The sequence below is a fragment of the Tinamus guttatus genome, unplaced genomic scaffold, assembly GCF_059628265.1.
Source record: "Tinamus guttatus ecotype Peru unplaced genomic scaffold, ASM5962826v1 Tinamus_guttatus_pri_ptg000052l, whole genome shotgun sequence".
NCBI lineage: Eukaryota > Metazoa > Chordata > Aves > Tinamiformes > Tinamidae > Tinamus > Tinamus guttatus.
In genome coordinates this window covers 5,108,691-5,180,779 of record NW_028288586.1, presented here as the reverse complement: position 1 = coordinate 5,180,779, position 72,089 = coordinate 5,108,691, and the positions used below count along the sequence as shown (strand labels likewise).

The following is a 72,089-nucleotide window of genomic DNA, read 5'->3' as shown; positions in this document are numbered from 1 at the left end:
ATACAAGCTGATATTAGATAATGGCATGTGCCTCTGACATTAACAATAAGCATTAGAATAGCCATGTCAGCATATCAGTGAGCATTAAATGCCCATACCAGACATTCTCACTTAAATAAAAAGAATGTGTGACAATGAAGGAAAAGAGGGAAGTAGCAGAAGACGAGTTAATCGTAACTATCTATTTTACAGATATTCTCTAAAAGACTGAAACCAAGTCAGGGCATAGCAGTTAGCAAACCACAGTAAAGAAAAGGCTGTACCAGCTAGAGAGCCAGAAATATTACATTGATCTCCTAGAAATGCTAAAATGCTCAGGGCATTTGTACTTCATGAAAATTCAAGTTTCTTCGAATGGACCCCTGTGGTAGAAGCGCATTTTTCACAGCCCAGTGCCAGTGGAAGAGTTTAATTTATATATTACATTACTCCCAGCTGAAGTTTCAAAGATAAGCAAAGGTCGGATGTCATTACTTACCTTCACAGTTTCATGCGGAGTTGGGCTATTTTTCAAAAAACAAACAAACAAACAGATTAAGCCTAAAGCCTAGAAAAGTATTTATTACTGTTGTCTATAGACAAAGATAACCGAACTTTAAAAGAATGTACAAGCAGCATGGAGCACATGCTGTGTATAAGCGGATGGACAAAGGTGCCAAGTTTTGGGCCTATTCTGTGGTCTGTCACTATCTTGCTCTTTCGACCTGGGCAAGTCCTCTCTGTTCCAGCTGGCCTGCCAGAAAACAAGTACAGTGCACCTCACACCACAGGAGAGGTGAAAGAAAAGGTTTGCAAACTTTTCTGAGATCATTTGATGAGGTTGCTAAGCCAAAGCTTTGCAAAATTATGACAATCTGAAAATCCTTTTTCTTATTCTATTAATTAATGATAATATATTTCTAAATTAATGAAAACATATTTGCCTACTTAATGTTATTTATTCTGACTGAGAAAGCTGAATTCTGCAAAGCTACAGTAATATTATTAAAACTGTTCTATAAGCAACACTGTGCCTGGATCTTGTGCATAACTTACATTTGATAAAGGCCTAGCACTTACAGAGGAAGCTTGTTTAAAAACAGCAAAAGAGAGAGAGTATTTTGAATATATTTTAAAGTTTATTTTTCTTAGTGGATTTTTGGTCAAAATATTGTACACAACCAAGAAGTGCATGGCACTGAATACATCACTTTGGCTAACACAGCTCAAAGAGGGACAAGGGAAAAACTTATTTACTGCTATGTCAAGTACATAACATCTATTGGCAACACCTGCATAGCATATATGCAGATAAATCTATAACATCTTCAACTATGACAAATGTAGTCTGTTCTGTAAGTACAAAATCAGAAAAGATACATAAATATATAACTGTGTGCCCTTTTTTCCTTATATACACTATGTAACATGAGAATAAAAAAAATCTAAAAACTTAGATGAGACCAAATTTCCATCCTTCAGAGTTTTACAAACATCCCTCAGCATTTTTTGTCCTGTATCATTGTGATAAAAAAGTTGCAGAAAGAGAGCAAGCTTTCTGGACAGTATTCCTCAGCCACCTTTTTCTGATCAATATAATCTATATCTTCAACGCAGTCTTTGGAATTTTGTTCCGGTTGCTTTTTAGTCTCAGAAGCAGAGGTCAAAGTCTCTTTGTCACCTTCCTTTGCATGATGAGTTGCAATCCCTTTCACAGGAGCTATTGACATTAGCAGGCTTGAGCTTGTCAGTCTGAGATGAGCACTTTGTGGGCCTTTCCTACAAACTTTAGATTTTAGGACACTTTTAGGGTCTTGACAGATCTGCTTCTGCTTCTTTAGGGAGCGGGAAACCTGTTTCCAGTAGGATTTCTGGTTTGCTGCATACTGTGGACAGGTGGAAGGGTCTCCTGAAAATTCACACCAGAACTTGCTTTCACCACTCTTGCAATCTACACGCAGAGCAGCAGCACTGATGTCAGCCACTGCCCAGGTGCACTCAGCATTTTCTTTGGTTTTAAATTTGCCCTTAGGAGATGCCTTTCCTCCTTTTGACTTCTTCCCTTTTTCATTCTGTTGGTTAGATTCAGCTTGGCTTCTTCCATGCTTTTCTACACCTTGTCTTTCTCTTTTCCTTTCCTTCTGTCTTTCGCAGTTACCCAGTAGCATCTGAGAGACCAGAATCAACACACAAAGAAGTCCAAAGCTTTTGATCTTCATGGCCTTTGTTTTGCTTGTTACCTGCTTTCCAACTGAAAATAAATAAATATTATATAAATACCTTCATTTAATTCTGGACTGAGTACTTGAACTACTCTTTGACAGCATATTACAATGATGTTACTGACAAAACCCTCCAGCCTCTGAGTGAGTAATGTCTGGGTTCTCCAGCCATTTCATACTGTTCTTGAGAAATGTCTTTCTGATCCAAGTTACTAATTATTTGTGCAGTATGGAATAGCTCCAACAGAAGACATGCTTTCTCAGGACATACTACTGCCCACTAACTGAGACACCATAACAAAAAAATCTCTGTTGCAGTCAGAGCAGGAATTTGAACCTGGGACTTACCTATCTTAGGTGAACATTTGAAGTTATAAAAGATAAGGAAACCGTTGTTCCCATGACCTCTCATTTCCTGAAGGTTTTGTGAATGGCATACAAGCCATTTTGACTACAATCTTTGGCTTTTCTTTATAAATGTACCAAGCAGAAAGGAAGCCATTTGTTTCAAGTCAAGCAAAACTACCTCTTAAGCCTCTTGTAATTTTTCTTAATTCATTGGTAATGTCAACATTTCAGATTTCTATCGACAAAATTATTTTTATTCTTTTGGACATCAAAAAGAGTAACTATTCATACATTCTTCAATGCCTTGACTGTTAAACAAATATGAATATCTTGTTTTTGAACACACCTCCAGTATACTTGGTTATGTTTAAAGCAACAAATATATAATTTCTCAGTTTTGAAATGTAACTAGTTAGCAAATAAATATCAAGATGACTCTTGAATCTGCACATTTCTTTGGAAATTGCTCTGTCTGAAGCAGCTTTCAGGACCAAAGGTCTGGCAGATTACACCATAATGGCAAAGGGTTCAAATTTGGCATTTAGCTGATCAGATCCCTAAATGTACTGTTCAAATGTTTCCACCCTGCCCATTTCTTTAGCCAAGTTTCCATATAGGAAACTCATGTCATGCTTGTATGGTATCTATTCAGCACTCACGTATCTGCAAATATCTTTAGTTTCATACATTTACTAATATTGAAAATATAGGTATTCAGTTGATATGAGCAAGTTCCAGTTTTGCATAGCTCTTATCTTACTTGTTTTGTGCCTTCCATACACAGAGATTTTCACTGCATAAAAAAACACTACAAGTCGTCTGAAATTCTCTTGAGAAGACACCATGTTTTACTGCAAACATGGCAATTTATAGGATTAAAATAATGATGTTACAATAATGTTGTGTTTCCAGTGGAACAGCACAGAAGTAAAATAAGTAAAGGACATACCTTGCACGGTACTTGTAGTTATTCAAATGCAACCCACGATGAAGCTCGGCTCTTTCAAAAGAATCAGAGCTAGTTGTAAAAGCCCTGTGGTATTTATAAAGGCAGAGACACACCTTCAGGTCTCCAGCAAGACTATTACAACACAATAGGATCCTTCAGTGCCATGTTCATTTACCTCTGCCACACCTCCTGGGAAAAACGCCAGTCCTCATTCATAGTATTAAAAAGAAAAAAAAAAAAAAAAAAACCCAGCTACGATGGGGTGACAAGGTGTGTTCACATAAACGAGATGTGACTTTAGCATTTTCAATATCAAGAACATTTTAAACACAAACTAGATGATTGTCCTTTGATAAGGACAGCATTCATGACAGTGAGATGGTCATAACCACAATGTATAGAAATAAATTCAAGCTCCCTCAGAATTAGTGACCAAGAGTGACAATCTAAGAGTTAGCTCTGATTGCACAAACCTCATTATGTTCCCCACTGTAGACCACCTTCCATCTATGTAAAGAAGTGGGTTACATTATAGGACTACATTATGTGATCATGTCTAATACATGGAAACCTGAAAAATGTAATAGTGAAAGTACAAGCTTCAGACCAATATACAAATGCAGTACATTCAGAGCTGAGATTTGGCTTCCCTGAAAGAATGGACTGAGTAGTTAGTGCCTTTCTAGCTAAGTTGTTTCAGGTGGTTTTACTGTAGAGAGGTAAGGGTGACATTTGTTTTATGTTCCTGGGAAATATTTCCAAGAATAGAAGATGCCTTGTAAAAAGAAATGAAAGTAAGCACTGGCACAAGCACTGGCAGGTCTTCCTCTTTGACTCTTTCCCAATAAATATAAGTGGAATGAGAGAAAAAGACACAAAGCTCTAGGCAAGGCATTGGTTTGCACTAATTTGAAGATAAGGAGACTGAATTTCCTGTATTTAAAAAAAAAAAACACAGAAAAAAAAAAAGGGGGGACTGTTCTGCAATGTATATAAAGCAGAGAAATGTGGGAAAGGATATTCATGCACCTGAAATACTAAGGGTCTGATCTGTGTGCTACAACAATCTGCTACCTGTATGTTCAGCAGCCTCTGAGGCTTTCTGGGCAAGCTCAGCCACGGAGTCTGCGTTGCGCACTTCTGACTGGCAGGAAGTAGCATTTGCAACACAAATATGAAAGATTTGTGGTTAGCATTAGCAAAGGCTAATGAAGCAAAAGATAATTTAGGGACCAGAAATGTTTAGCGGGGCCTTAGGTAGGATAGGAATCAGAGAATGGGGATAGTGTAAGAGATAATCCCTCGATTATCCAGCGCTGGAAAGCCAGACCAACTCCCCCAGAACGCACAGCGCTGACTGGAGACTTCAGCTCGGATGCTTGGCACGGTGCTCGCGCGGCTCCGCGCCCAAGGAACGAGCCTCTCCACAGGGCTGCTTGCCTTGGGGTCAGCATCCAGGGCCTGCAGGGCCTCAGCATCCTGTGTAAGCACACTATAAATTGGTCTGTGGGTGGCTGATTAGGCTGTATCACCAAAACACCCCACCCTTAAAATATACTCTTTAAGTAGATCTAGGAGGTCTAGGCTCATTAGGCCTGGAATTTATATATCATTTGCTATAATCTGAAAATAAATATTAACCTCTGCAGTCTGCAATCTCCATGCCATCAGCAGTGAATTCACTTCCTCCAGCGACCCAACATGACGGATCTGACCTCAGGTTTTAACAACTTTCTAACTTTATTGTTTCTGGTCACTCCCTTGCCTCAACTTCTCCCATTTTCTCCGCCCTTTCAAAAGGACCTGGAAAATTCTCCAATGCAGATGAAATGCAGACTATTTTCTTTCCATTACTTCTTGGGATATTTTCTACTTTTGTTCATAAGATCAATAGCGTAATTGGGGTCTCTTCAAAGAAGCTCTAGTGTGGTTGAGTAACTTCCACAAATAGAAGAAAGGTTACGAAGAAGCAGGCAAGAACTCATGGGCTGAGCACAAGCTTTACAGTAAGGAACGATGCTTCTCTACCCTAGGACTGTCACAGTCTTTCTCCGAGATGTTCACAAGCAGAGGTCAATCTGACAGATATTCTTTATCTGGAAAGCAAATGTAGAAATTATTTTTTGTAGAAGGTGTTTACAAAATACAGTTTACTCATCAAAATCATCACACTGTATTGAAAATATTTAATCTCTTAACCACTCACCACTTTCAAACTTGCCTATTCTGACAGTTTTTCCCTACCAAAAGTTTAGTGCACAATTCTGCCATGAAACAGCGCAGACTAATAGACTAAAGGCAGCTCAATCCCTGTGGAACATACAGCAAATCTGGACAGCTAATTTGGCTAGATCAAATTTATGTTGAAATAGAAAGGCATGGAAAACGTTTGGCAATGTTAGCAAATAGAAGCAGTAATTAAAAATTACACACAAGCATATTTGAATTACAGAGAGAATTTTCTATCAAAAATTGTATCCATGATATCTTCTTTCCCAGATGCCTTTTTGATTGAGGCATAGGGTAGTTAACGAGCATTTTTAATTTTCATTAGAACTGATGCAATTAAACTGAGCTTATTTCTTTGTGCTGTTCAAGCAAAAAGGAGTTTTTCCTTATTCCTAATTGTGAATATATGATTCATAGACTTGGAATAACAACACCCTTTTCTACAGTTATTCTTTACTGCTGCATTTCTATTACCCAGTAATATAGATGTTAATATAGACAATTATTATTAAGCTATTTGTATTGGTGCATTATTTGAAAATTGCAATTTATTTGTTGTCATCTCTGTGACACTGTGATGCCCTTGCTCATAATTAGTGTTTTCACTCCATTAAATATAAACTTACATAAAATAGTAAATGATCAGTGACCTCCCTTGATCACTTGCAAATACAGCTACATCTAGGAATACAAGCTATTTGTCAGTCTTAAATACAGATACCAGGATGTTTTTCTCCATGCAAAGGCTGGGCCAAGTGAATTAAAACATATTCAGCTTGAGGAAGTGAAGAACTGCTTGTATTTCAAATTCATGTCTATTGAAATGCAGTTCTATTCTGCAGCACTTGAGCAATTCTGATGGAGAGTGACTCTCTGCACCAGGTAGTGTCCTCAGGGTAGGAGAGGAAGGCTTTATTAATAGGACTCAAGGGATCCTTGTAGGATTTGCCCCACCAGAGCTTTCCTTTTAGCTCAAATTGATTTTGCACACAGACTTCCTTGAAAACTGTCACTCAGCACAATGAACTCTACAGAACTGCTGTGAAATAAGTTTGCAAATGTGGTCAAAAAAGAAAAAAACACAATCAGGCATGTGTATTCTAAACCTCACTTTATAATCTATACACATTTATACCGTATATTCACAATTTCCTGCACGATCTGAAGAATAACATTAAACGCTTTATATCTGAGGATCCCTCAGATAAAAAGTTCCTAAAAAATTAGCAGCCTGCCAAAACTGATGATGTGGAGAAGCTGCAGTTATTTCCATTTTTTTTCCTATGTGCCTAGCATCTGAGGCTTCCTCCTCATCAATATGTGAAAATTACATTTTTAGAATATAGGTGGAGGCATTATTAATATACAATCCTTGCTATAATTAAAACAGACCAGTCTGTTCACGCAGTGGTAATTAACGACATGTAATTAAGCAGGCGCTGCAGGGGCATACTGCTCTGCTGGAAATGCCTGCTGACAGACTAACGGATGTTAATGAACGTGACAGTCATGCCCGCTCCTCCAAGTGCCATATTCTGTTCAGCACGGCAGCGGGTTGGGGTTCATCTCTGGCATCTCGCTTGTTTTCCTACGTAAACAAGTTTCAGGCAAAGATCTCAACTTTACTTCTTCTTTAATTCTTGGAATCTAGTAACTGCAAGACCCTAAGCTGACAGTCTCACACTGAATCCCTTTTAAGTAGGTGTTACCTAGATAGTGGCATCAACATAGCCCTTCTTTCACCAAGTATGACCAGCGCCTCCCAAAAATATTCCGTAGCTTGTTGATGTCTCTCCTGAAGAGTCCAGTTAATTTAAAACATGGAGGCAACTTCGGTGCATTCAGGTATGTTTGTTAACTATTTTATATGAACACATAGCTACTTAAAAGAAGGCTGAGCTCATCAGCTAAGCAATACTTTTCTGTCATTTCTAGAATCAAATTCATATTAATACAATAAGGATACCAAAGAAATCTGATTCCCTCTTCACTATGTCTTTTACAGTAACCAACTCTTTCACAAACAGGCCAAAAACTAACAGCTGAATTCAACAGAACATCATCCAGGTGAATTCTGACATCATGACATCCCAATAAGGAAGGAATAAAAATTAATTCAATCAAATGCTAATCATAGAACAACAAAATTATGACAGTTATTTTAACATAACAGAAACTTTCACTTTACTGTGAAAGTATGTTGAAGAAAACTTAGAAATTTATCTTGATTTTGGAAACATTTCAAACATAAAGAAGATATAAAGAAGAACATTTGCCATTGCCAATTATGTGATTGCCCTCAATTATACAGGATGTTAAATAATGACACCATGGTAACTAGCAATGATAGTTGTTACTGCAAGAATTCATGAAAAATATACCCTAAAAGTTTGATCCTTCCATATGTGCAACTGGTAACGCTGCAAGGTCATCAAAGAAGAGGTAGGATTAGACAAATAAATATTCTAGACTACTCTAGAGGCTACCCTAAATATGAGAAAATCAAAAATTTGAAATGTGGCTTCTTAAAGTGTATATATATTTTTTTCTTAGAATTCAGCTTTTATAAAATACAAAATATATATTTCATGAATAATAATGAAAAAAAGTATTGGAAGTCTTGTAAAATAGAGAGATACTACACAGAAATGAGTGCAATATTCCCTTTCCTCATATCAAAAATAGCCTAATGTCAACAGCTGAATGCTACATATTTTCATAACTTCTGGCTTTAATGGAAGAGATCACTTATGGCTAAAGACTCTCCAAGTACAATCTTTTCATTATCCTATGGCTTTGAGCTGACTGCTTGATTTGTTAGCATAGATTTACTATATTCAGGGCATGCTCAGGTTGTTCTGGCAGCCCTGGGAAAGCAGCTATTGATTAATTGCCCTTCTAAACTATTTAGTCTACTAAGACTTTTATAGCTTAGAGCAATGCAAGAGCCTTTCTGTCTGAACAGAACAGCTTGAAAGATACCATCAGACAAAAGATTTCATTCTCTTCCAGAATAATAAAATGAATAAAATAATAAAAAGATGCCATTATAAATTACTGCTGGTTACTTGACTAGAATCTGTCCTCAGAGTAACGGTAAGTCATGCATATTTATGAAAAAGAAGAAGTTGACACATTACATGAAATCATCAAACACCTACCACGAGAATGTAAGGGACTGTCTTATTAGCAGCACTATTTACCATAAGCACATTTATCATTGCTTAACACTCAAACCAAAAAATTATTTCAGTTGTCATAAATATCTGGTTTCTTTATGACACTGCACTAAAAAGTTCTGCAAATGCTCATTCAGATGAATAGCTGAAAAAAAAAGCCTTAGCACTAAAAAGACTGCAACTCTGGTGGAATTACTAAAGCAAGATTAGGGTAAGAAAAGATTCAACCCTTTCCTAGCAACTAATCCACCTGCTCAAGGTAAGAGGTTTTTTCTTGATGAGAATTTGAGACAACTTTGGCTTTTTTTTTTCCCCTGAAGTTTATACATCAAAAATTTTAACTGATCCTATAATAGGAAAGTGAAATGGTATCAACTGATGGTTATAGCGTAATTTGGAATATTTAAAATCATTGGTGCAATTCTTCCACAACTTGATGTGGTTGCAGATTGATACAGAATGAATAGTGTGTCTTTGCTTTGGACTGTGTCTACTCTCAAGAACATTTCCATAAAGCTCAGAGCTGTCCCATGAATAAATCAAATTGTACTAGTAAATATAATAATGTATTCATATGTATTACTACGTAACATGCTATACTATTGAATAGTTTTTCCCCTTCCATTGTATTCACATCAACATTAATGGAGTTTATTTGGGTATCTGCTGAAATAAAGGGTATATCTATGCGTGAGAGAAAATTAGTAGATGGATTTACTATAAGTAAACATACTCCAAAATTCTTATAAGTTTAGCAGGGCCAAGTATAAGGAGAACATCTCTAGAGCTTTCTATGGAACAAGCATTCTTTTAGAGTACACTTTTTATCTATATCAGGATAGGGGAAACCAGTAACCAGCAAATGAGGAACCAAAGGAACCAAAGGAAACGAGGAACCAGAAAGCAAAAACAAGGGGCTTGATAATATGCAAGGCTCAGTCCTGCAAATACTTAAAAAAAAAAAAAAAATGTTGATTTCAGTGTATTTCAAACAGAAGGTAATCAATAGAGCTCAGTCAATGGGTGGGACTTACTTTTCACAAAAAATATTGGTTGCGAAGCTACGCTGATACCAAATTGACTTCATGCCTCTAAGCCAACACAGTTATATCAGTAGGTCAACAATGAGATCCAGTCACAGCTGTGACAGTTTCTTTGTTGATTTCAACTACTGCATTGTCAGAGGCTGTTTCAGCCATATGAGAAAGGTATGGCTGGGCTAGGACAAGCTGTACCTCACACTGGCCACCAGAGACTGCCCAATGCACTGACAGCATCAGGCACAAATCTTAATCTCCATATTTTTTAAAGCATAGTGTTAACATCCCTTACATGCACTAGGTTTGTAAGGCTCAAGGTCACATCTGGAAAGGGCTCTGAAAAGCCCTGCTAAAAGCTCAGCAAGTCAAAACAAGGACTATAAATGTCTGCATTTCACAGCTACTATGTGGGTTGGTAGCTTCTATCATTTTCACTTCTGGCATATGTCTCCCTGAAGGCACAGGGAAAGGATAACAGGAATGGACAAATCTTACTTGCCTGTTTTCATGTGTTTATCTGGATACCAGCATGCCGACACACAGCAAATAGAAGCAGTTAACAAAGGCTTCTTGAACCACATTTTCCAAATTCTAGTGAGACTTGTAACTGTTAGCAAAGTGTAAGGCAGCACATCGCTAAGAACCCAAGACAGACATGAAGGTTGCTCAGGTGATGGACAGCAGTGATGCCTCTGATTCTACTGCTCTTTCAGAAGTTAACGCTGTTTCACCTTGGATCATTTTTAACTCTACAGCTCCTCCACGTGGAGATTATCAACGACCAAGAACTAAACACAATATTAATACTTATTTTACAGGTTTGCAGAGGAACAGCAATATTCCAAATATTTAGGATATTCCTAGAGGAACTCAACCCTGTCCAGATGGACTGAAATAAAACTATTTTCTGAAAATAGATGAAAAGTAGTGCAGTAATTCTTAATTACTTCAGAACACCATTGTCAACACTGTGGCATTACAATTCTAATTCTCATTTAAATTACCATTTTTCTAAGTTATTATCACATAAAATACACACATTTTATTGATGTTTAATTTTATTTCTTACTAAATGGCTGTATATGAATATCAAATCTACATCCTTCTTCAAGCTTTCTACGGATTTGGGGCTTTTCTCCCATAGGATGATGGAAAGGACCCTATATCCTGGTTAGCTCTTGCTCTGGCTGGGAAAGGGCCTGAAAGCTGCATCTTTTAATGCATCTACCCACAATTACTGTAAGTGTACAGCACACACATGGTGAAACTGGCTTTTCTGCTGCTTTGGTAAAGTCTTTCCTTAAGTCAGACCCCAGCTCTAGTTATGTTCTGACCTCAGACTTCAAAATACATGGAGCTAAGCAATTCCTTTGTAAAACAGTACTTTAAAGCTTCTTAAATATAATTGAGCCCAAAGAGATCCTAGTGTGTCCTCCCTTTTAGCATCAGTAAAAATTCCAAAGCTGCTCTAAACTAGTACAAGCTGCCGATTAAAGCAAAGTACATAGAACAAAATAGCTTTCTGGCTGCCCCTATGTAAAGGAGTGAGATGTAGTGCATCAGATGGGTTTCCTTCATTCGAGTACCAGCATAAAATCATTTCAAAAGGGGAATTCATTTCAAAGGTGGCATAAAAACAGAACGACTACCAAGTTAAAAACAAACCTTTTCATTACTGTGTTTTCCTCATGTAGCTACCTGTGAAGTTTAGTTATGAAATAATCAGTGAAGTCTTGGCTTTCCCGAGGTACCTTTTCTGTTAACTCATCAATATGTACTCTGTACACCTACCCACCTCAGACCAATTCCTGATTACTTGTACAGAGCTTTTTTTATACAAAAATACAGACTATGTTTTAAATATTGTTATTTACTTTGCACTCCTTATCAGCTCTGCTTCTCTCCCCCTCACCTCAAATCAACATATTTGAGGTAATGGACAGAAGGGACCGAAGAGTAATGATTTTAATTAAATATAAACACAACTAGACCAGAGAAACAGTGTTGCATTCAGGTGGGAGATTTACATTAAATCTGGCACACATAAGCAAGTCTGTATTCACGGGACACACTGTGTGTATATAATAATCTATAATGCGTAGCATGACAGATTTACAGTTGAAGAATTAATGAGATGCAAACAAATATGCATGCAGATAAAATTATATGCAGCAGTACCTAAGAAAGCGATGGAGTCTGCAGTGCAGATTTTCATCATTGTTTCTAATATGCATAACTACTGGTTTTAACAGCAGCAAAACTACAAGAGTTTATTCCGCCGAGGTGAAATGCACAGCGCTCTAAGCTTTATAGTGTACCTAAGCTGAAGAAACATAGAGTTGCTGATTTCTTTTAGTCATTGCCCAACCCTGTGCCAAAAAGATCTCCAAAGTAAAAGCAGTGTGATCAGTTTGAAGCAAACTTCTTGTATTAATGCCCATTAAAATGATTTCAGGCCCCAGCATGCAGGGGAAAGCAGGTGGCTACAGGCAATGCTCTTGCCAGGATTATTGAGGTGTTCTTCATATGTACACAGTGGACCTTTCTTTTTCTCCCTGGTCATGAGGCTTTTTAGCAAAATGAATGGAGTGATTTGAAAAAATAATTTCTAACCTCCTGAAGCAGCTTACTGTTCTGGCAGATGCTATGGGGATTTCTACAAAGAGATTTCAACAATCCTTGAAACTTCCTTCTGATGAGGAAAGGCAGGAATGGATGAGTCACAGGAGATTAAACTACTTGAAGCAAGTGGCAGGAGAAGACAGATTTGCTGCCCTGACATACACAGCCCACCCCAGGAGGTGCTCTCCTGGGCAAACATGCAGCCCAAGTTCACCAGCACGTCATGAAAGGCCACGCAGTGCGTCTTGACTTGCCTCCCAGTGCCAGCGCAGCCTGCGATGTGACGCCGCCCCCTCCAAAGCTCCTCGGTGGGCACAGAGGCAGACAGTCTCCACAAGATGGAGGCAAGCACAAGATGGTGGCATTTCCTCCCCCCCCCTCCCCCCCCCCCAGTTTTTGGGAGAAGCAGCATTTTATGCTGCCTCATCACAGCCAGACCCTGCGAAACAGCCCAGACATGGGCAGAACCCCCTCCCGAGCACTGCAGTGGGCCATACGGCATCATACACAGCCAAGTGCAGCTCCCATGGCTGGGCTGCATGGTGCCCCACATCCAGGTGGCTAACATGGCAGCTGACCCTCTGGGGGGCCTAATGACATTTCCCCTGAACAAAGAGGCGCCTCACTCAAACATCAGAGCTTCAGCTTCATTCATGCTGCTGGAGACATGCAATAGTCACGACATGGCCTTCTCAGATAACGCTATTTTATTGTGGTAGATGAGGAGGCCCAGTTCTGACATTGATCCTATCTCCTGTGCAATCATGTGGGGATCAGATACCCCTCCCTGTGTTTGCAGATACCCACATTAAATTTCTTAATTCCTCAAGAGAGGGGAGAAGCTCAGTGCCTCTGGAAAACTCACCTGCATTTCCTAAGCATTTCTTCCAGCAGGGAGCCTCCAGTCCTCCTTTCCTATGTGAGCTTTTCATTTTATCACAAGCACGTTTGAGGAGAGGCCTCATCATGCATCGTTTGACTGCTAAGTCAAATAAAGGTGGTAACAAAATCTGTAATTTACACATTAATTTTTTTACAGATGGCAGCCCTAGCACCAGTTTATGTGTGGCACCTTTAGCTTGTCAGCCAGTGGACCTAAAAGGGCGCCTCTGTTTTCTTTCCTGACTAGAGACATTGTAAGGCCCGGGAGCGCAATGTAGCACGAACACACGCGGCCAGCAGTCGGGTACACAAATACTTTTACAACATGTTAAGGAATGAGGTTGGAGGGGAAATCCAAACCTTCCGCTATAACTCAGGCAGCAGCTTCATTTTTTTTTTCCTTGGTCTGCACACACTGTAATACAGCTATTCTGAAAATTCAGTAACTGGCCTCCTGCCTCATATTTATGCAGCAAACTTGTACACAAAACACAATAATGAAATAAATAGTCTTTCAGTATGTCTGACTACTATGCATGAGAACTCCAATGTCCTGTCCTGGCACTGACGGAAGCAGCAAGGAAAAAGCCAAAGACTCAAAACAGTAATTGGAAAAAGTAAACACAGGAGAAACAAAATGTAAAAATGCAGAAACCATTAAGAAGCAAGGATAGCAATAGGAGATCACAAGATATTTTAGTATTCCTCTCTCCTTTTATTTTTCTGAGACATTTTTGCCTTAAATTCATACCATGCTCAATTATGACACGTACTGAAAAATCAAGAACACAAAACGCAGTCTAAATAAAAAGCACCCAAAAAGGAGGCAACTATATCACTTTATTACCATCATCTCTTACTCTCTTTCATGCAAGTCAGTGAAGTGCACAGCTCCACCTTCTCAACAACCTCATAGGTATTGGGAGGCATGTTAAATACCTACCCTGCTACACAGAGGTTCTCTAAAGGCATTTTGCTTTGCTTTTTCTTTAGGGCTTACCTTGTCAAAGTAGCAAGCAGTCATGCTGCCTCTGTAAGAATGTAAATATGAGGATCTTGAGACAAGTGGACTGCCTGAAATCATACTGAATTGGCAAGAGAAGAGACAGGTTTGGGTGTCAAGTGCCTTCCTTATTTCAGAAACCACGACAAACAATTTAGTGCGTGGTTCCTCTGTCAAGAAAATAAAACACAAATTGCATCTCCACTTTAGTGGACTTCTTTAGGCATTACATGGGAACTAACAGGTTAACCTAAAACATGTAACAGGTTTCATTCATTCATTGAGTACTTAAAAACCACACTAAACTCACCACAAACACTTCTCAATCCATCCTTTCATGAATGAATAGCACTTTCATACCAAAATGGTAGCTGAAATATGACTGAACATTGTAAATACTAAGCACAAGTAAGTATTAATGCAGCTGATGCATTCACTATGCTGTTATAGTAAGGTGGGTTATTTCCGTTAACAATTTCTAAATCTTTGAAAGCAAGGCCATTATCAGTTAACTGACTTGACAAAGGTGCACACAGTTGCTTGATCCAACATAACCCAAGATATGTACCAAATTTGGTACCCTGGTACCAAAACACCCTCAGCTTCTTGTAAAACTTAAAGCTTAAATATGTATTTGAGGTCCTGGCGAATTTACACAAAGCAATTCATGAAACTTGGCCTTTGATGCAAGGATATTCGATTTCCAGGTCCTACTTCACCAGTAAAGCCTAAGGTAGTCATTCTGCATGACGTAACTCCCCAGCAGCAGCTCTGCTGTACTGAAATGCACAACCATGTACTAGCAAGTATTCATGACATAGTCATCCAATAAGTAAGATCAATGCTGGCCATATATTTTAAACCACAGCACTGAGTCCTACACAGTGTCCGACAATTTTGCTTTGCTGCCTTCTGCATTCAATTGTATCGAGAGAAGAGGACACAAGGAGAAAAATTTTACTTCAATGCGCTCATGAAGCCTTGCTATTTCCCCTGCTCTTTGTGTAGTGACTTTGACGTGACAGACACACTGCCGCCTCTTTAAAGTCATTATTGCTGTAATGGAAACTAGTGCAAAGTAAGGATTTTACATCATAAAAGGAAGGAGGACCTTAAAAATATTTTAAAAAATCATAAATATCTCATTTTCCTTTTGTATTTCCAAATAGTTCCCAAATATTACTTGCACACATTAAAACCACTTGAAAAATCACAAAAGAGTTATATTCATTTCTATGACAAAAAGCGAATAGATGTACTCTTTTTCCCTTTACAAGAGCTAGGAAGGGTATCTGAAACTACAAATAAGGATTAACCACACTGACAAAAATGGCATTGCCTGACAAGAAGTACACTGTCTCAAGCTTGCATTTTATCAAAATTCAAATTAGACAACTGCCTTGTATATACAAGCTTCTATCCCGTATTATTTTACAGCATCTCACATTATTTGCCATTCCTTTCCACTTAATATTTCAAGAGATTTGGAGACAGAAAATTATTTCAAGGTTTAGTACAGTTTAGTTTGGTACAGGCACAGCTTAGCCACAGGACAGTCAAGATCTGGACTTACTGGTTATGAAATGAGAGATATCAAGCCATTATTATGAACTATTAAGCTATGCATAAAGTTGGATAAATATTTAAGTACAACTACACATTGCAGAAACACATTGCTTAACAGTAAATGCAGAGTATTACTGGGTCATGTGGCAAAAACAACATAAATCAAATTACCATTTACAACACACACAAATGTACTGTAAACTAAAAGTAGGCTGTTAGGATTTTTTTTAATGTTTGATGAGATTTGTGCAAGTGATGTGTAATTTCATAAATACACAGATGTGAGTTACCTTTCAGAATATTTACTGAATCCAAACACAAGGTTTAATATCATTATCATTAATACTATTGAACACTATGAATGCTCACCTGTCATGCATCTGCTATGTTCTGCTTATAAATGTCTTTTTATAAGTAATCTTTTATTTCTCCATTACATTTGCTTTTTGCTGAAACTTACCATTATAGTGTAAGTGTAATGATAATAGTGAAAAATATTCATCATAACATGTTAACATTGAAGTAGTAATGACTCAAATCTGCAACTTCGAACAACCTCTTGAGAAACAAGCATCAAATATTTACACAACTAGTACCTTTTAAATAAAATTTTAGGAAAGCACACTGAGTATTTTTTCAAAGTTCTTATTTTTATTATTTGCAGTAACTGTAGCATTATTTACAGCTTGTATCTCTAATAAATCAAAGCAAACCTGCACAAAGAACAACTTATTCAAGAATAGCACTTGTAAAAGTGGAACCTTGGTTATATAAACCCAGTTGCGTTGCATGTAATATTTAGGAATAATTTGTGTATCATAATACTTTCAGTACAGTCATTCTAGTTTCATGGATCTTTCAGGGCTGTTGAAAAGGTTCATTTTAGGGGTGCAAAGGGAAAACAGCTACAAGGCTTATAGAGACGACTCACTTTGAAACCAAAATTAATTAGACTAAAGTATTAAACTACAGCAGGGAACTCTCTTCAGCTGTAAAAATTTTGTTCTGCAAAACAAAACAAAACACAAAATTAGTCACTTTGCAGTATTAAGCACAATTAGAATCATTGACTGGCTAAATGCTTAAACTAACTTGCTGGCTCATGCTGCACATATCCCCATTTCTGTTGAAAGTTTTTGAGGTTTGACAGCCAGCTCCCGGCTCTGGAACTAAAGGCCAGGAGGTAAAAATCTGATTACTTCTGTGAGGGATTTGCCTTTTTAAAACCTGGCTGAAAAACTGAGACTTCCCCATAAAGGGTCTGCATGGGATCACCTATCACTTCTACAAAATACACATAGAAACTAAGACGTCTGAACAGTTTGCTCTATTCATTCCTAAAAGCATTTTATGAACTCATCTTAGAATTAAACCAGGCAATTATTAGCAGTTTTGATGAATAAGTTTTGTTCCCTCAATTCTGAATGTAGCACTCTCTAAACTGCAGGATCAATCTGATTTTTTTTTTTTTTTTACTTATTCCATTTTATGGAAAAAAAAATGACAGAAATTTGAAAATAAGCCCAAATGAAGCAGTTAGGACTGATACAGCATGGGATTAAGGCATAGGCACTAAACAGGAAATACACAAGTGATCTCCAGAAGGGCACTGTTTACTACTAACAGAAGTGACAAGCCTAGCATCCCAGCACATATTAAAGGCTTCAGAGGAGGCTGCCAGAGACCCTTGAACTATTAGATGTCAATGTTCAGACTTGCAAAGGCTACAGTTCTGGCTTTGCAACTTTGAAACTAGAACCTCTTAAAACCCGTGAGAGATCCCCAAGAACAAAATAACAAAAGAGCATTACTCTTACAAGATTATTCTTAGGTATTTTCTGCTGTACTTCAAAGGGGAGTTTTACCTGAAGCAGATCCTTAACCTCTAAAGATGCCAATAATGTAGGAGCAGAATCCATGCAGTGATTCCCAGCAGTGCTCTCGTGCCAGTTTCATGGCTTCAGTCTCGTTTGCAGGCCCTTGAGCATGTTGGGCTGGTTTTATAAGAGGTAATACTGGCGGTTTCCCCATCTTCTTTACAGAGCTTTTCCCTACTCCCTTCGTAGAAGCTGACGATTTCTCTTGGTTTGCTGTATCTTCCGGCTCCACACCACCAGCTATTTGCTTCATCTCGGCATCTGGGGGAGCCTTTTGGCACATGGTGGCCTTCAGCACTTGAGTAGCTTCACAAGCATGGGGGAGCTTCCTAAGTTCCATGGCGATCTGGTTCCAGTAGATCTTCGGATTCTTTCTGAAAGGACGACAGACTGATGGTTTGCCGGTGAATTCACACCAGTAGGACTTGCCTTGGTTTTTGCATTCAACTCTAAGTTTCATCTCCTCATCACCACTCATGCTCATTGTGCAAGCATCTTTGGCTTTAGTCCGAAAGCTGATTTCTTCCCCGTTGCTTCTTTTCTTTGGTTTCAGCTTCTGTCCAAAACCTCCCATGCCACAGATCACTACTAGGAAAAGAAGAGCAACACTCTTCATCGTGAGAGGGGCTGAGATCCTTGAGCAAAACGATTGGAAAAAAATGAAGGTAGCTTGCTGCTCACAATTTAAAGGCTTGGTGCACAAAGAAGCCTCTTTCCAGCTAAAGGTGGGATGTGTATATATGTATTTTTTTTATAATAAATCACCCTTCAGTACACATGTGCCCATAATTTATAGCCCAAGGGAGTGTCAAATAACCTGTAAACTCCCAAGAAAGTAACAAGACAAATCTTGTAAATCCACTTAAATACAGCATGATAGTTGTGTAACTAAAGCACATTCCTATCTATGATGAACATGTCGTATTTGATTTTTAACAGATATTTTCCAATCTCCAGTTCCTTTATAACTATCTTCATGCCACAACCTGTCATACCATATTGAAGTAAACAAAGTAAGAGTGCCAAAAAAAGCCCATGTAGCTAGATCTGGATCATTATAATTGCATTCTATTAATAAAAACTGATTTATAGACTTGGTCTTCTGTGGATTTGCAAAGTAATGATGTGGCTTCACTACTTCATTTTTCAGCATTTGACATACAGTGTGGACACATGGAAAAGCTTGGAAGAACCAGCTGCACATTCTTTGAGCTGTGTAAGATTTTTAAGACTTGCCGTCTTGAAAGGATAGGAAGGAATAAAGATAAGGAATAAGGATGAAGAGAAGGAACAAGATAAGGAATAAAGGTGGCAACATAATATCTTATGGGCCTAAACAAACTAGACGTTTTGAAATTTGTAATCATTGCCACGCTGTGGGTTATTTTCAGCCAATTATGCAAGACAAAAAAAAATAATAAGCATATCATGGGTCTTGGTAGTGGGGAATAGACCCGAAATGCACCTTCTCTCCCCATTTTTCTTATATTTTCCTATTCGCAAAAAATGAGCTGTAAAACTGCAGTAAAATAATGGCAAGAGCACCAAAATATTTCAGTGCAGAATTCTGTAGTGACAAAAAAAAAAAACCTAAGAAGAATCATAACTCCCTCAGCACTGAGGAGAAACCCCAGCTGTTGTGTTGCACTCCACAAAACTCCTCTGGCTAATGAGACCTCATTAGGAACTTCTTTCACAGAGACATCTACGCCCAGCCTGACTTGAACAGCTTGTGAAGGAGTGTCCCTTTAGTTTGGTCTGCTCGAATAACTATGGAATGAAAGAAAGCCTAAGCTTAAAAACTGTCCTAAGTACAAGAATAAAATAACATATTGTGTATCTAGCTGCTTGACATGTACACTAAACAAAACATAAAGACTTCCCAGAAAAAACAAAAATATTTAACAGATTTATAATGAAGCAAATAAAAAACATAGAAAAAATGCTGAGCTAATAGTTGACAATAGGCATTGCTCTTTGCTGCTCTGGCTCCCCAGCCAGCTTGTGATCCCCCTGGTAAAAGACGAAGCCACCCAGAACCACCATTCCTAGCAGCCTGACCTAGTCTCTTCCCTCTTTGTCCCCCTCTGTTAACAGTTCAAAATGCTTAAAAAATGCTGTACCCCAGTTTCAGATCTCTATGAAATACTCCATTTCTTTTAGCCACTGAAGACCAGGCACTTACAGAAACAAAGCAGACTACAAGGATAAGGACAAAAAGAAAGGCTTGGACTCAAGAGCTCTGGTGCACTTATGTATTTCAGTTAACATGTCACTGACAGCTGTTTGTCCCACATCCATCTGGCGTTTGTGTCCTCACCAACATCTGCCTGTGCTTCAGATGAAACAGGAAAGGAGGGAAAAAAAATCACAGAAACTTTTATGATAAAAGCACTCTCATTCTGATAAGATCTTAACTGAGTGCAATGCAATGCCTCCCTCTGAGACAAACCTTTATACAAACAAAACAATTGTGAATCAATCGTTAGTTAGTTAACCAAGTTCTTTTTTATTTAAATGAACTGGGAACATTTTCTCAAATTAAAAATAGAAACTTTTAAAAATCTACAGTTCTGAACATTATATATACACATATGCTACATATTGTCAGTTAGAAATGTTTCCATTTATGACCTAAAAATGAAAAAATAAGGTTATTCCAGATTAAAAACTGGTATCACTTTTCAGCATTTCTTTAAAATAATTTCAATGATTTTCAGATTATCCCGACTTTAAGCCAATAAACCTTACTGGAAACAAAGTTAAGAATACTGGCACAGGAAGAGAAGCAGTTTTAGCTCAATATACCCAATTACGCTAGTAATAGACCCATTTGTGGCCCTTTCGATAAATTCTACTGTTAACCGAATTCAGCAACACAACTGTATGCCTAAAAGGTACTAATTCAACAGCAGTAATGTTACTAAAAGGTAGTAAGTAACTCAAACAGTAGGAATATAAAGACAGTTTCTAAAAATGTTTTAATTTCGATATGTAAAGTCACATTTTAAAGTTAAAGAATGACTAGCTGCTGAAAGAGCCACAACTTAACAGTGATATCTATGGAAGGACATTATAGGACTGGATGTGAAGAAGGAAAAGAGAAGAAACACAATGTAAAGCATTCTGATAATCACCAACATTATGACATCTTTCATGCTCTTTTTGAGTACTACTGAACTCTAGAAAGCTTAGCTTTTTTTTTTTTTTTGCCGTATTATGCATCATACACACTCCCAACCCTCCCACCCAAACACGGTTTCAAACTTCTCCAAATAGACCCATTTAGGTCTATAGTCTATACTGCAAGTCACTAAATATTAAATAATTCAAAAAGAGGAAAAAAAAACTGCAACTGAACTTTTCAGAGACACAAAGAGACACTGTGGATCCCATTACATTTAAAATTTAGTCAAAAGTGGTCATTCAAGAGCACCAAATAGCAACACTGATCATGCTGGTAAATTCATTTGTGAAGTATACTATACAATATTAAAATCTTAACTAAACACTTAAGTTTTAAGAAAAATGTATATACAAAAGTCTCTGTATATAAAATGTGTTTTTATGTAAACATGTATATACTGTATTTAACACATCCCAACAGTTTAAGAATTTAACCAATTGTCAGAATATAACTAAGCAAAGTCTGTTAACCTAATGAAATTATATACTATGATGTAAGATAGAAAGCCCAGTGTAAAAAAGTAAAAAAACAAACAAAAAAAACCATTTTAATTCAAGCCTTGAACAGTGGTATTCAAGAGGCAGTGCCTTGGTCACAAAATATTCTGTACAGTAGCTTATGGCATAACATTCAATAGTGTATTTCTGATTTACAGTACAGGTCACATAAAACAAGTGGCTCAGTGTTTGGAAGATGAATGCAAATGTCAATATACTTGGAAGAATAATGATATATTCTTGTAGATGAATCTTGAGCCTCATTTCTATAACCTGGAAATAATCACAAAAACAATTCAGGAAAATTTGACGAGCAGTAACGTAACTGTGAATTGCATTACAGTGTAATTTAACCAGAATGCAGGAGTATACACACACAATATGAACATCACTACGGCTCAACATGTTTTAATTTATTTACAACATCCATGCTACTGAAAACACAGCAGCTTTCTCAAAAGTAGTAAAGCAGTAATACATTTGGAATCAGCTTTAGAAGTTCGCTGCTTACCCCTTAATGTTTCCAGTATCTGCTACCACTGTTCCACAGAGCTATAAAAAGAAAAACAAAACCACAGAGTATAATTTTCTTCTGTCCACAGCCAGAATAGAAATACTTTGTATAACCGTAACACAAGAGAGCTCATTAAGCACCAACTGATTTCAAAATTTTACCAATTTAATAAAAAGTTTTTCGAACAAAAGAAAATAGATTCATGGTTTTTGCCAGCAATCTTTCCTGTTTTCTATCGTTTTAGGACAGAAACAGATGCTTGGATTGCCAACATCACTGACTTCCACTGAACCATTTAATTGAGTCTCCAATTTTGCTCACACAAAAAAGAGACTATATTTTATATCATTTAAATGTATCATTTATATTTGTGTAAATATCTCAAACTGTTATTTTATATATATCTCTGATAATTTCATATTTGTGTTTCTCTCATATTTATAAAAAGAGATATTTATTTCTCTTTCCAGCAAAATAATTTGGCAGATTTTAAAGGATAAATAATACAGATACTTCTATACACCTGCAGAAGTACCAGTTTGTAGAGGTCTGTTTAAAGGCTTTCAGTCTCTCAGGATGCATAATGTGAGTTTTTAAACCTATATCACCTAAAGCATCTAAAATAATCTGTAGCATTATTTGCTAAGAAAGCAGAGGTAGCACAGAAGTAAAGAGTTTGCTGAATTGAAAATGAATAATAAGACTCTGTTATTATGGGAATCCTGGAGTAAGAAACTCAACGTGTTTAATATAATCAGCAGATTTTCAAATAGTCTGCATTAACTTATACGGAAACATTTCTTCAACTGAATTCTTCCATTATTCCTACAGTTTTAATAAAATCTAGGAAAAGAAAGTGAGGACTGAACTAGTGGGCCTTTAACTTTTTTTTTTAAATGTTAATTTTTAGCTTATTCAGGAATGCTGTGTTAAACTAGTCATCAATCTCTGAATTGTCAAAAACAAACAAACAAAACCCCACAAACACATACCACAAAGCTCAAAAACATCAACATTGGTATTAAGAGTTAAAGATCAGAAAGGACTGAACAATGACAAGTTTCCTCTTATGCAAAATATCAAAAGTTGTTATAACTGCATTCTTAGATGTGCTAACGGAGATTAGTTTTGAGTCAAACACTGTGTAGGTTAATTTAGGGAAACCCAATATGGACCATGACACAATAACGAACACCTAATATCACTAAAAATAGTTATATGCAAATACTTCTTGTATATGGAGTCAACCTTTGGTCAGCAAGATAATTACTGTAAAAAAAAAAAAAGTTAAAAAAACCCACACCTGTAAAACAATGTACAACTGATACAGCCATAAAAATCTGGCAAAACTTAAGAAACTTTGGGGGGGTTTTATTTCACTTGTTATTGAAAGAATAATGACATCTCACTTGTCTGCTAACATTCAACCTATATTTTCAGTTATATAAATTCCTAGTGAGTTATAGATTATAATCATGACTTAGATCCGTCCCTAGGGAACCTGTATATCTTGCAAACCCAGAAAATGCAAGTTTCAGAACATCCTATATTATTCCTATGGAAACTGAAGATGCAAAAGAAGTCTCACAGCTGGCTAAGGTTTTACAGCAGGAGATGAACAATTCAGATCTCTCTTTCAGGCATAACTTGACATTCTCATTCTGCTTTCATACTTCTTCTTACACTGCTTTTATAGTTGTAGAAAGCTTATTTTCTCAATTAATGTTTTCTTTATACCCTGCACAGTCTGCCTTTTGCACAGCAAAACCTGTTCTCACCATCTAAAATGTTACAATACATAGCACAGATGTTCTGGTGACAGAGTAAATAAGCAATTATAAGTTGTGTTTATTTTGTGGAATGTCTACAGCAACTAACTATAATTTTAAAGATTTTATAAAATTTAGTTTGTGTTCTATGCATTGCATAAAAAGAGTTATCTGAGTAAAACAGACTTTATGAAGTTGTACCTATATCTATTCTAGATAGGAGATAAAAAAGCATATTTATTATATATTATACACCGACCAACATGGTTATGTTTATAAAGAGAAAAACAAAAGGATCTAGGAATAAAAATGTATCCCACCCAATCACTTTCAGCTGCTATCATATTTTAATAAATTTGCCCACTTAAGGCACATTGTGCCAGTTCAAGTTTTGTCAATCCCTTTGTGAAATGCCTGAAAATTACTGCAGTATCTGCCATAATGTAAAGCATATTTTAAAAATATAATTCACACAGCATTTGCTATAGTGAGTAACCATGCAAAAAAAGAGAGAATTATGCAATTCCCTTTGAAACATGCAGAAATCAGGTAAGTGATTAATATAGTATATAAGCAGGGACACATGAAGGCATGCAGTTTCCAACTTGCTTTACCTTGTAATAACAGGATTGTGTATACCATAGAAATGTTCTTTATGATAACCATTATTACCATTTTCCATACTGTAATGAAATGAATGCACCAAGAAAGACTTGCATGTTAAATATTGGATGCACTATGTACAGCATGGCTAAGACATACATATGCATGATGGTACTATGTGCAAAGATAAACTGTCTGTACATGAGATGATAATTTTTCTTTGTAACATTCAGGAGTTTATAATATAATCTTATATTTAATATATATTTGTATCTTACATTTTTATATTTTAATATGCTCCAAAATTTAAGTAATTATTAAGGTATTCTTGTTGAGCTGTATACTGCAATATAAAGTCTGGTGAAATAAAATGTTACCTCTTTTGAGGTAAGAATTACATTGAAAAAATTAAATCCTCCCACTTTAATAATTGTAACATGTACCAGCAAAAACATCTTACTTCTTTATGAGTATAGTTTCAAAACTATAAAAAAAATATACGAAAGGAGAGGAAATTAACTTGACACTAGCACATGAATATTTATTTTAGCTGTGTATGCTTGCTTCTGCTCTAGTGACTTGTGAATGTGCAATGAAAAATGAATAGTGTGAAATTTGAGAAATTCACTGTGCAGGCAAACTGAACAATGAGAAAAATAAAGTGTAGAAAAGAAAGTAGTAAAAACAAAACCAAGGGAAAATACGTAAGAATAGTTATCATAAAGTAAAATGCCAAGTCCCTGAGACAGAGGAACTGCAATTGAAAACGGAAAGACCGGTTAGGAAAAAAACAAGATAATAAGAAAGCAAATAACTAATTCAAGAAGATTACAAAGCATGCACAATTCATTTCAATAGGTAATTTGGCAAAGATAATCACTTCCACATTGGAAGATGTTTAAATAAATGCTGTACATGAAACTCTGAAGACCTTATTCTGAAACAAATTTCTCCAAGGCAGAGCTGGCAAGGGTACAGGACTGTAGAGAGTCATGGCAGGACGTGTTAACCAAAGCCCACCTGCATGAAGCACAGGGCAGGCACCAGCCCAAACCTGCATCATTTCACAAGAACATGCAGTTCTAATCCAAAAGCACAGAAGACTAAAGGATTATATAATCTTCACATACAATACTAGTAAAAATATTCTACTTGCCATTTTGCTTACTTTAGAGTATGTACTTACTCATCATAGACATCCTCTGTATCCATTCTACGATAGTATTTTGAGAGCTTTACAGCAAAAATTATGGCAGGAATTAGAAATATTGAAGAGCCCCCCAAACCAAACCAGAAGGTATTCTGAAACAAAATAAAATATAGGAAAAAAAAAATTACTGAAAGCCCTAATTCCCTTTTTGACATTCTAAGCACTGTTGCCGGAGGAACTTGGAGGCAATGGTGTGTGGACTATTTGAGTCTTCTCATACTGGGGGAGCAAGGCATTCTCCAACACCAAGCATTCTCCACATAGATTAGAGCAAGAACGCTACAATCCTTCAAATGTAACCAAAGAAAAATTTGTCCAGAGACACTCAAATCCACAGAAAGTGACCTGTGAAATTATTTCAACCCAATCAGCCTTGAGCTAGAACATAGTTTTATCTCTTAGGAGTTTTACTGGCCAGATATTTTCCCTTAATATTTTGAAGTAGTTGTCTTATTTGTGGCTCTTAAAGTTTGAGTTTCCACTTTAAGAAGGTAGTTTTAACTTGCTACTTGCAGCCCAAACTTGTGTGACTAATTTCATTAGTCAACAGATGAACTGAGTTATCACCAGATGTTAAAACGATGATTTTTCAGATTTGATTTGTACTGGCTGGAGGCAGTTTTGACTTGCATGTGGCTCAGCTAGATTTTAACATCACGAAAGCTGTGGTCCATCTGTTAGCATATCTAATCTTCGTTGGTGGCTGCTCAGAGTGTAAGAACAGAAGCTCTGTAACTTAAAAGACAGTCAATAGGTACAAAATGGTTCTGGCACTCTGAGCATTAGCAAGATCAACATGCTTTGGCTTTGATTGAGTACACACGGTTCCTGTTTGTGAGTGGTGGTTTTTGCCTGGTTAAAATTGGCACAAAGCTAAACAATAGCTGTAAGATGCTTTAGAAGGGTTTCCAGCATATGGTTTCATTTTCAATGCATGCTGCCCACTTCCCAAGGTCTTCTGGGAGCTGAAAAAGCCAATATTTGAGTCCTGCTACAAGCCAGGCTGAAAGTCTCCATTCTCCAGGAATGAATCAAGATCTGTCTATTTCAAGTGAAGTGATAAACCATTCATTTTCCTCACATGTTTTTTCAATTCCAGGAAAGACAAGAAAGCTTTTCCTCAATATTTCTATCTCACTCTTTTTTTTCCCCACCATTAGGTTAGGGATGGCTTAAATTGAAACCTCAGATCTTAATGATTTTCAATATAAGGGCGGTTCTGAATCAATCAAAATGAAACCCATCTTCTCCAGAATTTATTTTGAATTCAAGGTGGAAGAAATTTATTAAGAACAATTAACATTACAGATTGCTTGCTCTATGGGGCCTACGTTTAATGGGAACAATTCCAACATTAACCTGCCTTTCAACTTGATCCAGCTCAAAATGTTTTTTTCGTTGAATAACTCTGTATGTGATCACACTTCAAAACAGATTAGTCCAAATAATTAAATGCAAATTTACATTCAAAGAATTCCCCACTTGATTTTCCCACTCAAAATTGAGTAATAAAAGATATTTCCTTACCACCGAATCTGCTACATAGCTGCATAAAAAAATATCTACTGCTGTATCTATCACATTGGCAATAGGCTTGCATGCTGCTACCTCCATGGCAATCTGAGAGCAAGATTAAAAAGAACAGAGGTTGAAGTATCAAATAGAGTAAAATGAAAATCTCAGTAACACCCCCAAATTGTTATCTTTTATAATCTCTCCAAATTCAAAATAAACAGCACTGGGATATGCTATCAACTGATATACCCAACTGGATATCCCCCTTAAAGACTAATGACACCAATTTGAACTAAGCATGGTCAGGCTCAGTACAATACTAGCACAAGCAGTAGATTTCAGGCTTGGCCTGGAAAAATGATGCTATGTTATGTATGCTATATGTACAGTACTACAGCCAATGCGATTTAGTCGCTTCTACTCTGCTTCTAGTGAAAGACGATGTATGGAACATGAGTTTTTTCCCCCATATGCTGAGTATAAATGTCTTACAAATTGAATTTATAAAACATACTTTCACAGAAACATTTTTAGTGGCTTAATATTTTATAAAATAAAAATATTTTATTTTATGGCTTATAAAAAGCCATATTTTATGGCTTTTCTCAACAAAGTAAATACACCTTACCGACTCCTTGACCCACTCAACATATTGCTCAAAGTAGCCAATTACAGTATCCATGAACTTCTTTGTTTCCTAAAAACAGACAAAAATAAGTAAACTTCTACTTCTATAATATCATTTATTAACATAGTTAACCCAAATAAAGTTTACCTGGACAATAACTTGAGAAGCATTGTTATTTATGAGAAGCTGAGCAGCATTAACAGCACTAATGACATTTTTCACTTTAACCTGTAAAGGAAAAAAAGGCACTTAATATAAATCACTTTCAAGACGTTAGAGCAGTCCTGCAACCACTGTTTTTAATCCATTCTCAAGATCAGCCAATATTGCTGTCTGAAAGGAATCTGTAAAAAAAACATGATCCTGGATATAGTAAAAGAAATCTTCTGGCACTTAAGGATCCTTGTTTATGACCCTGCGTGTGCAGGGGGTTGGACTAGATGATCTCTAGAGATCCCTTCCAACCTTAATGATTCTGTGATTCTATGATCTGAAAAAAACTCTGACTTCTAAACAGAGCAAGGTAGTAGTGGTTGTTAACAGGAACTTTTCCCATGTAATAGATATAGATACTGGACCAGCTTTCTTTTGTGTTCTCTTTTCCTAAGCATAGAGATAATTTCATCTTCTACAACAGCCAACCTTTGGGTCCTACAACAGTGGACTACAAAATAGCTCAATTTAAGATTTTACTTAACCAGAGAATTTAAAGCATACTCTACTTCATGGCACATTAATGCATGTACATACACCTACATACTCATAGGTGAGGAACACCTACATACACTGACATACATGATGGGGGGAAGGAGAACTCACTGGGCCACGTACTATCATGACTCCGGATTACCAGCTAGACTACACTGCTAATCAACATCCAAAAGGATTAAGAAACCGAGATGCTATTTCAGCATCAGAAGCAGGAAACATAAAACAATCCCATAGTTTCCCAAAGATCACATGCAAAGCATAACATACACACAGCCTTAAACTATAGAGACTTTTCTTAAATACACTTAAGCATCAAACGCTATCATTTTCCTAAGCTCTGAACTCAAAGGGTAGCTGGCCTGCTGCTGAGCACATGTAAAAAACTTATCAAAAACAGGCAGGAACTGCCCATTGAGCTGTTGTAACTACAGCTCGAGTTGAGTTTTAAAGATTCTCTAAGATTCTTACACTACAGGAGTCCTGCAGGCTGCTGGCAGCCAACACCTGCTACCAGAGAAGTAACCACCCTGCTCGCAATTCTCTACAGACTGGACGAGCGTGGAGACCCCTGTGGTGCAAACCCCGGCTGCTGCTTCGAGGGGAGGCAAGTGGCCGGCCCCTGGGAAGCCTCCGAACAGGGGCGGCCTGGCTGGCACTGTGGGAGCAGGAAGGGAACAAGTTCCATGCTACAGAAAGGGGCAGCCCACGGCACGTGGGCACTGCACTAGTTAAGCACAGGAATCACCAATCTTTTGTTGTTGTTTTCTTGCACACGTTCTACATTCTGCTACTCTTGAAAAGAATGATACATTTTCAGTAATGTGACAGCAGTATACAGAAATGTACTGAAACGTACTTCAACACCTGATAATTTACAATTTATACTTGAGAAAAATCCCATATATATTTTCTTTCCATGTCTTCCTCTATATTACTAACTATTCTGGATAAACAGTAAAAATAGTAAGTTATGTATGGAGAGCTCTACATGGTGAAAGTCAAGATAAATAAAGCTGTGGAGAATAAAACAGATCTCAACTTCATTACTACCTCAATGTATCACAGTTGTCTTCTAACAACAAAATAGCTACAATAGAGGAAGATTTATTGAAATATATGCCATGCACTGACAGGCTGGCACACTTACAACACATAAAAATGTGCCTGTTACCAGAAAGAAAAGCTTACCATAAGCTCAGATGATGTCCTCTTCAGTAATCTAATGCTCTGATTTAAAGTGCTCTATTAGAAAGGAGAAAAAAAAAAGGAAAAAAGGAAAAAAGAAAATAAAGGATTTAAATTTAAACTTTCACTACAGTTAAAATCCCACTTTACACGGTACATTCTTAGAAACCAAAATCATCAACAGAAAATCAGATACAACTTATCACATAGCAGGAACAGTTGTGTTAAAACTAGTATTTACTGTTTTTATCAATTAATGCAGTACTCCATATACAACATTAAAAGTTATAAAAGGTGTATGCAGAAAACTTCAGATTAAGTAAATTAGTAGGATAAATTGATTAAAAATTATTGGGAAGAAAAAGGAGAACAGTTATAATTATTCTAAAAATTCAGCTCTAATTTTAATCAGAGAACTATATTCTGTGCATTTCAGAAAGGGAGAAGCACTTACCCTAGCTTTAACATATTTCTTGACAGTCAGTTTTGTAAAAGGAAAGAGATGAGAATAATTAGGAGTTAATTAGGAAAGAACAGAATAGAATCAAGAGAGTGGAACAGAAAACCTATAAAAGGCTTTCCTACAAAATACATTTTATAGGGGCACAAGTATAGTGCTTTTCTGAAAATGTAAAATTGTTAAATTAGAGCTCAATTGTGAGATACATGGGAAGCCTCCAGAAAGGAGGTTAAGTACACAGCATTCTTCAAAAATGAAGAGCAACGCTCAGCACTTTCCAAAAGACATCCTTGTTCAATTTTCAGGAACATCTTACCACATACGAAATCAGAAGCACATAAAATCTTCACATTATATAGAGAGGGGAAAAAATACACTATACAAATCAGTGCCTGGCAAAACCAGTTAGAAGAATCATTTTACATCTTTCATAGCATCAACAAAAATATCTGACTGTAAATACTATTGTCAGGAGTTTCCAATGTTGTTAGGCAATTGCTAACTCCACAATATAAAATGTGAGGTCTGTTTTATTATTGAAGAAAGATGAAAAAGAAAAATATGTGATATGAAGTTAACAATGTGGAAAGTTCTCCCCTAGTTTTCTTTTATTTCTATATAATTGCTAGTGTAAGTAGAAAAAAGAGAGAAAAAAAGTAATGATTCTAGAGTGTATTACAAAGTAAAATGATTAAATACATATTTAACCAGATGACTCTTCAGTGACAATGCAAATAAAATCTGAGATAATCACAATGGATTAGCTTTCTATACAGTATTTAAGAGGTTTATAGATTCATAATCATTACAAATATGCTTTAATGGTGCTTTAAGATTTTACCATAGCTTGCTCCAGTGGAACAACTTGCTGGTTATGAATCATTCGAATACTGTTTGCATGACCTTTTAAGGCATTTTCCAGTGCTCCTTTTGGCTGCAAAAAACAAAACAATTCAAGTATTGCTGTTCAATAGTTTCAAAGAGAAATGTATTGCAACAAAAGCACAAGAGTACATTTTACTCATACACTGCAGTGTAACTGATGCAAACAATAGGACATGGCAAATTGAACTTCCCAACGTAAGAGGAAAAAACATGCTAGTAATTCAAGGCTCAGTAACCAAAACAGATATACAATATTGCTTCTCCAGCATCTACAGTATCATATTTAAGAGAACAGAATTTTCGCATAGTGTCCTAAAGTCATTTTCAATACAGAAAGAGAATACTGGCGTCTTCCTCTCCCATCTCCTGGAGAGGCAGATTTCATCACAAGAATCCTGCTCAGTGACACATCTAGGGGCATCTAGGTGCACTGGCGCCCTCCAACGGGGCGCTCATTTCTCATCTACAGACATTGATGATTTCGCCTTATGCACCATGGACATAATTATAATGCTATCTCTGCTTTCTGAGACAGCAGAACGAACCTAGATAGTGTGGAATTTAAAATATATTCAGTCAGTAATTTGGAAATGAGACTGGAATAAGAAAGAGACATTTTGCCATTTTTAGTGACTCTTATCCGTCAGAAGACATCAATTTGTGCTCTCATTTTCAGGTGTGAATGCCAGTGTACAGCTCATTCTTGTTGCAAAAACACTGTCAAAATTTTATTTTACATCCACAAATACTTTTTTTGTGTGTATGTGGCAAATCCCTAGGCCCCCTGAACACCCACCATCACCTCTAATAGAAGTAGAAAAATTTTACTCACAGAAAAACTTTATTCACATTTCTTTACACCTTCTTTCCCATAGAAAATGGGATCTGTTTCTGCATCAACCCACCCACACTGCTTAGGCAAAATGGTTAACTTGGCCATTTCCCTCAGCAACCTCTTCTGTTCCTTCAGGATCACAGCCCAGGGGGAACGCAGACACCTTGGTAAGTCACTGGCTACCAGGCAGTCACACTTCAGGCACCAGCATGGTCTGGCATTGATGCCCTTGCCCTCTGGGAGCAGAAGCCCAGCAGGGCTCTGGATGGAGCGACGTGCCCCACTGCCAGGGGACCTCGCAGAGCCAGCAGCTGGATGGCAGCCCTGCTTCTTACCCCTGCCTTTCTGGGAAACCCTTAAAGTTAAGTGGCCTTAAAGTTAACCCTTAAAGTTAAGTGGCCAGGCAACTCTGGGCCCATTTCCACAGCTCCCACTCAGAGATCCCACTCCCACGCCACAATGCAGGAATCTGTCTCAGGCTGGAGAATGGCAATCTAGTGTCCAACTGTAACTGCCAGCTCTGGAAAGCAAGCAGGACATGCCCTCCACATGCACATAAATCAGCTGAGTGTTGGGCATCTGCTAGCACGGACGTGTCATTCAGCACATGCACTTGCTGGCACGTTGTAGCTATTGCCTCTGACCACTGTCCCTGTGCCCACGTCCAGCAAGCCCTTCAGAACAGGGTCTCTTATGAGCAGCTCCTTCCACGACAGGGTCACAGGCCTCACTAGGACCTTTACGGGCTGCTGCAATAAAAAAAAAACTTTGCTAACTGGAAAATATTCTGCTCTCTAGCTGAATGAAAATTAATTCAAATTATTTTGTCCATCATAATCTAATCATTTTTTCTTCCAAACAGGACCTGGCAAACTGATTTCTTAATCAGTGGAACACAATCAATTACACTTTAGAAGGAGAAATTACACTACAGAAGGAGAAACTGTATCACTGTTGCAAGCAAAATCAAGAATTAAGAATTTTTAAAATACATCTCATATGCAACCTTGAAATTTTTTACTTATATGACAGTGCACAGAAGTATCTGAAATAGAAGAACTTCCCTATGTACTTCAATGAAAGGCTGACTAAGCAAAGTAATGTACTTCATGTAAACAAACCACTGATTTTTTTCTAGAATTCTGGAAATGGGAAAAATATGATTATTAAACACCCACTGGTAGTACTGCATTATGTATTATACTTGTGAAATAAACTTACCAACTGGTCTGCTCTTGCTTCTAAGTCATTAGCAAATGATAAGAGATCAACCTTGGTAACACTTTTATTGATCTAAAACAAGATATTAACAGCACAGAGAGAAAAAGAATGTGTTACTATTGCGTTTACATTTGGGCTATTTACATTTAAACACTCAATGTACCCTTTTTATCTTCATGCATTTATTGACATTAATTTCTCAAGTGCTTTTGTTTTATGATGCTTCAGAATACACTCCCCTGCACAAAACCATCTTTTCCTCTATTTTGTCCATTTTTCAAGAAACACTTGATATTATACTTTCTTCCAGCTGTGCCTCTATTTTACTACAGGCTCACCTCTGTCAAATATGCTGCAAAGTTTATCCCTTCTATTCCGGAAGAGCTGAAGTTCAGAAGATTCTCCTTCCCAATTTCATCCAAAAGAATGATTTTGCTGAGATTTATCTGAATATGTTCAATTCTAAGTGCTACATCTTCTGTATACTGAGAAAAACAAATGAATCAGTGGCATCCAGTGCATACTCCTTTATATCCCTGTCATCCTAGAAAAGCATCTGATTTTTGCTAACTCATAATCACTTAAATATAAAGCACACAACTAATTTCATTGTCTTTTGCACCATGGCAACATGATTGACTTGGATAGAACCCAGAAGTTTTTCCCTGACCATGCAATGATCCCACCTGCCTGTGCATCTTTCACAATGCTGGATTACTTGCCTTCCATTACCTGCTTAAGCAGGTTTCTCTTTAGAAGGAACTACATCCATTCACAGGAGACAAAGAGGTAAACAGAAAATTATCTTTCCCCTCAAGGGAACGTTGTCCTTAAAAACGGTAAATTTTACTACTGGCATTAAGAAAAATACAAAATTCAGCATCTCAGCCAAGGCTAACACTATCTACCAAACTAGCTAGTGATCACCAGAGGGCCAGATGAGAACTCTCTAAATTTGTTTAGGAGGGACTAAAGATGACTTGCTGCAGCCCAGGCTGAAGGGTTGACTGTTCTGCACTGGAGGCCTGACTTCCTTTCCAGCCTCTACCATTGGTCTGCTGCACGAGTTTAAAATTTTCCCTCTTGATGAATCCTCCTTATCGATTTTAATTGCATATTATGTGGGACAGGAGCTGTGCCTATTAAATGCAAGTACAGTGCCTGGCAGTTGCCATAATCCCCAAATCCTGAGGAATTTGTATTGTCGATAACCAAAAAGTTACACTATAGTCACACAGACTATTCAAAGAACTTTAGCCGAAAGGGTTTTATTTTGTTCCTCCCTCACTCTAAAGTCAGAAGCACTTTTAGGAGCACAGCATATCACATCCTGAACCAGAATAGGCCTGTTAGGGACTGAGCGCACAAAGGCGGGCATTTAAATAATATTAAAAGTAAGTTTTTCTTATTATAAACAGTGTAACACTGCCAGCAGCCTTTGCAAGATGTTGGACTTCATCATTCTGGGCAAGTTGCAAAATTAAAAAATAAAGTTCTTTCAACACTCACAACCAAATACGTAAGTAATACTTCCAAAGGCCTCTCCCCAATCCACTGAGATTGACAGAAAATGTCTTATTTGTAGCACAGAACCCTTTATTTCATGTTAGGCTGGACAGCTCTTGTCTTCTGGCAGGATGCATATAAAAATACAATCCCATAAAACACAGACATGCTAGATATTTCTCATGAACAGCAAACATCTCTCTAGCCTTCAAAAATAACACAAACTCATTAATATTCTCTTTACTTACCATACTAATATTTAGAAACTCATTGATATTGAATAAGTGTTCTAGGTGCAGAGAAGTATAAATTCCTTTGTTTTCCTTGCAATCACTATATTAAAAAAAAAAAAAAAAAACACACACACAATCTGAAAACCAAGTACTAAGGGAATTACTAAAAATATTTCATATTTTAAGAAAATCAGCCCTTTTAAGAAAAAAGAAAAATCAGTCTATAAGACTTTTTTCTTTTTCTTACCTGTAAACTTTTTCAAAAGTCAAGTTAATATTTGGATTTTTAAACAGAATGCCAGAAAGGTAATTTTTCCAGTGTTGATTTAGCAAGTAGGGAGTATCCAAAACCTAGAACACAAAGTGTAGTGATCTTACTATAATTCTGCATTTTCAATCCATGAATTTACTCATATACAATCTTTTGACACTTATGCACATCTAAGCTCATCATCCACTGATGGAAATACAGAGAAAACACTGAATTCAACCTCTTGGCTGCAGAAAGCAATACTCAAGGTCTGACACAAAACCAAGAAATGCTTAACTGCAGAAAAAAATATCTCCAAAGGAAGACAGGCACACAGTATTTATACTGCAAAGCAAATTAAACCAAGAGAGTGTAACTGTCTCTGTTCAATGCATAAGTGGAAAGCAAGACCAGATCCAAACTCGCTTGAGGTCCCTCATAAAAAAGAAAAGCTATACATAACTGACAAAGACCTTCGGGACTCACAGGGATTTTATTCATTGTTTAATCTTAACAATCTTAAATATGAATAATTTCACCTTGAATAAAGTTTTATCTTCAAATGGCTCACAGACCAGTTTCTCTACATTTCCACCTGTGACAAAAGTGAGCACCACCACAGTCATCAGCACCCAGGAGAAAAGGAAACTGAATCCAACACCACTGAAAAAAAAAAAAAAGTCACATAAGTTTTTTTAGGAACAAAGTCTACTTCAGGTAATAGCAAAGCCAACAGTTAGTGGCTATAGCAATGACAGAGATATAAAACTTGCTAAAATACCACCCTTTTCCCCACAATGTTCCTGCGCTCTGAAGTATCTTATACATTTCAGTCATGCAAAGTTTTCAGCTGAAGTATTGCCAGAAGCGGGAAAACTCACATTTGCAGTCGGCATACAACCTACTTTTAGAGCTGAATCTAAGACTAACAAAAAATAAAACCTTTTTATTTTTTTTTTATTTATTTTTTTTAAATCCAAGTCTCTAGACTTTGGTTTTGAAGAGTTTTAACAGATTTCAGACAGAAGCTTTTTTTGCACCCAGAAGAAATGAAAACTACAAAAGAAAAGAAACTACAGCTCCATTGGGAAGTCCTGAGACATCGCCATACCTCTTGAAGTCCTGTGAGAAAGTCGTATGTGTCTATTTTTTCCATACGGCGATATTGTTTTAATATATTTGTGCACTCTCTCAAGAAGACTCAAATTCCCTTTAGATTTTCAGTTGACATAGTTCCTAATTTCTGCAGTTTCCAGTTAGGCTTATATAGATATCCATTGAATACAACATTCCCTAATGACAATATTTTTTTCCTAATATTCAGCTATGAACCTCAAACAATCCAAAATGATGGCCTCAGCAGAAATAAATTAATATTTATGTAATTCATTTCTTTTCCCAGCACATACAGTAGGTAACGAAACAAATCCTCTTCATTAAGCATCAAAAGTTCCACAGGACCTTATGAAAAAAATCCTTGACAGTGAGGGTGACAGAGCCCTGGCACAGGCTGCCCAGAGAGGTTGTGGAGTCTCCTTCTCTGGAGATCTTCTAAACCTGCCTGGATGCCACCCTGTGCCACGTGCTCTAGGTGTCCCTGCTGAAGCAGGTGGGTTGGACTACATGATCTCTAGAGGTCCATTCCAACCTTAAACACTCTATGATTCCATGATTTATATGCCCTTCATATATCAATTAAATAAAATTTCTCTAGATACCTGTACATGTTTCATTTTTCGTAAACAAGAGAAACTCACGCCATGAGAAAGTTTCCTCCCGTGTTGGAGATGCAACCCCTCGTTGTTGGAGAGGCATGTTTGTCGTAACCACAGGTACCACACAGCAAGCCAAGGTAGTAAAAGACGAGAATGAGGACGACCATGCAGCACAGAATGAGACAACCCAGCCACCTAAGGAAGGTAAGCCAAGGGCTTGGTTATTAGCATGTGAGGAGCACACAAGAGACCTGCAGGCCAAGTCAGGCAACAGCACATTCCTAACTGGCCCATCTGTGGCTCAGGTTCACAACCAATGTTAGTGGTGAAAAAAAAGTCCTTTCCTATGTCAGCAAGTATTTTGGGCCTAAACACAATTCTTGTTGGTGACAGCTGTCTCTGAAGGGCTGGGAAACAAGACCTGCAAGAACAGGGTGTCCCGAAAATCAAGACCCAGTCACTGAAGGTGGACGGCAATAAAGTTGGAACCAGTTATTAGGATAAGAACAACTAACATGTCAAAATGCAGGGAGAATCCGATAAACTTGATGACTGAAGTAACACAACCTGTGCAGGATTAAGTGGTCCAAAATGAAAAGTTTTATGTTTCCAAACGTGAGATTACTAGTCAGTTACAGCAGCCACATGAGGTTCAAGTGAGTAGTTTTCTGCAAGGTGTGAGACACCCAGGTCTGCAATAAAAACACACTGGCTTCAGGGCCCCCTGCGCCTGCACTCTCTGCAGCCCGAACCAAACCTCAAACAAGTAAAAAGTAATGGCTTTGTGAAACAAGTTGTTTCTCTGCAAGTTACATCTTTGGTATGTGCCTATTTCTTCCTGGGAAGACCTGAACATCTACAGGTGCAGGGCAGGTAGCACCGCTCAGTCAGTATTAGCAATGGGCAGTACTCCCCTCCCAACTTATTTTCTAAATACCAAGAGTACATACCTGTAGAAATCATACTGCTCCACTACTGGGAAATAATCTTGAACATATGCTTCACTCTGTGTAAGATATATTGTCAAATCAGCTAAAATCTTCTCAACGGGGAGGTTTTTTGTGAAGCTACTGATATTTGCACCAATGGTTTCCAATACAGTTTTGATATCTAAAACAGCAAGTGTGAGATTACATTGTCACAGATTCGCAGAAGAAATAAGCTCCATGTATACATTATCAAATACTATTAAGCCATTTTGCATATGAAACAAGGCAAGCCATGAAAACAAGCGTGAAGAAGAGACAAGCAAGCAACAAAAGCATTTAGCTTCCAAAGTAACACAGTGGCATTTTAGGACACACACACTTTATTTTTAGCATTCAGTTTAATGATGAGAGATGTAGATGTCAAGCCCGAGTTTTCCTTCCTTTCGTCATAATGAATGTGCCATGTTTTATCTAGCCAGTTTAAATCTTGCTTTTCATGCAATACAGCAAATGGCAATACTGGGCAAGACAATGAGTCGTGGGTTTTATGAAGCAGTTCAGAATCTATTTTAACTCCATCACTTGGGAATACAACACCGAGGAAGAAATTGCACTGCCTATGTTAAGAATTTATAATAGTTATTTTTAACCTTATTAGAAAAGATTATTTAAATAAATTACTTCCAATTAGTTAGCAGCACTCTTGAGATAATGATCATTTCAGCCAGATTTTCTCAAATTATATGCAAACCTGCTGCCCTATATATACACAATTCCGATTCAGATACAGAAAGATATGTTGTATTCACTTACACCTGTATTTATAAAATGCAGTTTCTATGTATTTTTTCCACTTACTTTTGAAAATACTAGGAACAGCAGCATGCATGACTATAGGTTACTGTTTTGCAGCTGGCAGCACCTTCCACTCCCTCTAGCAACAATTAGAGTGTTTGCTCTTCCAGAGAGGTTCAACCAGATACAAAAGCATTCTTTTAAAAGTTTGCAAGTAACACAAAATTGCTTTAATAGAGTTTTTTTAATTCAATTTGTAGCTCATGCACAATTTTTATGAGGCTGAGACCTAATAAACAGGTAAAATCTGATGGCCTAACAACTAAATTTGCACTAGTTTTCTTGATGAAAAGCATAACATCACAGTTTAAGAAAACTAATTTTAGGCAAGTTCACACAGTATACTGTGCCTGTATAAATACTGTGCTTCATTTTGCCAAAAACAACCCCCCAAACTTACAAGGAACAGCTGTTTATATAGGCAGAACAGGTCCACAATGCAAGAACAAAAATTAGAATAGATTAGTATACACACATTATGCTCTATTTCAGCCCAGGCATTGACAAAGAATTAAAGTTAAATGCCCAAGTAACAAAACAATTAAGACAAACATTTAAATAATCTTTAAAACATGTCTTTTTCTTCCCCTCCCCCATCCACCAAATTTTAATAGAGTGACAGGTAGGGTCATATTTTTTAAATGACATGTTCCTAAAAAAGTCATAGACAAATCCATCAATTAGCTGTTTAGCCACACAAAAATAAACCACCAGTGTGCAGTTGGGAATACTAAGATTGCTCAATGCTCAATTTCTTATTACAAAAGCCCTCCATAAAATACCATGCAGTCTATTTTTAGATTTAATTTTGGGTCTTCTCTAAGACATACTTGCTTTGTATGATTATTTATGGAACCAAAGCTTAAAAAGCTTGGTATCTTTACATTTCATTTTATGATCTTTAGGACAGAAAATACAGTATTAACAAAAGAAAACAAAAACCTCAGTAAGACCAATGTAAAAACATAATCAGTAAACAAACAAAACAAAAAGTAGTTTCCACCTCAGTCTCACCTGATAAAATGTTCCTGGTTTGATTCACCACCAAGTCTGGAGTATCATTAAATGATGCATAACCCTAACAATAAAAAAGTTAAAATACATAAGTTTTTCATTGTCAAATTACTTGCAGTTTTTTTTTCCTTTTATACAAGGTCTGAAAGTATATGCAAAGTAACACATGCACTATGAAAAATATATTTCATTATTTCGCATTAAAAAAAGATCAAAGCAAAATAGGAAGTTGAGTGTATTTGAGAATTGGCTTGCTCTCCAGAAAGCCCCTTGAGAAATACACAAACTTAAGTACACATGCAACAGGGCCAATGATCTGAAATTTTATAGTACTTTTGCCTGACATATCTAACTTGGTCAAAACTGAGAATGTACATAAGGATGTGTGTAGTTTCAATAAATGGAGTTACTGGATACAAATAGAGCAACATGCTAACACAAAACACATGTTAAAACCAACAAAATTCAAACACATCTAAAGATATGTTTTATATGTTTTCCTATAAAGACATGTATGCACAGAAAGCAGGAGTCACTGCAGTGGACACTCAAGTCTTCTTCCCTGCCAGCCCAATCACTTGGAAAGCAGGCATGGGTCTAGCCTCACTACATACAGCCGTTGGCTCCTAGGAGTAGACATGCAGTCTCTTAGGAATGCTGCTAGGAAGCATTTTCAAAATGCTGTTTAACTTCTCAAACTAAGCCATTTGTTTCCAGGTGAAAATCACATTATTGTGTGCGGAGCCTTGCAAATAAATAAATAAACCCATTACTTCCATTGCACCAGATCTAACATCAAATGTGCATCTAAAGAATTTGAAGAACATATTTCAAGATAGCTGGAATATAATGCAACTAATTAGGAGAGCATGGATTTTTTTCCTTCAATTTACGCTGAAATTACAGAGCATGCTAGTAGATCATGTTTCTGCCTCTCTGATTTTATGGATACTTTTTCAAAGAGGTAATTAGCATTTCATTTTTGATACGTGGTATCCTGGGGATGTAAATGACATTCATGTTTTTAGATGTTAAACCTTGGCCAAACAATGAAACAATAAAGAGAAATATCCATGAAGCAGCCTGTGGTTATGAGCACAGCCTTGAGAAAGCCAGGGGAAAATGAATGAAATGGAAGCACCCCAGTGTATCAATACTTTAAGAGCCTGTCAAGAAACCTACCTTTTGAACAAGACTAGAAAGGTCTATTTTAAGGACATCATTGACCTTGGCAAGCTGTGAGCTCACCCCCGGCAACTAGAAAACAAAAGGCAATCTTGAATCAGATCAAAGTGAAACTCTTGCTACTTTTCTAAATGTTTCAGAGATGGGGGAAGAATTAAGACAAACTAGAAAGAGCATTTTTAACAGAACCTTTCCAGCACACTTCTGAAACTTCTGTTGTACCAAAGAGGAACTTGACCTCAGCATTTTTGGGAGGGCACATTATTTCATTGACAGAGCAGCATTTTAATGCAACTGCTTGACACATAGCTTACGCTCTTACATATTCAAAATGAAAACAGTGACTGCAAGTGCCCAGAAAGACGGAATGAGGGAAGAGCACTTTTATCTCAGAAGTGACTGCACGCTCTGAGCCATTAAATGGCACAGATATGACTGGGCTCGTCCAAGGCAATCATACTGTCAGAGTCTGAAAAATATTCTCACCCCAGAAAAATTGGCATTGATGTTCAGTTGATGTAAAGAATTCTTGATGATATTGCAAGTTGAAGCAGCCTGAACTGCAGAGCATGCAGAATCATTGAGGGTGTTGCTCAGGTGCATTTTAACATCCGTCAGATTTGCATGAAGTCTCTCAGTGCCTTCTTGCAAAACCTCTACAGAGACACTCACATTTTCCAGTGCTTCCTTTGTTTCTCTGATTGCTACAAAGATGTGAGTTAAAAATAAAAAAAAAAGATAATAAAAAACTTAGAAATCAGCCTATAGATACAGATATGGAGAGTGCATGTGCACACATGCAAATGCTGAGCCTCTTAAAGATATCGACTTGTATATAAATCCCTGCCCCTTCCTAGAAAAACATGCTAGTACAGAAGATTTTACATTTATTGCACATAGAAATATACCACTTTTGTCTTCCTACAAACAAATAAATATGCCCAAGCTACTTTTATTGAAATTCTACCCCCTCCCCAAATTACTTTTGTACTCTTTCCCTACTTCTCTTGTCTCAGTGCTTTCCAAAGAGAACTTTAAGTGTACACAGTTATAAGAAATCACAAAGAAAATTCATTTCCACAAAACCGTAATTTGAACATTTGTTTTATAATCCAAGTTGGAAATTATGTAGCTGCAAGATAAAAACGGAAGACGTCACATTGCATGGGCCAAGCATTAGCATGTGCTCAATACTACCTGCCTTTAGATTTCAATCCAATCACACAACAATGTCACACAAGCAAATGATTAATAGACAAAAACACACACAGGTACAACTAAAAATACACAACTACAAAAATAAAGCACACTTCACACAACACAAGGTTTTGTCACAACTTTTACCTTTAATAGCCCTTTCCACTTTGACTTCAAGACAAATAGAGAAATAAAGCAAAAAGGAGAATGACGACACGTGAACAAGAAAGAATTCTATATGAATAGTTTCATGTTCATGGGCAAAATAAATAAATAAAAATAACTCAAGCTCACAGATGCCTTTCACTTTACTCTGCAATCTGTACCTAGTTCCTTAAAAAAACCCTTCTTAGGTTTTTTTTTTTACGTTATTCTACATAATAACGTAATCTTTTCTTTAAAGGCAGACACAAACTAAGACATGAGCAATGCTAAGCTCAAAGACAGAGTCAAGAAGTGATAGTTGTTGACACCCTCATGACGGGCTAGCAATGAGGCCAGTCTACCTTCACTGCCTGACCAATCTGAAGAGCAGTTACCCTATTTAGACAGTCCACAAAAAAATGAGCATCTCCATCAGCCTCTACAAAGAATGAACGTAAGATTTGCTCTTTAAAACTTGATTCATCTTAATCCAAGCACTTATAAATCTGTGGATCTAACTTCATGTTTCACAGACTAACTGCCACCTTTCAGCAAAATAATTATTTGTATAAATTCAGTAAACTATAATTAACTAAAGATGAGATAAGGATAAGAAAATCACTTTGCAAATATCCATGCACAGGTCTTATTGATGTTTAAGAGAATAGTTTTCCTGAGCTCCCTTATACTCAATGGAAAGAGAAAAATATCCGGAGCACGGCATTCCCATTTCACCTCTCTTCAATGACTACTGAAACTAGGTATTAATATTGGTACTTAAATCTTGCCTTATATTTAGATACATTTATACCTTGAAATACCTGACATTTTCCATTTAAAAAAAAACATCAGGGCATATAGAAAAAAAGAAAGTTGAATTACTACACCGCATAAGGCCATTCTGCACTGTGCTCTACAAAGATGATGCCCATCTTACCATGGCAACAGAACATTAACTAAAGCAAAAATGTTCCCATCTTTACCTCCTGCCATTGTGAGAGCTGCATCAAGCGCAGGACGCACTTCTTTCCCCAGCTGTTCTTGAACTCTGCTACCAAGCAAAGGTCCCACATCTGTAGCATGAAGAGAAACATTACGTATCAGTTCAATCTAAAATACCTTTCAGCAGAGGTGCTATCAGACTCTTCCTTAACAAAATATATGTAAATTATTAACATTTCTATAATGCTCAACAGTCAAAACTTAGTGACAGAAGAGGATATGAAAAGACAACTCTGGTTTAGCCAGCTACAACCTTATACAAGGACGCAGTAACCAAAATACAGGGCAGAGTATTCACTAGTATTTGACCATATGGGTAAGAACAAACATTCCAAAAGACTCCAAAACATACACTTCATTGTATCTGGAAATCTTCTCCCCCTGCCCCACCCGCCCCCCCACACACAACCTACCCAAAAGAGATCCAACACCTGGACAGGAATTTTGTGGAGTGAATATCCTCTTTCACCATGACCTATGTTTTTGCAGAGCAGAAGTAAGAGAGGAAATAGATTCTCTTCCTGCCTTCCACTTCCCACCTATCCAGCAGTGCCAAGGCCCCCCACCAAGCCAGGCCTGCCCCTGCCCTCGGCTGAAACCCCGTGAGCACCTTCAGCGCCGTCTGCCAGACCCTGTCCCACCGGGCAGCACAGGGCCGGCGCTCGGGCCCTGCTTCCCACCCAGGCAGCTGGCCCAGGGCGGCCCTCACTCAGCGCTCCGGCCTCCCCGCCCGCAAGCAGAAATGAATCCGAGTTCAGCAAACACAACAGCGGGTGAGCCTGGGGACCCACAGCTGCAGGGAGGGCTTCAGCATCTTCATGTGAATGTTATCCTTTAGGGAGCCCCTGGGTCCTCGCCATTTTCAGATTACAGCAAACGGTTAATGTAGAGATTTTGAGGATTTTTTTTTAAAGAATAGCAGCACACAGCAGAAGCATCCATTACTGTCAATCCTGTCATTTCAGCTTGGGATGAAAATTTTTATCAAGCAGAAAAGAGTTCTCAGCATTTCCTTAGGGTGAGCAGACTGAACACATCTACATTTCTCCAGAGTTTTATTCTACTGTTGATCCCCTTAGAATGAAATCTTTTGTCCCCAGGTTTCACAAACGTAACATCATCCAATACTACACAAGATAATAAGAACTTTTAAAATATTTATTGATTGATAGGCACTCATCACAAATACAACTACATCCCTGTAAACTCACCAACACATTAATTTTCCATTGAAAATGAACAAATATTTAATTTGGATCTTCAGTTTTTAGTAGCAGGGAAGCTGTAGACTAGTGGTTGAAATGCAGATGTCAATTCAGCTGCTTTGGCAACCATGGCCTATGTGCTTCAGTAGTCTTACATAGACAAGACATGCTGACCTCAGGGTTATGTCAAGCTGGTTATACTGAAAATCAGTTTAATTCTCTTTTTAAGCATATACTGAATGACAGAATCTAGATGCTGTAATTCAATCTATAATTAGCACTATGCTACCATAATTACACAGCTTTCTTCTAGCAGCAGCATGATTTAAAATTGGTTTTGGTAGTTCTATATGTCACTTCATTCTGCAATGCAGACCTGTACACAAGTCAACACATTCATTAACACTTGCTAGCAATGCATCTTGAACTCTAACCATACTGTATATGGTTTGACATTTTTATTATTATCTGTATTAAAAGGCAAAGCAAATTTCTGAAAAAAAAATCACTAATCTGTAAGTTTTTGAGAGGTTTAAAAAGATGATCCCTTGTACTATAACTGCATTGAAGAGTAAAGCACAACAAAGTGCAGCAGTTGTTTTTCAAGTTTTGTTATCGCACGCTCTTCAGTTGACCATTCTGAAATGTCAAATACTCTAAAGCGGCTTCAGAAAGATGATAAATTTGTATTTCAACTTCTAGCTGAGTAGAGGATAAAGGTACAATGGCAACAAAAAGACAGGGGAGTCACCAGTCATTGCAATAGTGGAAACAGCTAGTGACTTTGTCTCTTGACATTTGTCTTCACAGTTTAAAAAAAAAAAAAACTTAAGACATTAAGTTCAATCGGTTACTGATCTATAAAAAGGAAAATAAAATATTAGTTTGACTTATACTTCAAGTGATACTAAAAAATAAAACACCTTATATTTCAGAAAATACTACATCAATGCTGACATATCTTATGTGGAGAAAATCCTAGGTTTCAGTTGCATTTACCACCAAGAACAGCAATTCTTGAAAAATGGATCCTCATAAACCATATTCTCATAACTAAAATTTCATTTTGCATTATGAGCTGTTTGCATCATCTTATTACAGACTTTAAACACACTTCGCTAACGACCTTTAAATCAAAGTACTTACTATTTAGGTCAGAGAGTGCTTTATCCTTGGTTGTATTGTACTGGCTCACTAAGTAGTCAATTTGCTGGGAAAGAAAAAAGAATTTTATATAAAGCTATTTACAATAACTGGAAAAAATGATGCTTTTAAATAATGACACAGAAATCATCACACTTTGAAATAATTTAGATATTTTTGCCAGTCTCCCAGATCCTGAAGCTGTACTGTTTTCAGCTAACAAAATATTTTAAATCCTTGCTCAGCACAGTTGGAGAAAGAGACGTTTAACTAGGAAATCAAGAGATCTACTTAATTAGAACATCACTGGGAAAAAGACTAAACTCAAAACTGGTAACAGGGACTGTGACTTTACACATACTTCAAGCCAAACAGTCACAACAGCTTTTTGTACATCTTTGTTACTTGATTTTCTAGGGCATAAGTCCCCCTCTCTTTGAGGGACATGCAGATTGGACGGATGGATTGCTAACTTTGATGCAGTTCACCTATGAGATGAGCTTGCACTGTCGGCAGCCTCTCAAGGCTCTACCGCAGGAGGGAGCTGGCTATTGTGTCTTAATGCAAATTATTTTATTTATCCCCAAATGGACTGGCCTAATCACAATTCAGGCTGTACCAGGAAACACTAATACTACAAAAGATCAACTTAGCTATTGCCAGACTCTTGTTTGGAACAAAAGATCATCAAAAGCTGAAATCTTGCTATACTACATTTGAAAAAGCATTAAGCAACCTACACAGATTTCTGCATGTTTCAAATAATGCACTTGGAGTTTAACTCCAGCTGAGTTAAGGGAACATAAAGCTTAACACAGATGATGAATGGGGTTCCAGTTCAAATAAGTGACTCGAGTTTGTGCCAAAATATACTTGCCTTGAATTTTCAGATTTTGAATTGGGCAGGGGGAAATGTCATTAAGCAACGAATTTAGTATTGTGCTGACTCTCTTTTTTGAGAAAGAAGAAAGTAAAAAGTGTCTCTTCTTCTCAAGAAGAATGTAGTGCATTCTTTTTGGTTTTATTTTTCTAGTCTAACCTGGGCACTAAAATTTTGCAGGGCTACAAGCTTTGCTTTGTCTCCAGCAATGTCACGGACGAAATGCGATTCAGTACAGCTAATAGTGTTATCACTCAGTACTTGCACAGTCTGCAAGTCTTCCAGGACAATAACTCTAAACACGTGACTTCTTTTTTCAAATCCTCTTATATGCTATACACCTCAACCTGAGGAGACAAGGACAACTAGATATCAGCTAGGATTTCAGTTTTACAGCCAATGAATTGAACTCAATTGCAACTTTAGCAAAAAGTGAACTTTGTTATTCTTAAAAAAAAAAATTACATATGATATGAAAAAATATATCCTTATTTTTGACAGATAAGCTATCTGATGCAATTAAATGTCTAGTCTGAGAAAGAAAAAATAATACATGCAAATTCTAATGTTACTTTTAAATTCAGTAATCCAGTGTTTGTTTGCTTTTTAGCTAGTATCAACCTTTTCTCTAAGATAGTTACTTTTATAGAAAAGATCTTCTATTTGGACATTTCCTGTCACAAGCCCTGAGCAGGCTGCGAAGAGGAATCCTGGGCCGGCTGATGAAACTAGTTCACACCTTTCAATGTTGACTTCCCTCCTGTGTCCCGAGGCAGGTGCAGCCTCGTGAAAGGTGCTCTAGATCCCAAAGCTCCAGACACGACCTCCTGCTGCCGGACACCTGCACCGCCAGCCTGTCACCACGCCACGCACACAGCCATAGGGGGGTATGCAGCTACTCCAGGCATCCAAAGATTTCATACCAACCCCCAGATGTCTCCTCTTCTCATGTGTTTTTGTTAGCAGAGAAACAGCTCATGGGTTATGGCCCAAACTGATTAAAGAAAAAGCCTAAAAAGTCAAAAACATTTCTGGAAGAAAATGGTTGTAGCTCAGAACCAGGAACATAGGCGAACAAGCTCAGAAGGCAGAGAAATCGGGAAGTTCAATGAGAAAATCAAGTTTCCATGTATGCCAATTCATCCAAATAACACAAACACTTTTACTGTGTGAAAAATTCTCATCTTGCATTTTTTACTCTAATTTATAAGATTGTCACTCAAAGAAATAAAAAAGCTGCAGGTATGATTAATATCAAATAGAAAGAAACAAGTATTTTCTACAATATTTCTTACTTCATAGACACACATACAAACATTATAAAGAAAAAAGTCTTTACCGCTGGAGTGTCGTTAAGGAAAATTTTCAGATCTTTAAAATTACTGTTAACCAGTTTCTTTGCCCCACGGACTTGACTTGTTAAATGCTGGTTGGCAGCATATGCACAAAGCACTCCAACACTACAAAAAAATTAGATAATGAATGTTATTTTATCACTGTACATGCCTGTTCTGATATTTTAAAACAGAAAAAAATACAGTAAAGAAAATCAAAATTATCAAGATGTAAGTCTCCATGAATTCACACATTCTTACTACAGATTTTTATATTCAATATATTCACCACTAGGTGGAGTAGAGAATTAGCCATAAGGGCCAATAGTGTACTAAGATAAAAAAGAAAAAAGCATGTTACACCAATATCACCAAAGTCTTCAGAAATTATTAACATACAGCTACTTAGAGATTTGCATCTGTGCTGTCAGAAAATGTATATGCCTACATGAATAGTACGAATGACTTTAAAATGCTAGCCTCTTTCACAGGTATCATTAACCTTGACATATCTACATGAGACACTCATTAAATAACTCCGGAAAGGAATGATTTACATCCAAAAATGCCAGCAACATTTAGTGAAAATGGCCCCATTCATTTACAGAGTTACATACATCTTTTAAGAGGACACTAATAGTCCCTACTGATTCTAAAAATACAAAAACATTTCCCAATAGCAAACCAGAAAGGTAGAAAGCAAGACAGACTGCCAAGGAGCACTGCTGGAAATAATTTTCTGTTTGATCATTCCCACTGCATCATTCTAATCCTAACAGGGTAGATTTGCACAGGCGTTAGGTAGAAGGGTAATTAGAAGCCCATGAGAAGTTTTCCAAAGCTCCCTGCACATATGATGTTTCTTCATTCAGTTTAGGGGGGAAAAAGGATAAATAGAAGGATGAACTTTTGTCTTTATACATCTCACTTTCTCAACAGCTAAGCCTCCAGTTGGATACAAACTTCCACAGATAGAGGTACGGGAGGATCACCACAGCAGCTTCGGGTAGGAACGCTCAGGAAACAACCTTAAAGGAGGCTGAACACAAACCCGTTGAACGGGTTGAACCCAAACCATGCTCAGACCAGCAGCCCTCACCCCGTGCAGGAGCAGCCTGCAGCAGGAAACGCCACAGGGAGGGCACAGGCGCTGTGTTAGAGGCGGCTTCTGGAGGTCACGTGGGTTTGGCCTCTTACTTTGCAGTATAGTAAATCAGTACAAAATCAGGAGCAAGAAAGGCAGTATCCTGAAAAGCTCACTTTGGCCATCTGAACATCAGGACAAGGGAGTGGACCATCAACACAAATGGTGCCCTACTCTTCCCAAACTGACCAACTTTGCTCATTGGGGGTAAAGAAGACCTAAGAACTGGTATTTAAATTGCTGAGCACTTAGAAAACCCATACTAGGCTCCCTACTTGACAAAATACACACAGTAAGCATAATCCTTGCTCCAAGGACGTGGGTTTACAGGAACCCATCGTATAGCCACGCTAATTAGAAACGCAAGGGTGGAGAGCAGATGGGTAACTATGATCGCTTGGTAGGAATATCCTAGCAAAAGATGAGTTAACAGCCTGATGTAAAAACTAACCTTGCCTTTATTTTGACAGTTTTCCCCACCCTTACCTTCCCCAAACAAGGCAGAGACTTGTCCTCCTGGTAAGACCAATCTCAAGTACAAAAATCTTTGCTACTCTGCTAAGTGCTGTCCACAGAAGAGGTCTGATTTCACAGCATGATACAGAAGATGAGGACACACTAAGCTACTTGTCCATTAGATCTGGAATCTAATTGCTGGATAGGAATTTGATAGGAAACATTGGAATTGCTTCACTAACACTTTTCTCCATCTCCTAAAGAACTCAGGACAGGATGGCAGAGTGTGGCGTCAAAAGATGGTTTCTCAAACAAAAATTTCACAACTGTATCCTTAAAACAGTCTATCACACACTTTCCCAGAAGTCGCTGTCAAAAGAAGGGGCACCAGCAGCCACCTTTCTCACTATTTACCTAACCGACAACAAAGTTGTGTCCATTAAGGCCAAACATGCCTTAGGGAACCATAATCATCATCTACAGAACTTCAAAAAACTCCAAGAAAGTGAGCAAATTTTAACGTAGATAAGCTGTCCGCGAGCTGTCCGCGTTCTGGACACACATAATATATTATTTCTTTTCAGCCTTCAGTGAGGGCAATTGTTTTGAAAACATTTTTTCTATCAAGGTAGGCAAAGAAAATCTTTTTAATTTTTTTTTTATTCAGTGGGGAAAAAAAAAAAGTAGTTCAAACTATCAAGAAAAGCAAACATCCGCATATCACTCTGGGGCCTGAGTTCATAGTAACATCTTTGTTCTTTGGACAGTCAGTGTTTTTATATCTTTTCAATGTTATGCTGTCTGACCAGAAAGGTCAATTCCAACCAACAAAACAGTACTTTGTAAGATTTGAGCATGATCATTTTTCTCTTTAGTCTGCTAAATGGGAGGGGTGGGAGGAAACAAGATAGGGGAGATGCTTTAAACGGACAGTGCACTCCAAACAAGAGTGCCTATAATCCGAATACAGCTAAAATACCCAACATCAGAGAGGAAAATTCTATTCATTATATAATTGAGCTCCAATTCAACACTCAATAAGCGGTTGAAAGGAGAAAGGAATAAATCAGGACTGAAAAGGACATGTCTCTCCTACAACAGATGAGAGAAGTAGTCTCCCCAGGAGTCAGATATTACATTTTCACATTCTTGTGATTCTTTCACAATCTGATGTAAATTTTACTGAGCCAGTTGCAGGGGGCCATGGGGAAGAAAACCAAGTTTTTTGCTTTGCTATGCTGGCGAAAATTTCAGATCACAGTATATAAACACTAAACAGATTTATATACTGGGAAATGCCACTCTCCTTGCTCCTAGAAAAATGAATTTAGAAAAATAACAGATCAGAGCTTTCTGTACAAATCTTTCCATCAATTCCTTTAACTGATGTTGGTTCCCAGATTCTCAACAACACTCAACAGACCTTCTATAAAGCCTGAATGCGGACTTTCAAGACACCAAATATAATTTCTTTTCCTTCAGACACAGCTTCCCTAGCTAATAGGCACTTCATAGTAATATCCATAACTTCAAAAATGAACTTCCAACACAGGCTCACTTGGAAGGACAGAAAACTGACTGTGTGCTTTCCACCTAAAAGCAAAGACACTTAGTGTGAGCAGTATCATATCTGGTATTGCAGTGTACAGTTTCTTAAAAACCAAAAATGCCCCTCCCTTGCTTCACGAGGCAGAAGAATTAAAGTTACATTTCTTCCCCAGAGAAAATGGGCATTTTCCTAAGCTTGTAGCAGACTAAGAAATAAAATCAGTGAGCCTTTGAAGCAAAGTACATAATTGTTTTAATAATAAATTTAGCTAAACAGGATGATTTGATATGGAGAGAACTTAGGTAGAATGTATTTACATCCTGTGCTTTTTAGCAACTGAAGCCTACTTTGCACGAAAACAATATTCCTACACCAGAACTGTTAATTACAAGAAATACACAACACACAAATACACTTGCAAAAAAATACATGCTTAAGACCTATTTCCTTTAAGACAAACAATCACATACATAATTACTGTTGACCTGTTTCCCTAACTTAGCAATTATCTTATTCCTTCAGAAAGCAGATTTAGGGTGAACTTTTTAAGCTGTCACCTTTACACATCTTTCTAATCCACTTAATAATAAGAACTTACACAAATAACCATAGCAATTTATCAGTGAAAAAGTGAAATCATATTCTACTAACTAAAAATCTCCCAAAATCTACATTAACAGTATATACATTTCAGTGTGAACTTGCATACTGGATCACAGGAAAGTAGGCCATTCTCTTTAAGTACAGTCTTCAAGAGATATGTGCTATACGCACAAGTGAGTGCAAGCTCAGCCTTTCCTCTAGTAATAGCTTTATCATGGGGAGAAACAGTTACAAGAAACTTTCAGGTTGTCTCTTTTTTTTTTTTTTTGGCTGAAGCAATGGCTACTAACTAGACTGTCCCTTTGCATTTCATAGCAGCAACAAGCGAGGTACCATGGGTTGAAGCAGATCAGGGCACAGCACCTTCTCCTCCCTTGGGAAGGACGACCTCGGAAGGGCAGCCGAGTCCTGGATCACGTCAGCACAGAGCAGACCTGCCTCGCTCGGGCCAGTATCAGCAACACGAGAGGTGCCAAGTCCTGCCCTGCCTGGCACAGCACTTGCAGCATTAGTGACTTAGGTGGAAAGTCGTATGAGATTATCTCTGTTTGTGGAAAGCTGCAGGTAGGGCTCAGGCCAACTCCTTCTGGTAAAAAGGCTTATACTCCTTCTAGGTGCCTTACACAAAAAAGGATGAGCTCAAGATGCAATTTTCCTAGTCCTTCCCAGGCATGTGCTAGGGAAAAGATCACGGATCTCCCATTTATGATTTGGAAAGATGCATCTGCACAGGAATAGCTGACAGTTAGAGAGACCAACACGAAAGAGAATGTCTTAATCTCTCCACTAACAGATGATGTCTACAAACATCACCAATTATGACCAGAAGGTAGTATCCTAAAACATGATGTAGAAAGATACCTAGCAGGTTCTGTGAACTACCTTCAGCTTCAGGATGCTGACAGGTATATGACTTGCTTTCTTTGAGGCACTACTGTACGTGGAAGAACTTTTGTCCTGTCATTACAAGGGACATATCTATTACCAGCTATACCATTCAGCTTCCTAGTCTTCAGACTCCTTTGGAGAGATGTTTGTTAGCTATGGTTAGAGAGAAAGGCATGATCCTATATTTGATATTAGCATGGTCTGCATTTGAGCATAAGGCAGGCTTCAATTTGCCATGACAGCAAGTAGTCAAAAAACAATGCCTGGGTTACAGTGAAATGAGTAACTGCAAGTCTCACTTGACTGAACATTCATACATATGCTGCAGATCAAAAGAAAATGTTTTGCTGGAGAATAATCACAAAATAAGAATAATAGGTGAAAAACCAAAAAAGTTGACCTAAATAGGGGGAAAAAACCCCCACTAAACTAAAAGCAAACAATATATTTCAAAACCTTCAATGGAAAAATGGAACAAAATCCAGTGGTGTGGATAAAACAGCAGGAGCACTGCCTTGAGCCATGGTAGCTGAGTGAAACTACAGAGTGTGAGGAACAAATCGCCCATTATAGACCCAGGACAGAACACGGTGTGCTCTTAAACCTACCAGTGCAAAAATGTCTCCAAACTCAAGTGATCTACAGCGAGTTTAAACAGCAGGTTTAACCAATGCAATCTATGCCGAAAAGAAAACTCCTTATTTTGAACATACGAGAAAGTCTGAAGGACAAACAAATGCACAAGGAGGTCACACAGAATTGCTTTTCTCACCACCACTACACTATCAAGAACAAAATAGTAGCTTGTACCCTAAATACAGTGTGGAGTGGTAATTGAACACAAAACACAGTATCTTCTGTTCATGAGTTTAACAGAACAATCTGTAATTGCCATTTCAATACTGGCCAAAGCCTCGTTTGCTGAAATCTAGTTTAATAATGTTTCATATTTCACATCTAAAAGTCTCTCAAGTGAGTATAAAATGGTCACTGGACAACAAAAGTAGCAGCGCTTTCATATTGCAGCTGTATTTTGTATTTTCTTTTATAAGCATATATATTAGTCTAAAAATAATTTTTGCACTTACAGAAAAAATACAGTAAATTAAACATTTATCATGTAACAAATTATCACTGTATGAAGCTTAGAATTGTTCTCTTTATTACACTTGCCTTATTATTAAGGAAGCAACAAAAAGAAATGTTGCAAAACAGCTCCTCTGACAGTCAGCATTTTTCTTCTGTCTTTGATGCATCTCCCCACCACAGTTGTCACAGCAACGACACATACAGAAGCAAAGTCCCACAAGAGGCAGTAACAAAATAAATAGCAGTCCCAAGGCTGCGGAGACTATAAAACCGATTTCATAGTAGATGGCCTGTAATTCAGACAAAAATAGTGGTAATAGCAGATATCGCAGAGCAATTGCGATCAATATAGAAGAAATAATTAAAAAGACTAAAGCATCGACTAAGTTACTGAGATTATGGACTTGGTGTTTTTTCAATAATAAAGAAAAGATAGATAACATTGAAGATAGTGATAGCTAACAAGTATTTAACTAGTGTTATTAGACAGGTAAGCTACAGGATTGAATTCTAAGAGAGAAACACACTCAAAGGAAACAAATGCAAATTGATGCAACTGAAGTGGGTTAAAACTGAACACATTTGACTTCCTGGACCACAAATCTATCACATCTGTTTCCAGCGAGCCTCCCAAACACAAGCAGGCCTGACCACATCAGTGCCCCTCGGCAGTGGGAATGGTTTAGTCGCTTTTGGGTAGAGACATCGCACACAGTGAAGGGAAACTTTGCTGGAGCACAGGTTGTGCTGGCAGAGTTTCCAGCTTTCCTGACCCCCTTCCTCACAATTCCTCATTACCATTAGCAGAGCTGCAAATTTCTGACCTAATTACCAACTCTAGGGTGAAACCACATTTTATTATTACCATTAACTGCTGGTTAATAACTCTTAACCCTTCTGAAGGGCAGGAATTAAGATGCTTTGGTAGAAGAATTTGGCTAGATTTTACAAAAGAATTACAGAGTAACCACAAAGAATATTCTTATTTTCTTTTCTAGTTAAGAATTTTTTTTTGGCAGCACATATTTTAAAATAGGGTAAAATAGGTTTTAAGGTTTAAAAAAAAACATTATTTAAAACAACATTAAACACAGTTATGGATGTTTTAATAGCAGTAGTGTACATTGATTTTTTTTTTCCTCCCTCAAAGCTATACATCTATCAGATACACCTTAAGACATTACCTGTAGAGTCAGGACAACATTTTCTGGCTGTGGAAGTCAAAACAGATGGAGAATGTGTACAATGCACAGGCAGCATGCACAAAAACAAATCATGAGAGGAATGAATAATTAATCATAACTGAAACAATTACAAACACAGAAATAATAATAATTAAAATAAATAAAAAAACCTACTAAAGTAAAATAATGCATAAAAGCACTGCTAAGTAAAGAAAATTATTCACAATAAAATACATAGCAGAGAATTTCTGGTTTGCTTGCTAAGCAAAAGTAATCTAGGATTTGTCCAACATAAATATTTCCATTTTAAAGCAACAAAAGACCAATTATTTCTACGCTGAAAATCTGTCTCTTAAAATTCCCAAAACATCTTACAAAAGAGAAGGCTAGAGATTGTATTTCTTTGCAGTTTAATAATTTCTTTATGAAATCCACCTGACAACTGTTCCATTATAACTGTTTCCAACTAACTTTAATTCTAATTCCATTTTAGCATAAGAAGGAAGAGCAGTTCCAAAAGCAGTTTGGGAATACACAGCAGAACACATTGCGTACAAAATTCACTTATGCTTTTAAGAAATTACAAAGGGGGTTATTTTAAATTTTCAAAAGTAAAAAAGACATTCTAGAAAGACCTAAGTAGTCTACTTAGCAGATTCCTAACTGATTTCTCATCAGTTTAAAAAACATTTTCCCTTTTTCCCCTCATTTGCTTTCACAGTAAAAATAGAATTTACTGTATTTTTATCATTCATCTCTAATGCCAAGTTCACACCTCATAACAACTTCCCTATGCACAAGAAAAGGGAAAGAGACTAGCGAAAAGACTAGGGAGAAGCTTCCACCCAAAGTCTGAAGTGTCAATGTATGTGAATCAGTTTTAACACATTTTAGGCAATATTCTTCTCAAGTATCACACGTCTTCACGAAACTTCTACTGCATGATATACTTCAGACATTCAAAAAAAAAACCACATTTGGTATCATACTTTTATGAGAGAAAAACAAATATTCTCATTTAAAAATACAGTACCAACATAGTACGATTCTGACTGTTTTAAGCAAGCACATGTGCCAGCAGCGAGTTGTCTGCCTTGGAGGGTACACAGCAGCTGCACCCATCTGCTACCTCATCCTGGCAGATTTCTATACCTGAAAAATCTCTTGGGTCACTTGCACAACCCTACAAATAGGTAAAAGGAAAAGAAGAAATGACAGCAGACATTTAACATAAATATTAAACACAGTTAAATTTATTGTTCTCGCTACTGAAGGGCTGTTCCTAGTAGTAAGGGCATTAGTGAGTCTACTCCTCTGACATGTAATTACACACGGCCTGTTTTGGCCTTTTCCTTTCCATTTTGTGCCCAAATAGCTGTCCTTTCTTCCTGGTGTTTTGTTTCCACGTATATGAGTAAGCAAATCCCCTCTTCTATTTTTAAGATAAGCTAAGCAAACTCTTCTAGTATCCTCTCAAAATCTTTATTTCCAAACTTATCCTAATAGATATTCCCTGAACATGTCCTGGTTTGGGTTCATTATTTCTGAATCTGAGCTATCAAAACCACATATCACTTTTCCAGTTACTTACCAGCACCCTTCAGGGACATTTTTATTTCCTTATTCATTACAGAAATCCCCTGATACATTTGCAACTACACTTACCTCTACAACCATACTCATCTCTTTACGCACACCTCTCGCTGATGCTGCAGACTAACACACTATTTGTTCTAACTTATTTTGTTTTTTCAAATTTGAAGGTTTGCATTGTATTCATGCAAGAACTCAGACTTGCATATGGCCTGCCATTTTTCTTCTTAAGTACTGCCAATATGGTATTTATCACTCTACATTCATACGCTAGTTTACCAAGTGCTTTTTCTGCACGGAAATAATGCTTTCATCAGTCTCAAAGTTCCCATGACTTTTGTACTGGTTACTAGAGTATTATACGCACACTAATGGACAGGTTACATGGTCTAATAGTTTTGTCTGAAGACTCTACCAAGCAACTTATCCTCCATCCCACACAAACTATCACAAAGCCTCAACAAACTAGCATGCACGATTAGGAAGTCTTGATGCAGCATGAGGACAAGAATCAGGCACTGGTTGTCACAAAGAAGACATCAGACTACAGAAGTTATAGGCTCGTTATCAGAAGGACATGGTAGCCCAAGGCCATCCGCTTTCAAAGCCCAAAACTATTCAGGTCATCCTGACCCAAGGCAAAAGCTTCTACAAATTCCACAATCGCCTGCCTGACGTGCACAGCACATGGGAGGGATTGCAAGCAAATAGCTCACACCAAGCAACTCGCCCATCATTTGGTACTGCTTAATGTTCCTACCACAGGACCTCGACCAGTGACATTGCCTGAAGGATGGCATATAGTCCTTGAGAATGCCCTAAAATTAGATCCATGCTAGATTCTGCAAAATTAGATCCATGCTAGATTCTGCTTTTTCCTGCTACCAGATATCCTGAAAATTTCAATTGTTACAGGATAATCACGAACCTAAAGAGGGAATGGAAAATGTACTGGATATGAATTTGTGCACTACCTAAAATAAAAAATACACTTGATAGCAGGCTATGAAAGTTCAGTTTTAAAAGACATCAGAACAAGCATATGAATACAGCTTTTTGAGGGCAACAGCAGAAACCCACATGAGAACTAAGCAATAATGTTTCTCTCTTAAGCAATTTTACATAAAAGCAGTATTTTTCAGCACAAAGAGCCTTCAATCTTTGTGCAACACACTACATTACACTCAAATTACAGCTGGAATTTATAATGGAGTTTTAATCATGCACAGAGATCCTTTAGACTGACTTAGGAAATTTCTTTTGTTATTCTATAAAGGTTTTGATCCCAAGTTTTATATAAAACCATCAAACTTGTTATTCACAAATTTCATTCTTGCATTTAGTGGTATTAGGTTTAAAATACTATTTGGTACTTCAAGGAAAAAAGAAAAGTCATGAATTCTGTTATTTTATGCAAACATATATAAAGAATTTACCTTTTGATAATCACTCTGTGTATTCCCAAACTTCTGCTGTGCTAGTTTTCTGATGAGATCTGAAAATAAGCAAGAAGATTCCAGAGTTTTAAACAATATAGATTAGAAAACCTGAGGAGAGAGACTGGTCTGAAACCTACCCTTAATTAGGCAAGATGAAATTAATAATGAACATCAACAGGATAGGCAAGTACATTGGTGTTTCCATAAACTTAAGTACCAACATTTTCCAATCAATTGTTTATTTTATGAGAAACCTAGAAGTCAACCATCTGGTATCAATAAGTCAGTTCCCATTGAAAACGTGGTGAAGGTTTTTTCGAGGTCAAGCTCTGCATCTTAAGCATTATTGTTAAAAAGTTCATCATCAGCTTATCAAATCACCTGGACAGATCTCGGTAGCAGTTTTGCCTCATCATGTTTATGACTAAGCACAGGCATTAAATTATATACTAGCGGTGACTTCTGGACTGAATGGTACAAGCGAGAAGGTCATTATCTTTCCAATATTACCCTAATTTCTCTTCTTATCAAGCAAGCTTATGCTCTCAGAGGGGCCAACAGATCTTGCATGAGTATATGGAACAGGGCCAAACAAATCAGGAAGCCCAAGATTACTACGAACACAGCTCCCTCCACCATGCTCTTTTCTACCTCATTCACAATATAGACATAGTACAGACACCACCACCAAAAGATAAAGTAGTGGCTCGTCACAAACAGTGCCACTTAACATTACAAACATCATGTCACCATACTTGTTTCTTCCAGTAAATCCCAGGAGCTGCAAAGAACGGATCCCAGTTTGAGGATCCGTTCACACTGACAGCAATGCTGGCAACGCCAAACCCTCTGCCACAGCGGGGGCAGCGGCAGCTCTGAGCCCGCTCCATCCTCGGCTGCGCCCACGAGGCAACGCCTGGGAGAGATCACTGACCGAGCCTCCCACCTCCCCGTGGCGGAGAGCGGCAGTTGTGTGGGAGCACTCTGCCCCCTGCCCGCCCATGATCACACAGAGCTGGACTTAGCAGCGCCACTGCCCGATCACTTCATTCTCCGCATGCCACAGGACTTCTTTGAGGAAGCCTGAAGTTACCTGCTAGCACATCACAGAGCTGTCAAGCCACAAGTCACCAGTAAAAAGGATGTGAACTACAAGATACAGAAAAGATGCCAACAGTAGATGGCGAAGTACTCTCTGTAGTGATGCAACCTCAGCTTAGGAACACTATACATGTGCTAGAAGATGAGGCTGAATCCCTCACTAACAGAAATCAGACTAAAGCATACGTAAAATAGCCATTCTGTAAGAACAGAAGAATGACAATCCTTGCAAATACTTTGAAGTACTACTAACCTTGAACACTAGGAGATCACTGAATGAAAGGGCACACAAGCTCAAGGCCAATATACACCTGATCGAGGTAGTACTGAGGGCAGAGGAAGCCCATGGTATCTCGCATGTGTATTTCTCAGGGGAGTTCGGCAGCAAAGAAGGGAGTCAAATGAGGCAGTGCAGGACAAACTTAAAAAATGTAATTTGTACCAACTGTTCAAAGCAATTTCTTCAGCAGAACTGAAATTTCTCTCTTCTATTTGTTTAAATCTACATACCTCCCAAAGGAATAAGTTTAAGATACACTGGGTGCATAGGAAACATAATACAATGCATTATCTCTGCAGCTATATGTCTTTTAACAATACCAAAGGGGCTAAAAAGGCCCTCTGTTTTTATGTATTCATCCAACCACTTAGCAGCGTATAACAATATCCTGCAGAAGACTCACTAGAGAAAGATTTCTACAAATTTAAATCAAAAGTTAATGGGACAGAGGAATTCTGAGATCCCCAGCTGCACCAGCAGGCACTCACCTGCTGCGTGAGGATGGTCACACACTGGTGCTGGCTGTCCAGAAGCTAAGGAAAAGCCGAACTTCCAAATTATTCTAGAATTATTCTAAAATTATGCTTTTTAATTAAAAATAAATTATTTAATAAGGAAGTGAAAACATTGCCAAAAGGTCAGTAAGAAAGCTAATTGTTGTTATTAACAAAAACTTTAATACATTTGCTGTTCTTATGAATTGAGTCTTTCCTGATGAATAAAGATTCAGAGCTTTCAGAGCTCTTCTTGTTTGTGTCTGTCTCCTGGCATACAATAAAATGAAAATAGAAGACAAAGAAATTTTATATAATTTAAATATATGTGTAAATATATACAAAAACATACATATACAAAAGTGGACCTCTGTATATGTGCAGAAGTGTAAAACTACTCAGAGTCACAGAATCAACGACCTCCAGAGATCATCTAGTCAACCATGCAGCTCACAGCAGGGTCACCTACAGTAGGTTGGACATGTATGGAATATATCCAAGGAGAATAACTAATACTTTAAAAAGCAGCTCCGATTACTTGTAATATACGTACATTTCTCTGAATGTTCCCGATTCCCAGATTTTTTTTATTTAAATCCTTTCATTATTTAGAGCTAGCCAGTTGGTGACAGAATTGATCTGAATATGCTATGACAAACCGATGCAGAAAAGAGCGTATTCTATGTTTTCTGAATTTCAGAGGTCTAAAGCCTATTCAGCACAAACTAAAGCACCTTTCAGTGTATACTAATGATGAAAGTCTGAAAATATATACTGAATGTTCCCTCTTGGATTACATGAATTAGGTACTGCACATGTGAGAAAGAGAGGTTCTTATAGTACACAGCACTGTGACCACTGTAACATAGTCCGTTTCTCCTCAGCTTTCATAATGTGCATTTTCCTTGCCAAATAAAGATTTACTACTAATATTACTTCATAGGGATTTTTAGAAATACTGTGACACTTTGCAATTTTTTCCCCTCACAGGCAGCACACACAATGAGCAGTCAAGTCCCCCATTCTTTGTAATTAATTTATCATTTCAGTAGCCCTCAGTATCAACCACATTAGAAACATTCCCAGTTAGTTAATTTCAAATGAAATGAAATCATGCAATGCGGAAGTCAGATATACTCCCATAAAAATTTGGGAAAGTTCTACTGAAGCTTATCTTCAGTTCCTGCCCACACCCTTTTTAAGCACAAACACACCTCACAGATTTTGCTGCAGTAAGAATCTCCCACCTACAGTTTATATGCATTAGTAGTAAGTGTATTTCCTACAGCAGAGTGCAAGGGTTAGGCGGGGGAACATCTTGTGCTGAACACCGTGCAAGCGAGGAGACACCTTGACTAGTGTTTAATCCACTCCTCTCCCTGCGATCTTGGCTTGCTTTTATGCACCTCTGTTCTTCCCTAACTAGAACAGCTCCAGTATTAAAATAAGTTTCTATTTAAACTTGAACTAAGATTACTTAGTTCAGCCCCTGGCAGAGTACCTCGTGGCCAATTTTGACACCTTGAGGCCAATTTCCCTTTCAAATATAAAAAGGCTGGGCAGGTGTAGGCTAAGAGTGGTGTCCTCTATTTCCAAATTAACTGGATTATTTCTCGAATCAGCGGTTGGCCAGCTGCACACATTGTTTCAGAGCACCACTAATCCCAGGCTTTAGCACCGAGCACGTTTTATCACTAGGGTTAAAGAGATTTACCTTGTGAGACTCATTTACAAAGCTAATTACATTACTGCTTTACTCTGCCTCCTTCCTGCTCGCATCACACATGCAAAATGCCATCTGCCCTGGTAAACCTAACTAGCCAGATGAACTGTTAATTTACCAATGCAATTTGTGGAAAAATTTTAAGCACCTCCCTGAGGAGCTCCTGTTAAGAAAACATAATCAGCAACTGCTGGATAGCATGAGCATCATGCAAATACTGTACTGTACTCCATACTGTACTACTCAGACAAAAAAAATGAGGTTACCACTAGACTTCCTTCTTAGAACCTCTCTACAGAAAGGGATAGTAACAATAATTAGAGATTTTAAAATAAGCCATCTGGTTATTAAGTACCAACATAAGTCACTTACAGAAATCTTCTGCCAAGAAAGCTTTCCAAATCTAGGTGACAGGAAAACAGTTGGAATAAAACCTTTGGGAATGCTATGCTTGATCTTCACTCAAACAATTCCACTGAGCCAGTTCAGTCACAGTGCAACTCCTATATTATTCAAACTATAACTGAAATTAATTTATCCTTTTATGCATAATACAACATATTAGGCCTTTATTATAAAACCCTTCAAGCAAACCAGTAACTGCCAGGACCGAAGCATTTAACTCATACCGCATGGAGACCTTTGTAACAGCAGTAGAGAATTATATAAATGATACATGTAAGTTAATAATCATTTTAATGCCATCTCCTTCTTACATACATAACAGTATTTGACCCCAGCCCCTTCTTTACAAGGTCTCCTTCAGGCAGACTGGGGACATAAATAGTCCCCAGACTAAGAAGAAAAACAGCCTTCTTGGATAGTTTGCCAAAATGTTGAGGAAAGCGTTTCTCTCTATGCAATTCTCATTTTTTCTAACCCGAGTCATCAGAAATATCAAACTGCCTCAGCTTCTTTGGCCCCTCTCCAGAGCTTTGTCTCCGGCGGTCTCAGGTGAGTCTCAGGTCTTGTTTATACTACGGAGATGGCAGAAGAAAATTATTTGTTCAACTGCACATTTATCCATCTGCACTGAAGAAATGCTTGAACTCCATGCGCACACACCCCAAAATCTCAACCCTTCAGCCATTCCTTTGTCTAAGGGGAAAAAGAGGAGCCTGGCAATGTTTCTTCCCTGCTGACAGGCACAAGAGGCTCCAAAACCTCTTATCCTAACAAAGACCGCGAGAACTTGCCCAAATGGAGGTTAAATACCACAAATGCACACTAAACTGCTGAAGCACTTTTACTACCCATCTGGTACTGCAATCTCCCCTGTCGGACTCTTCTGCCTTTCCTGTGCTGTATCCTTTCCCCAACATGCCCATCTTCCAATCTCACTGACTCTTTCTCTAGTTATAGTGTGATTAAAAGCAAGAGAAATACTCTACATTCCCAGCTTATCCTAGAACACCATGGTCCTGCCTCCAGCTCCAGCAACACACAAAGCAGGACAAGAGGCAACTGCAAGCTAAGTGCATTTGAGGTCACAGCCATCTGGAGCATGCACTGCTTTATTTGTAATTGAAAGGACGAGCTAGAAGACTGCCTAGAAATGAGTTCTAGGTTATACTGGGTGCAAAGAGGGGTAATGAGAGAGAGGGATTGAGCTGCAAAATGAAGCAGGACAAGGTGATGAGCATGATAGGAAACTGTAGCAGTCATCTAAACAGGGTGCACTTCAATCGAAGAGTAGGGAGCTAAGTGCTGTGCAGCTACTGGATGTGAAATAGTGGAGCAGCAACCACCGCCAAGCGATCAGGGCAGTAGCAGGGACACAAAATTAACCCTCCTAAGAGAAAATATCATCAATCCAATGAAGAAATTATACAGCAGTGGATCAGATAATGGTAGCGATGAATTAACTTCTTTCACACATACAAATAGCTCCCTAATTTTCCAAAACTGCAGCTGAAAGAATGGAAGTTTTATAAATTTAGCTTCCTTGAGGTTATTAGACATGAAGATGAAAAAGATAAAAGTGCATCTTCTACAGAAAACTGCAGCTACTCAAGAATGGGTTTATTGCTTCAGTACTGTAGTCCCATTTTCTATTCAGGCACTTCCCTGCCTTCCATCAGTGTGAAGACAAAACATGAAAGTGCCAGGCCAGAAAGAGATTCAAAGAAAAAGAAATAGCCAAAACATTGATTGCTATGGGATACCTAGCAAGAAAGATCTCTCCTTTGAAAACAAGCTTTGCAGGGACATTCTGGTTCTTTTTTGCTACAAAGAAAGTTTTGTTCTTGTTGAAGTATTGGGAAAAAAAGAACAAAAAGAGAGCTGCCTTCAGAAAAAAAAATCTCTGCTTAGGAGTCTGCAATAAATTTGCATATATCATGCAAACACAAAGTCAAGTAGAAAGCTTTGAAGATGCACTGCACACTGAAACTGCATTCTGTCATGTTTTTAAGATGCTGAAACTTCTGCAGCTCACTGTTTATGCCCCTGCAGCTATTCCTTGCTGTTGGTTTTTGTTTGTTGTAGGTACCTAAAGTACCCCCTAGGCCACCATCTGGTAAGGATTTACAACAGATTAAGGGCAAAGATTTAGCTTGGACACTGTACATGCTTGTCTGGCTTAGCACACTTACAGACTGAGCAATTTCTTCATCGTGGTGTAGACAGACTGCACTTACAACTTTGATCAAAGTAATAAATATTTAGCTGCATGAATAACAGTGTTTTCCTTACAGTTCAAATTTCCTGCCCTTAGTTTTTTCCCCAAGAAGTTCCCTGTAAAATGAGAAAAGCACAAAATTACTATCTTCATATTCCATAAGCTGAGCCTATGGAAATATAAATGCAGATAACTGGGAGAAACACATGGAAGCCCTGCTGCTGCTGGCTGTTATTTACCTCTGCAACTGGCTTTCTGACAACTTAACTGTGATTTTGCAGAATTGTAGTGCTGTGTTCTTCAATTTTTGCATTTTCCACCTACGTTTGATAACTACGGCATGCACATTGCTGCTTCGTTCAGAAGACAGCACCTCTGCATTAGGAAATGCTCCCTTGTCTCCAAGCAGGTGTCAAGGTCAAAGTTACCTTCCCTGTATAAAATCTGACCAGTGTGTGTATTTTCAGCCAATGAGTAAAAACTTTTCAATATACACTGCATAGCAAGGCACAGGACTAAGGTAATGAAAAAATTTCCCTGATGAGACCTTCTAAAAAATCACCCAGTGCTGCTGCTCTTCAAGCTTATATTTGTTCTGTACACGTATACCCAGGCACCTTTGAGCCAACTCAAACATCTGAAGCAATACATTTTATTTGTAAAATGACCCCCTGTACAGCTTAAAGCTCTCAAAAATAACTTGGTGTATTTTCAGAGAAAAGAAAGATTCTGACCAAGACACAATACAGGACATAATCATGGAACTCTTTAGGTGAGAAGACAGGTATTTGCAAAATGGAAAAAAATAAAAAAAAACACTATCAAAGCAAATTTTTCTCCTAGGTAACTGGCTACCTTTCTCTAGGATGCATATACTGATAAATTAATCAGATTAAACTAGAACAGCTGGTATCTGTGACAGCGAATTTCCCTTTTAATAAGAAAAAAAAACTTGTGGAAAAAGAAGACTACATACTCAAAGGTTTAAGATAAATATGAAAAGATTTGGTAGTGTTAAAAGAAAATTATCATACTTGTAGATTTATTTTGCTGAGTAACCTTTGAATAGTAAATACACATTTTGAAAAACATGCAACTTGTTCACATCTGTTACACAAAACAGCTTAAAAGCAGCAGTACATGAAAGGAAAATTGAGAAGAAAAAAAGGAGAGGAAAGAAGAGAAATGTATAATTCTAGTAATTTTAAATCTAACCAAGTATATTCACTACGGGAACTGCAGAAACAAGACTTATGGCAAGGATTCATCAATTTCATGTTACTTTGGCTGGCATCAGAGTAAAAATCCATCACTGAACAATAATTAGGAGTTTGTTGTTTTTTAGATTACAACTTTACAACTTGGCAGATGAAAAATAATTTTTAAAAAGCCTAGAAGGCTAGGCTAGTCCTATTAATTATAGAGATAAAGGTAACTGTGACAGGGAAGAAAGAAAATCAAATGACCCCTCCTTTTCCAACAGCAGACAATACAGTATCTCACATAATTCATTCAAAATGCTGCATAACAGGTACATAATGACCAAAAAATCTAAGGAATTGAGAAGTCCCTTAGAGACGTTTGAAAACGTCACCTCTGCAAGCACAAGGACATTCCCCCACTGCCGATGTCAGCTCTATGAACCACAAGCTACTAAAAAGAGAATTAAACTCAACCCTGTGGCTAGATAAGCTTGTAGCAATTAAAGGGAGCAGGAGAACAGACACGAGAGCGGGCACCACTGCCAAACCAGGAAAACTGGGAGCCTCAGCTGAGAGGTCTGGAGGCCCACAAAGTGTCTGCAACGGAGATAACTTTCAAGAGACTCACACATGAAATACACTACCAGAGACTCCAATTGGTAAGAAACCTGCTCCAGCCCATTTCCAGCTACACGAGGTGCTGCAGACATGCTCTGGAAGTCCTGAAGAAGCTGCTGCACCTTCAGTGCTGCAGACTGGCTGCTCACAGTTTTGTTAACAAGGCCATGGACACCAAGAATGATGTTCTTCACTCGGTGCATTCGCAGACTGTGATGGGTGCATGATGGGTGCACTGGCATCTGAAAGGCAAAGCTTGGTTTGTTGCCGAGGCCCCTTTGCTCTCCTAGGTGCAACTGACAGGCAATATTAAAAGAAATCTTGGATAGCTCTGAGGATATCATGGAGAGAAGAGCCCACGTGTGTGCATAGTGCAAGATAAGATCTTCAGGCAACCCAGCCATGCTATACACTGATTAAAAAAAAAAAAAAAAAGCATACTGTGGATATCTGTCACGAAAACAGAATCCTTGTTTACATAAATCAGAAGACGTGGGCAGGAAGACATCAGAGAAGCCTTACTCTCTACAATTCCGCTCTTCTGTCATGGTCGTTAGTAGAGAGTTTGTACAACCCTCCCATCCCTGTCCACAAAGAACTCCCTTTGACAAGCAATCTGTTAGATCCCTCTGCAGTTGGGAATACCAGGGGAGAAAGGAATGATGCTTCTGATGCACAGGAAGTACAAAAGCATCACAGCAGAGCTCACATCTGCTTCAGAAATGTTTTCAGATGCGTTCCCTGCTTCCATATGGGCATCCTCAGGTACAGCATCTCTCAGCTTCCTGGCAGGAAGCAAGCAATGGTTTTATTAAACATTAATTCTTTAAGTTCAAGCAGATAAAGGCACCCGTTTATCTTGTATCCTCCTGCTCCTCAATTTTCCAAAGTATTTTCCATCCTCAGACACAAGGCATTTCCTTCACTGCATATATCATACCACCAAATAAAGGAGCCCTGCAAGTCCCCCACTTAGCCCAGTTCTACCCAAATGACACCAGTGCTTCCAGCTACACACAGCCTCTAACAGCGCTGAAACTCACACCTTGAGTTTGCATGGGTGCTTTTTTGGTAGGCAAGCTGTAGAAAATTATACGGAAAATAAAGTTATGTGAAAATAACCACCTTCTTATGATTAAAGTGTTTTAATTGCTCAATACACTCACATGAGATAGAAATTTCAAAGACAGGGAAGAAAAGATTAAAAGGCTAAACTCTACAATTTGCAGGTTATTTGAAAAACTGGCCATGGTATGTTTCCAATATTCCTGGTGAGGCGAAAGGAGAAACTAAGCAGCCAGAGACAGGGCTTGCATAAAAAAGTCAAGCTCTGAAGTTCAGTTATACTCAAACTATTCAACAACTGAGATGCAGGAAGCACGAAAGAATTGAGAAGTGTAGCTCAGGCCTAAAAATAATAGTTTCTTGTTCTTATTCCCAGATGAGGAGTACACGTAGCTCTCTATACCGTGGTTTGGCCAGGAAGGGCCTGCACTCAGCACCTCATTGTTATGTTGAAATGTTATTCCTGCTTCAGCAGGAGCAGGGTGCTCCGAGCCCTTGCTTCCGAAACAGAAAGCAGGAGCTGAAATAAGGATTCTTGCATTTTAACATCAGCAACAAGATTGTCCTGCAACACATTTGAGTGGGCTACTGAGCTTTTCCACAGCAGGAGAGGCAAAGCCAGACTAAGGTACTCAGAGGATCCATCGTGCCAACCATGCCCATGCCCACAGCAAGAGGTGGCACATGCCATGCCACAGCCAGGCACGGACTTGGCTTCCTTAATTAATTTCAGTCTCGACTTATTCAAATTCTGAACAGGGAAAGAGAAAAACTGACAATTTGCTTTGTTAGACAGCCTTTTAGCTGAGCGGTACAACCAACCTGGAAAATACAGCACCATTAAATTTGCAGGTAGCCAATAAAGCGTTTAAGTAACTCTTCAGATTTGCCAGCATGCAAATACTTTTAAAAGCATGTTTCCCAAAGACTCTGATGTACCTCCTATTCTGCCTTACCGTAACATCTAAAGCTTGCACCAGCTTTCTTCCCTCCTTGCTCAGGCCTGACGGACTGCAACACTGGCACTGGTAACACATCAGCTTCATCTGACCACTGCTGCAACCACAAAAGTGTGTTGGAAACGCACGAAGGTCCACACGCAATTTGGCAATCCTGTCACATTTCCTCCCCTGCTCCCCCGAGCTAACAGCACTAACAGTAAACTCAAAAATCAAACTTCAAATAGTCACTAGTATTAGGGAAAAAAAAAAAAGAACATGAAACTACTAAGATCAAAGTAGAAATGATTGATGACAAATCCTGCAGGTGAATCATCTCTCTTCTACATTACGCTTATGTACACATACACTGGGGCATCAGCCTGCAGTTAACTCTTCTGAAGCACCAGACTAATTGGAATGACAAACATTTGAGCTAGAAATATTGACGGGGCTGGCATAAAGATCCACACACATTTGTGTTTATCTTTGTTTTCATCTCCGGAGCAAAATAAACTGTTAACTGAAATAGAGTTTAAAAACATTTCAAATATGTAACTACACCATTAACACACTGAATGTGAAAATAGAACAGCATATGGCAAAAGAGATTAGAGGGATTAACCAATTAAATGGTATGACTCAAACCTACACGATCCCTCAAATCTGTGTTTTGCAGAGAGTTAAGTAGGGGCATGAGAAAAGGACTTCACTCAATGCAAACACTGGAAGCTAAACTTCTAAAAATAACTGATTTGTAACATATCTAGCGGGAAGAAGAGAAGTGTGAGATGTTCAGAACTTGCACGTTAACAACAAGTGATTCACTTTGGGATCTCTCCTTTTCCTTCTGTGGTGGATTTTACAAACATCTACTACTTGTTGCAGAACTCATACAAGTGGTGCCAGAGAACTACAGTTCGACTTGTAAACTTCATACTCTATTATTTATAGGCTTAGGCCGTGTAGTATTGTAATTTACATACTAATTTATAGAACAAATTCCTGTTACTGTCAAGACACATATGGCATTTAACTGAATTCAGGTATTCTTGCGCATGGGAGACTAAAATATTCAGGGGAAGAGGAGGGGCTTTGGCAGAAGAAATGCCCCTTTCTGAGAGTTGAATGCAGAGGACCCTGCAGGAAACAGGTCAGGTTTATGCTCTCCGGGGTAGCACCTGGGACTCTGAGCATTTGTCTAAATATAACTTTAATTCATTCAAGTTCATTTGACTTCATCCTTCTACAGCTACTAAAAAAAAGACAAAATAAAAGCAAATATTTTTTACAGGTATCATACATGTATGCAACTGAAGAAATTTTTAAAAGCTGTTTCTTAGAAAGATCAAAGTTTTCAATTATAATTGAAAAAAATGTGCTACAAAATAACATAGCCATCTTTTGTATACAGCTACAGCTAAGACTCCAGAACGGATCAGTAACAAAACAATGTCATTCTTAGATTTAATTAAAAATTCATCTCAGCATGCTTTTAAATGCTAATAATACACAAATACATTTGCATTTCCTTTTAATGGCTAAATGAAGCTAAAGGCATGCTGAATAGTTAAATCAGTTCAGGCACCAAACGCACGAACACAGAATTCTTCTAAAGCATCTTTCCATAAACCCAGCCTCAAAAAGCACACACATTTCTTTAAGATAATAACCTTTCATTGAGAACAGCAGCCAACTTAGCAGAAAAGCAATGAGAAAGTACCCTTAAAAAATGCAGCCTTAAGGCATTCTTAATGTAGTCTTAACCTTCAGGTCACAAAGGAACAAGCAGCCACATGCGGCTGTATTTTGTAACTGACTTTATGTATGACTTGACCGTATATGCAGAGATACATAAACAAATCACATTTAATTTAAATTGCTAGGTGTCCGTGAGCCTTCCTAGGCTAAATCTCATAATAACATAAGAGCTTGAATGCTTATCACACTGCACAACATGAAAGTCACAGAACTACCTACTCTGGATTTAACGATTCAACATTAATTGCAAAGCAATTTATGCTTTACTCTTACCCTATGTGTAAGAAAAAACTTCAGTCAAAAAATGCCTTAAAAGCATCAATAACAGCTTCTGAGATATATAGGAAACGTCATGTCAAACTTCTACCATAACCTCCTCCCCTACACTGATTCAAAAAAAATATTGTTTTATGTGGTTCTCCACAGGCTACATCACATGCCACTAGCAAAGCCCTCTATATCATTTACTTCTAAACTGTGATCTTGTTATCTACACCAGGATGAACACTTTGGCAGTAAATCCATATAAAAAAAGAAAACCTAAAATGTATCCACTTACCTTGAGGAAAAGAATTGGGTTGCACTAAATAAAGAAAAGCATGGACTATTTTAAACAAAATTCCTATCGGTCCAGGTTCATGGTATACACCTGTATCATACGTCTTGGCAGGTACAAATCCGAAATCCAAAGTCCCAGGGGGCGGTTTGTATATAGGCTGAACCTCGGACATAGTACTTCCACAAAAGAGCAGCAGCAGCAGACAGAGTCCCACAGCCATTGCTAGCAGTATTCATAAAACCTGAGGTAGAGAGATCGGCTCCACCAAGGCTAGAAGTCGTCAATACATTCACTTGGGAGGGTAACTTTCTTGCCAGGAAAACACCGCTGCCTCCAGACCTTTTATTCGAGACTGTGTTCCTGCTTCAGAGTGATACAGAAACTTCTCACGGAGACCATTCAAAGCACCATCTCTGTCAAAAAAAAAAAAAAAAACACACAAGAAAAGGGTCATTAAGGAGTGCGTGTGGCACAAGGGAAGCTAGACAGGGCAGAGCAGAACAGAGAGGGAAGTGTGTGAGCGGAAGATCTGTTGTTCACTGTACTTGAAACAAGAAAAAAAATTATGCACAACTCGCGGTCAGTGAATTTTTAAAAGTGAATGAAGGACAGCACTGGGATGGCTACGAGGGAAACAAACCAAATCAGAGCTCTACTGGGGCGAGGTGTCACGTCACCGCATTTAATGAGCGGCTTGCTTAAAACACAAGGCATTTAAACAAGCACCTGATGCTACCCTAGCTGATGCTAATTATTACAAATTACATCCTGAAGCTCTTTTAATACTTCATCTAAATGTGCTCATATCATAATCTTCCAGTGTGTAGAACTGCCCAGTGTGAGTGAGTAGAGTGACACAGGTGTCACAAGGGTCCCCAGTAAGACGCCAGGTTCCACCTCCAGGAAGAATTTAGCTTCCCTTCATTTTGCCATGTCAGCGAAGCTGGCGACAGGAAGGCATTGTTTCCATAATTCCTGCTCTTGATAATAGCAATATCCTTCTGGTACCCAAAACACTGAAAAGACAAGCTATATACAGAGGCCAAAAAATAATATATTTCTGGCCAAAAATGAAATATAGCCCATAGCATCGACTTTTTTTCTAAATATAAGTTAACCTGAACAAAAATATCCTACATATTTTGTTATATATACTCTAAGACAGCAAGTACAGAAACTAGCCCTCTCTTTCACAAAAAGAAAGCCAAGTTACCTCACTCACCTGCTGTCCTCACTCCTAGTTTCCTATGCATCCTCAAAGACTGAGGAAGTGAAAAAAAGAAGTCCATGTAAAGCACCCTCCCTGAGGGCTGAGGATGGGTCTCGCTATTTTCTGTTGAAGTATTGCAAGACAGTCCTCAGAAGCCTGCATGGTCAACTCAACAACCTCTATCTGTAGCTTACTGACAATTAAAAATGCAAGTAAAATAAAATCCTAAACTTCCAGACAAAACATCTGACCACATCTTCATCTACCTGAGGCTTGGTAAAATCCCTCAATTCAGCCTGGGCTCCAAACAAGCAAACAACAACAGAGAAGCCTCTGGCCCTTTTTGTCTTTGTAAGTTGCCCACATACATGAGGGTGCCAACAAAGGGCTACAAAACCCAGCACTTCCCCAGCACATCAGGCTGGTCTCCTAAGGAAGGGTCTGTTCAACCTACTGAATGTCACCAGCAGGGACACTGGGGGAAGTCCCTGCCCAGGACGGGACAAACCGCCCACCTCACAAGGGGAGCAGCATCCAACAGCACAACTGGCCTTTGCTCAGGACGTTCTGCCTCCGACGCCACTTCCATAGATGCCACCTTGGAGAGACAGGTTTTTAACCCCCACTGGGGGCTGGAGGCCATCACTGGCAAGAACCCAAGATGGCAAAATAACCCAAACGCCTCCTGACCGCAGTTAGCTCAACCCTACGCCAGCACTTGGGCTTCTGAGGTGCCTCCAGGTCAAGAACTTTTGAAGGGCCGAAGGGCAGCGTTCGTGGGAAAGCACAGCTGCATCTCTCCCATCCTTTACAGTCTGACAGCAACCAGGTAATTTTTTTGAACCAGCAATAGTAATCAGGACGA

At 38.0% G+C, this 72,089-nt stretch overlaps 3 protein-coding genes across 4 annotated transcripts; all 3 read right to left on the bottom strand.

The window, feature by feature from the left end:
• Positions 1 to 1,440: 1,440 nt before the first annotated feature.
• On the bottom strand, positions 1,441 to 3,734 carry FGFBP1 (fibroblast growth factor binding protein 1). 2 transcript variants are annotated; one of them, XM_088539917.1, is made up of 2 exons: positions 3,499 to 3,734; positions 1,441 to 2,222 (listed from the first exon to the last, which is right to left on the bottom strand). In XM_088539917.1, the coding sequence occupies exon 2, from the start codon at positions 2,196 to 2,198 to the stop codon at positions 1,479 to 1,481; it is 720 nt and encodes a 239-aa protein (XP_088396043.1). In that variant the 5' UTR covers positions 2,199 to 2,222; positions 3,499 to 3,734; the 3' UTR covers positions 1,441 to 1,478. The 2 variants fall into 2 exon arrangements, with proteins under 2 accessions (XP_088396043.1, XP_010226219.2); XM_010227917.2 differs by having other exon boundaries at positions 1,441 to 2,219.
• Positions 3,735 to 17,844: 14,110 nt separating this feature from the next.
• Positions 17,845 to 18,555, bottom strand: FGFBP2 (fibroblast growth factor binding protein 2). Its single transcript, XM_010227916.2, has one exon. The coding sequence runs from the start codon at positions 18,510 to 18,512 to the stop codon at positions 17,898 to 17,900; it is 615 nt and encodes a 204-aa protein (XP_010226218.2). The 5' UTR covers positions 18,513 to 18,555; the 3' UTR covers positions 17,845 to 17,897.
• Positions 18,556 to 20,383: 1,828 nt separating this feature from the next.
• Positions 20,384 to 70,246, bottom strand: PROM1 (prominin 1). Its single transcript, XM_088539986.1, has 27 exons — positions 70,015 to 70,246; positions 57,651 to 57,709; positions 54,622 to 54,648; positions 53,522 to 53,727; positions 47,714 to 47,834; positions 45,498 to 45,561; positions 43,128 to 43,217; positions 41,290 to 41,507; positions 40,801 to 40,875; positions 39,619 to 39,682; positions 37,771 to 37,930; positions 36,863 to 37,015; positions 35,645 to 35,768; positions 35,103 to 35,206; positions 34,871 to 34,955; positions 33,455 to 33,601; positions 33,117 to 33,188; positions 31,017 to 31,109; positions 30,170 to 30,187; positions 29,719 to 29,772; positions 27,967 to 28,047; positions 27,820 to 27,888; positions 27,204 to 27,296; positions 25,653 to 25,768; positions 24,478 to 24,546; positions 22,092 to 22,132; positions 20,384 to 21,853 (listed from the first exon to the last, which is right to left on the bottom strand). The coding sequence occupies exons 1-26, from the start codon at positions 70,232 to 70,234 to the stop codon at positions 22,114 to 22,116; spliced, it is 2,601 nt and encodes an 866-aa protein (XP_088396112.1). The 5' UTR covers positions 70,235 to 70,246; the 3' UTR covers positions 20,384 to 21,853; positions 22,092 to 22,113.
• Between the last annotated feature and the right edge of the window lie 1,843 nt (positions 70,247 to 72,089).

Coding starts and splice junctions, on each gene's coding strand:
- FGFBP1 (XM_088539917.1), bottom strand. CDS start 2,198: ATGAAGATCAAAAGCTTTGGACTTCTTTGTGTGTTGATTCTGGTCTCT.
- FGFBP2 (XM_010227916.2), bottom strand. CDS start 18,512: ATGAAGAGTGTTGCTCTTCTTTTCCTAGTAGTGATCTGTGGCATGGGA.
- PROM1 (XM_088539986.1), bottom strand. CDS start 70,234: ATGGCTGTGGGACTCTGTCTGCTGCTGCTGCTCTTTTGTGGAAGTACT. Junction 40,876..41,289: donor TCAATGCCAATTTTTCTGGG/GTGAGAATATTT, acceptor TTTGTTTTCTAG/TTGCCGGGGGTGAGCTCACA. Junction 37,016..37,770: donor GAGCAGTATGATTTCTACAG/GTATGTACTCTT, acceptor TACCTTCCTTAG/GTGGCTGGGTTGTCTCATTC.